Source organism: Hetaerina americana, unplaced genomic scaffold (genome assembly GCF_022747635.1).
Source record: "Hetaerina americana unplaced genomic scaffold, ioHetAmer1.1.p SCAF_9, whole genome shotgun sequence".
Classification (NCBI taxonomy): domain Eukaryota; kingdom Metazoa; phylum Arthropoda; class Insecta; order Odonata; family Calopterygidae; genus Hetaerina; species Hetaerina americana.
This window is the reverse complement of record NW_027287538.1, coordinates 43,878,942-43,951,030: the sequence shown is the minus strand read 5'-3', so window position 1 is coordinate 43,951,030 and position 72,089 is coordinate 43,878,942. Positions and strand designations below refer to the sequence as shown.

At 35.2% G+C, this 72,089-nt stretch overlaps 3 protein-coding genes across 3 annotated transcripts; 2 read left to right on the top strand and 1 right to left on the bottom strand.

The window, feature by feature from the left end:
- Positions 1 to 29,622: 29,622 nt before the first annotated feature.
- LOC139698647 (uncharacterized) lies at positions 29,623 to 37,579 on the top strand. The gene is made up of 6 exons (XM_071597502.1): positions 29,623 to 29,880; positions 29,975 to 30,100; positions 30,738 to 30,866; positions 30,985 to 31,279; positions 31,918 to 32,025; positions 32,111 to 37,579. The coding sequence occupies exons 1-6, from the start codon at positions 29,789 to 29,791 to the stop codon at positions 32,186 to 32,188; spliced, it is 828 nt and encodes a 275-aa protein (XP_071453603.1). The 5' UTR covers positions 29,623 to 29,788; the 3' UTR covers positions 32,189 to 37,579.
- A 1,749-nt stretch (positions 37,580 to 39,328) lies between these two features.
- On the bottom strand, positions 39,329 to 46,193 carry LOC139698845 (CDAN1-interacting nuclease 1). The gene is made up of 8 exons (XM_071597778.1): positions 46,005 to 46,193; positions 45,823 to 45,927; positions 45,306 to 45,445; positions 45,154 to 45,233; positions 45,021 to 45,070; positions 44,527 to 44,660; positions 44,341 to 44,446; positions 39,329 to 39,875 (listed from the first exon to the last, which is right to left on the bottom strand). The coding sequence occupies exons 1-8, from the start codon at positions 46,103 to 46,105 to the stop codon at positions 39,719 to 39,721; spliced, it is 873 nt and encodes a 290-aa protein (XP_071453879.1). The 5' UTR covers positions 46,106 to 46,193; the 3' UTR covers positions 39,329 to 39,718.
- A 1,165-nt stretch (positions 46,194 to 47,358) lies between these two features.
- Positions 47,359 to 59,052, top strand: LOC139698807 (uncharacterized). Its single transcript, XM_071597726.1, has 5 exons — positions 47,359 to 47,449; positions 47,588 to 47,770; positions 52,113 to 52,280; positions 54,468 to 55,361; positions 56,984 to 59,052. Exons 1-5 carry the CDS (start codon positions 47,395 to 47,397, stop codon positions 57,151 to 57,153), a joined length of 1,470 nt encoding a protein of 489 aa, XP_071453827.1. The 5' UTR covers positions 47,359 to 47,394; the 3' UTR covers positions 57,154 to 59,052.
- The last annotated feature ends 13,037 nt before the right edge of the window (positions 59,053 to 72,089 follow it).

Sequence of the window (72,089 nt, the reverse complement as noted above, 5' to 3'; positions counted from 1 at the left end):
TTCGAAATAAAATAACAAGTATTGGAGCTCATCGACCATTGTTTTGATATGAATTGTCACAGGTTACATACATTGTGGTATTACAGATAAACATTGAATAATTTGATATGGATAAATGCCATGCAGATTATTTTGTATCGGTTGAATCTGATATACTGACTTGGGAAACAATGAGGAAAAAAGGCTCTTATTAAAAAAATGCTCTTCACACAAAACATGAAACTTGAAGTTGAATTAGCTGAAGGCTCAAATGAATATGAATAAAGACCATATATTACTTGTAAAACACCCCCCTACGATAAGCTTACTGTAATATGACTTTGTAATGGAAAAATATTGCATAACCAAGTTCTAAGCACTGAAGATGGATTAAAGTCACTGTAAACAAAAAGTGTACAACCATGATATCCTAAAATATATCAACAATTTTGGTGGTAATAAAGACTGTAATGATACCCTAATGTTTTTAATGCAATGTCAAATCATCTGCATTATTTAAGACCTATGGTGAGACTAATAAAAAATTAAACAAGTATCTCCTCCAAAGGTAAGGTTCGATGACAACGACATGCTTAAGTATTTAACCTGGATGATCATATCACATTTGACTATAATGAGAAAATGTAGCCTAAATCAAGAGTTTAGTATTTAAATATATAACCTTCGTGAAGAAGGCAGAAATTAGTATATCATAAAGAGACACTATTTGGTCCAGTAGGAGTACTCACTTGACCACTAGAGTTCGTCGGTGGACTACATGATCACTTTGTAAGGAGTTATCCAATTAATTTCAGTTCGTTCACAATCTTCTAAGAGCAAATATATTTGTTTCTGCCATCCATAACTTTCATCCTAGGTATAATCTTTCCTCATTAGATTTACGTGATATCTCAATGCCTTATTAAGTGTCCTTCCAGTCTGTTGCTTATACTTCTGCCAACTTGTACTTTTCCCTCACTCTGTTGAGAAATTCTTTACTACATTTTGATCCAGAGTATCATAAACATAGACACAGGAACATTAAAAGTTCTAAATAGCCCCTCACAATTCTTACGGATGAAACCATCAATGAACGTTCGAGAAATTTCACAAAATTTGTATTCATATTTTCCTGCGAATGCTGTGAGCTCTTTTTAACTCATAATGCGCTTGGTGGTTGCTTACGAAACACTACTTGTTTACAAATGTCTGTCTAAGAATTCTCTGAAGGCTATCGATTGGGATGTTTTCATTTGTCTATGTTTTTGCCTTATTTGCTGTAAGCTATCTATTAATTCTGTTATGATGCTTAAGGTTACAGATGTATCAGAACGATCACTGCATGGTGGAATGGGCAGAATCATGCCCATTTTTGCTGGAAAAACTCTCATAAAAGTTGGAGTTGATGGTACAACGATTTCAGTCATCAGTATCGTTAAAGATTCGAAAAATGTAAGTAAACGTATAATTCAATAATAAGGTATTACTAAGTCATTACATTCCAAAAGACGATGAATTTAGGTAGTAATAATCTGATAAACAAAGGCTACATCACTTCTTGGGCACGAGAAACCAGTTTCCAGCCTGTCTCTCTCTCCAAATGGCTCATTTTTCCTTTGTTCATGCAGTGAGGACCGGGTTATCTTATGGAACTTATATCCTCTAAGATATACACATAAAGGTAGGCAAATCATTCTTTAAGAAGGTAATTATGTATATTACAAGTGTACATTTATTGATATTCCATTATCTGATAAATCAGTCTTACATATGAGATTATATTCAGTCTTTACCATTAGAAACTCAGGGGCCCATTAATAAGGTGAGATATGTATGCAAGTAAATGTCTCAACCAAGGTTGGCTAATTTAACTGTTTTAAGTTATCTATAAATTACTTAAAACAATGCTGTATTTTCCTGCCCGTAAGAATCACTGTGATTTTTACCGGTAAGCATTTACGAAATTTTTTGGAATCAGTTAGAAAAGATCGAGTATTTTGATGTTAACACTGAATGCGTTGAAAATTGAATTTTTGCCTTACAAATTTAGCAGATACACGTTTACTGAAATTCGAATCCCAGGAATCTTCGCTGGGCCTAAACGCCGTTCAGCTGCTGTTTCTGAAGCGCAGTTTACGAATTCAAGTTTAAATACTGTCATGACAATCTTCTCTTGTCAGATTCCATGAGGTTATTATCATTTTAAATTTTTATGCGACACTTAATTTCTGTTATTATATTGATAAAATCGAAATTTGTATTAAATTAATGCATGTATTAGCAGCTCAAGGGGCGACATTCCCGTTAGAAGTTCCGCCGCAGCAGCCCGTGTGAGATTGAACTAAACGCGCTACGAGGCATACAGTTATGATTTATTTGTGAATTTTTTCAGGAAGTACTTTCGACGAAATATTAAAACTCTATTACTTAAAATTCTTTCAAAGCAGTGACATTATCGAAATTCGCAATAATGGCAACCGTTTCCTATGCTTGATTCGGAAAAAATACTTAATAGAAATCATTTTCCGGGCGAATCGGGTGGCACTCATAATTCCTAGTTAAATCCGTGTGCCCCCGGCCCATAGGACACAGGCTGATTGTAGGGCAAACGTTGGTGTAAAAAAAGTACGTCTCATGGCCAGAGAAAAGCGGTACAATTTTGTATCATTAACAGTTGTCCTTTGATTAAATAAAAGTTATTTTAAATTAGGTACTCCGGTTTTGTCAAATTATTCCAGAAATCATTAATCAGATTTTCATACAGGGGGCATCGCATCTAATTAGAGCTAATAATTAAATCTAACTGATGTATCTATTTTCAAAGTTATTTCTAATTAGCAGAAACTTCAGGAAGGAAATCAGCGCATTCATTTAATATGTTATCTAATAAGGGCATTTTTATTCAGTAAACATACCATGTGTTTAGTAAGATCTGGCGCTTTCCCGGCGTATTTGATTCGTGAAGGATTCTCGGGTCTTCCACCGGGTCAAGGGTTCCATATTGGCCGACGTTTCGATGCCCGGCTCGTGTGCATCGTCTTCAGGGTTGATGAACCAGGGTTCATCAACCCTGAAGACGATGCACGAGTCGGGCATCGAAACGTCGGCCAATATGGAACCCTTGACCCAGTGGAAGACCCGAGAATCCTTCACAAATACCATGTGTTTGTATATACATTGATCAAGCTCAATCAAGTCTTGAACTCACATAGTCACTGCATGTTAATCCCAGAAATGAAAGAGAATTTGGCCAGCTGTTCAGAATTTATAAAATGAGTTTGTGGGATTTTGCTCTTCAAAAATGTTACATCTAAGCGTTTCGTCAAATTTGATTGTCAATATAAGAAACTTATATATCACATTTGAGGGATAAAATGATATCACTCTTTCTTAGGCATGTGTTGAGTTCACATCATCTTTCTGCGTGCTATGTCACGAAATTTTTCTTTGTTTTTTAAAAAAAAGAGTGAGATAACAAAAATCATGCCACATGTTCACATTACAGCACCATCTTTAAGCCCTTGGCAAAAACTTCTCCCTCCTACTCAAATCATATCATTTTGACCAACATATTAAGACTAACCCTAATGTCATTTGAATAGCATTATAATACTTCAGGACTAATTGAAATTTAAAATTTTGCTTGCCCAGTAGTTTTCACAAATCCCCATCAAACATGTTGTTTGTCAACAATGTTCAAAATGCTGTAAGCTGCTATAGAGATTTGTTCCTCAAATCCCATTAGGATTTTATTTTCCCAAGTAGAATCAACAACCACTTAATTTCAAAATTATAGGAAGTGGGTTCTCACACACTTATGTCATAGCAGCCTGAATTTTGATGGATGTTGTTTTCATCAGGTATCTGAAATCATATAAGCTTGGTGCATCATATCATATATTTTTCAGAAACTCCTCTGAAGAAAGGACTTGTTGTTGGAGAATATATTGGCAAAGTTTTTTGCTGCAGTTTTAGTTGGTCCATGAAGTGGTTAGTCCTTTGTATGGAAAAAGAATTGTGGATTGTGTTTCTTAAGGTAGGTAAACAGTATTGGCCATTAGTCACAGCAAGGCACATCATTCTGGAACATATTATGGATGGACCACTAGCCATTGTTGGACCACTGTATAAATTAATCTAACAGTTCTAAGCCCTCCTATCAATAAAGCTCTTAACCATACTTAAGTATTTTTCCTTCTTGGGCATTTTCCTACAAAGATCATTCATGTTTTAATTGTCATGGGTCAAGGGAGACAGACCAAACACTGCACAAAGTACTGGGGTGAAAATTACCAAAGGATTTTATAGTTTTTGAGAAGCAGTATTGATCCATTAGTTCATTATTGAGTTTTATAATTGACATATGCTGAATCTCTTCTAAATGGAAGATGTGGAGCTATTGGCTGTTAAAGTAATAATCTCAAGAAAGAAGATCCTAAGGCCAATAAAAATAATTAAGAAGAAACTCCTATACCGGTATTTCGGTCACACAGGTGACCATCAATGGGGAGAAAATCAAATAGGGCACTTGAACTAAGAAGAGGAATGTGCACAGGCACCGTCCAAAGTCAAGTGTGACTTTGACGAAGTGTGAGTCACTTGACTTTGGACGGTGCCTGTGCACATTCCTCTTCTTAGTTCAAGTGCCCTATTTGATTTTCTCCCCGTTGATGGTCACCTGTGTGACCGAAATACCGGTATAGAAGTTTCTTCTTAATTATTTTTATTGGCCTTAGGATCTTCTTTCTTGAGATGAATCTCTTCTGTTTCATACTATGTGGCCCTTAGTTTTGTATGTGTTATTTTTAAATTTAAGGTGCCCTCTGAGCTACATAACATTATTGATATCAGGAATTATCAATGTTACCTGCTGGAAAAGGCATAATCTGAATACTTGTTTTAGATGCCATTCATTTGTTGCTGTCTATTCAAACTGTTATTCAACAAATATTGTCATACAATATTTTAATTTATTCAGAATAAATATCTCCACCATTTCATTAATACAATCAAGTATACATCGGTATGCTCATGAGTTAAGCTATATGGAGTGATCTGATCAAGAGGTGTTTACAAAAATTCATTAAATCATGAAAGGTTTCTCCAAAAAGGATGATTATTGGAGTGAATCAAAAAGTTGTTTGAACCATCTTTCTCCCTATTTGTTAATTTTCAGTTTCTTCCTACCTAATGTGTTTGACATACCCAACATATATAGCTTTCATCACAAAAAAGTCTTGCTCATTATGCCACTATTCATATGCTCCTGCATTTATGCCTGGGCCACTTGATGTATTTATTATTTACCACATACAATGGCATGTGTCTCTACCATAAAAATTTTTTTGATTTGTCCAAAAGTGGTTGTTTAACCATTTTAAAAAACCTTGGCAAGATTTGAAAATTAATTTCAACAAAGAAATAGTTTTGTACAAACATTACACTTTTTGTGCCTGTGTTATTTTGTTTTATTTTGCACTGACAACTGCTTTTTAAATTTCAAATACATGAGTTTTAATAAATGCTTCAACTGTTTCAGATTGCAATTTTTTGGAGAGTAGTACAATAACAATCATATGTCTTAAGGGATACCTAGATCTTCATGTAATAATGTATTCAGAAAAATCTATATCATATTAAAAACATTTTGAGTATTAAACTATGAAAAATATCAAGAATCAAAATTAATTTTTTCAGAAGAATATCTTCAAATCAGGTGCAGAAGATGGATTTAGTCTCCACAGGATTTTAAGAACAGATTCTAACTTTATAAATGCATGTTCATTCTCATCCCAATATCCAGACATCCTAGTCACTGTAGGAGACAGCAATCACTTTAAGGTTGGGTACAGGTGACTTTTAACAATCAATTTTAGCTCTATTGTTAGTTATTTTTGTTCCTTATAATGCTGTAACTTTTGCAATAACTTAAAACATAATTTGGAGTTATTCCAAGCATATGTTTCTCACATGGGGAAGGATACTAATTGCTTTTTTATTCTAAAGGTCTATAATGCTGCATCTTGTGAGATTATCTATAGATCAACAACAGTAATCAACAATTGTATTAACTGTTGTTCATTCAGTGGAATGCCAAATAAGTTATTGATTGGAACAAACCGAGGAGTTGCTCATGTATATCATTTGAATGAGAAATTTTTACCTAGTCCTTTCATGACCCTCAGCGTATCTGAAGATAGCTTTTTACAGGATGCAGGGAAGGATGATGATAAAGGTAAACCATTTTACATCTACACTAAACCCAGCATTCCATCAGTGAAAGTTCTGGGACCATGCCCTTCCTCTTAATCCAGGGAGGGGCAGCCATATTCCAAGGATCTCTAAAAGTTCTTTTTAAAGTGAATAACCAACCTCAGGGTTCTTTTTTGTCTAAATTAAATAGATTTATTATTTGGGTGGTTGGTTGGAATTTTAGGAAAGGCAAGATGCATGACTTCTTCATTAGGTGTTGCTCGTAGCAGCAAATATCATGAGATCCACAGGTCTATCAATTCCTCCAATGTACATTCTTAAAGTAATCACAATACAGCACCATACTTTACATACCATGCATTGATTTACATACCATATCATTATCTTTATTTAAAGGGGCCTGCAATGCTGCTCTACTGACCCATGACTAATTAATGCTAACCCGTTACAAATTATAGTTGTTCATCAGCTCTTAATTTGGCAATATTTCTAATGAAATGCTTTTATTGTTTCTGAATCATGTTTAAAGGAAAGGAAAACCATGGCTTTGAATTAGTCATGCCTCACCTGAAAGTCATCGCACAGTTTTGAACTGTAAAATAATTTTGTTTACCAAAACTTAAATGTATGTAAAATCCATAGAAAATAATAAATGCTGCTCAGTGTAATATGACAAATTTTAGAAATATCAAACATTTAGGAAAAAAGATCAAATGCATAGAAATAAGAAACGTTATTGGCTGGAGAATTGTAACTACTTTGTTTAAAATAAATATGGCTTATCAATTAATCTATTTAAACTTTGCAGGACATATTCATCAGCACACAGGAGAACCCATCAATTTGGACAGCAATTCTATGGCCAAGCAAGAATGCATAATTTTCAGTATGAAAATCTACAATCGCAACATGCTTTTGAATGAATTGAACACTACTGTTCCAAGTGATGAACCAAATCTTGTTGCAGAGAAAATGTACAAATCCATAATTTGTCAAGGATCCATTCTTTTGATATGTTGCAATTTGGGAGTTATCACCTATGACTGCAAATCATGTGAACAGATATGTAGCATCTCATTTACAGGTAAGCATATAGATTTCCTTTACATTGATCAGAAACCTATGACATTGGGCACCGAATAAATTATGGAATGCAGAATTGGATTTGAACAAGGACATATTCAATTGACTTCTCATGTATGCCCTTAAGTTTTGAGTTTGGATTTTAAGGGTCAGCAGTAGTAGTAGTAGACTGTGATGAAACCTGAAGAGGTAATGAAATAAGGAGATCTTTATGTCCAATTAAAAAAAATATTTAATAGAGGAAACAGAAAGCATCCTGAAGGATCTCAGGTTTTCCCGGCGTATGGTATTCAAGAAGTTCTCTCGGGTTTCCCACCGGGTCAGGTTGCAGTACACCGACGTTTCGAAGGCTGACTCTGCCATCGTCTTCAGGGTGAAGTCACTTCACCCTGAAGACGATGGCAGAGTCAGCTTTCGAAACGTCGGTGTACTGCAACCTGACCCGGTGGGAAACCCGAGTGAACTTCTAGAAAGCATCCTCAGACTACACGTATCAGTTTGTGCATGCATTCATAAATATTAGTCTGATGACTTGAACCAACCACAGTTATCAACCCGGAGGTTAGTTTGATAGGGGAGGGTAGGGCTCACCAAGGACTAGGCTCAAATATGTGAAAAATTCAGACATTGACAGGGCATTGGTGGTTAGTTTTTGTGTGCTGTTTGTGGTAACCCAGAAGGTTCTGGTGCCCAGGGGGTCACATGGCTCAGCAAAAACTAGGAGTGTGTAGAGGCTTCATCTGGAATTGAAACTAGGCCCTCCTATTAGTAGACCAGTGCTTTACCCATTGGATTACCATATCCTAAAAATGTCATATTATGCCTTATTTTACTCAGTAACTTCTCATGGAATCGTAATATGGGGAACATCATCTTCATTAAATTAAGTGTTTTTAGCTCAGAAAAAAATAGTGAGACTTGTTCATGAAATCAACCTCATCATGCCTATTGCCAACCTCTTTTTGAATATTTGGGAATATTGACTAGACCTTTCATATATATATCTATCATGCTGTGGCTCATGCTATGAAAAATGCACAAGAGTAACTTTATAATGAATAACAGCTATCACTGTCACAATACCATAAGATGTAAAGGTATACATGTGAAAATATTAAATCTGTCTATGGTAGCTAAAGGACCCGTATCAATGTGCACAACATTGTTTAACAATCTGCCTAACCATTGAAAAAGAGATAAGAATTTTGTTATTCAAGAAGAATCTACTTGCACCTATCTGGTTGATGAGTGTTACTATAGTGAAAATGAATATTTATGTAAAACTTAAGTGTATATTAGCTTCCTGTTATAAATTTATTTGTATTTCTATTTGGGAATAATGTGATTTACTTGTATAGCCCAGTGATCTGTCCTATACACCTGTCATGTATTCTAAATACTGTACTTTCTGTCTGTTGGACAAATAAATATATTATTAATATGCAGGAATGAACAATGGTATATTGCAATTTCAGATATCAAGTGTTGTTTTGTTAGGAGAAACAAATAAATGCATTGTTGTAACATTATAGAGTGTGTCCATCCAAAGTCTACCCTAAATGGTAGAAAACAAAAAATTATAATGATAATAAAAAATTATATCATATGTATGTAGCATTTGACAATGGGTCCTCGAATTTCACATGCATTTTTACTCAAGGTTTTCTCAAGTTTGTATCTATGATTAATGGCTTGCCTGAAGTCATTATTGTGATAATTGAGCATATGCTCTGTTGTTATAATAAAAATATAACACAATGTAAAAAGAAATATGATGATAGAGTAAAAAAATATAACACATTGTCATATTTTTTTACTGTATTGACAAATAAATGCCCATTTCTGTATTGTTCAATGGGTAAATAAATGAATATTTATCAAATTAACTAATGCTGAAAAACTTAAATAAGTGATTACATAATATTTAGCTGATCTTATTTCGCTCATTTTTCACATGAATTGTATTATAGACAACTGGTAGCCTGCATGAATTACATGAATGTAATAGAATTGGTTACTGCTAGAAAACTATAGCTTTTTCACTTGACATAGTTTGAGTTACATAACAAAAACTGCACTCATTGCTTTACAGAAACCCAAATATTCAAAATGATACCCAGTGACCAACTCAGCTCAATTAGCAATATTGCCCAAGAAGATGAGAGCTTGGATGATTTTAAATGCTGGGTGAAAACATGTTCACCAAATTCTAAGTTGTACTGTATAAACTTTACATTTGAGGAGCCGCCAATCCAAAATGTTGGCTGTGGAAATATGGACATTCTCCACAGTGCCCATAAGGAAGTACCTTTGGATGAATATGATCTTTCATTCTTACCAAGGTTTGATGAGTATGCAATTATTGCTTCATTCTTATTTTTCTGAGATGATTAATACTGTTGCATTGACATAAGTTGATCCTGAAAGATGCTTTTATTTTAAACACAATATGTAAATTAGTCAACAAAGTAGTTAATGACTTAAGCTAAAAATTATTTTTTAAGTATTTTATTTTATTAAGTGTCGACATTGAACTCATTGCTGCGAAAGTGTAGTCAGTCCCAGTTTTCAGTGGTTTTAATTATGCCAATGGTAAGTGAATATTCTGCAGCATATTTGCAATTTTGCCAACCAATCAAGTGTATTCAGTGCTTCAATAGAACATCTGTTTGAATTTTTGAAAAGTGGATGAATTTAAATCAAGTAAAAACTTGCAATAAAAATGCTCTTATTGTGAAGAGGCAAAATTTAAATTCATATAGGGAGAAATAGACTGCAGAGCAATATGATTTTTCCATTCTTGTTTTGACTCTAACTCATTATGTGACTGTCAAAACTGTCCTGCCATTGTTACAATAGTAATTTAGTCCAGTTGTGTAGCCAGGACAGGTGCAGGCTGATCAGTGTGATGTTATGTGACACGCAAAAGTAGTGAAACCTGTCATATTTCTTAATCTTTATGAATGGGAAAACCCACCTTACCATACTACCTACATTGGAAGTGCATTCATTAAAAGTACAAGTATATGAAAATAGTCCATACAATACTAGAAAATATTTAGACATTTTAATATATTAAAGGGAAATTTTAGAGAAAAGAAAAGGCATTGGTATAAAAGTCGAGAAACTAAAATAGCAATGGACAATAGTTAGTTAAGAAATGAAGTAGGCCTTGAAAAATTTAAGAAAATAAAACCAGAGAGCTCCTCCACAACTTTCCTTATAAATTAAAACTTAGAATAATGTAAGAATGAGATAAAAGATCATGTGCCAGTCTAAAAACTCTAAAAAAAGACAATTGAGTAGGTAATTGGTTGAGTGATACTGTTTTGAAAGTGAATCCTTGGATCTGGTTGCAACTGTATGCTAAAACTATATATACCCATTTGTACTATCTTTATATGCCATTAAAAATTCCTTAATGACACCTTTTACTCTGATTATATTGTAGTGTTACTTGCCGTCAACCTGTGGGATGCATGCCAAAAACCACAGCAAAGACACGATTTTGGCATAACATTTAAATTGTCAGTTTGCATTACAAAAAAAATCATATATTAGTACGAGTATATATTTTGTGGGGTAAGGGAATAGCCATCGGCTTCTATTTTAAGTGGTGAGGTTGAAGAGACTGTAGTCATCCTCATAACTCTGACTTAGTCAAGATAAATCCCGCCCATTAAATGCTAAAAGTCAGTGGTTATTGGTGATATATGAGGCCAGACTTCTGAGGTTATTGCCTCTGATTAATCTGTTAGACATGACTGTTGACAGTGAAAGGATTTAGGTTCATCTATTTTTCATAATGTACTCCTACAGATGACATAAATAAAGTCACATGAAAAAATAATATTTGGAGGTGTTATATTTATTTGAGTGAAAACAGTTGTTTAATTCTAGAATAGCTGGCTCATATATGTGATGCATACAAGGATTTTGCTGAACTGAACCCTTATGAGAGACTGAGACTCAGAATTCTGCGTAAAAATTGTTAACCCAAGGCAGGATTCAGGGAACTGCCAGCACTACAGCTCACAAAATGTTGAGTCTGCATTGGCCTAGTGCTTTTTGGACTGTTTTATACTGTGCCTCACCTCTAAAAAGTACATATTTATAATAATAGTATGTAGAGTGGAAGTGTATTAATTATGATTCCTGTCTGATACTGTAAAAATTTTGTAATTGAGATTTCCCGTACTATTTTGATTTGTAGTGGGCCAATCTCCCACAAGTCTCCTCTTCTTTACTGCATGAAGCCTCATAGTAAATCTTTACATGCCTTAGCACAAACTAATGATGCAAAAAAGAAGAATGATAAGATTAAGTCATCTGGCTATGGAACTCCTCCAAGAAAAAGTATGTTTATCCCCAATATTAATGAAATTAAAAAGCCTAAAACATTGGCCAAGGCCAGAAAAAGCATTTCTCTTAATCAGGCTAAACAATGTTGCAATGGAAGAAATGCTTTGGAACAGGGGCCACCTGAAAAACTTGTGAAAGACTTATTAGTTTGTGAAACTAATGGAACCTCAATGAAGTTGGCATTTTCAGGTAATGATCATTTGTATATGTATTAATTATTCCCTTCATATTTACAAATAGAAGATCAATAGTTTTTTACAGATCATGGATTAACTCTGATTTGTAGCTAGTCACACAAATACATGCATGCGAATGTCTTTATGCAGGTTTGTACATAAATCATTCCTATGTAAGATGGCTACATGAGAATCTCAAATTATGAATTAGACTTGACTGAAGATTAATTTTAGTTAATTTTTATTTATTCTAATGAAAGTTGGCTGTCATTTTTTAATAATGTAATAAAGGCCACTACTATTGCAGAAGGTAACCATTTTAGCCCAGAGACTACCTTTTGTTTATGTTGCTTACATTTGCAGTGGAGGATATTAAGTAGAAAATTAAAGCATATATGAATTTTCAAGAATGTAGAGATATGACAAAGTCAAGTTAAAGCCTTTTTTTGGAATCAATTTAAGTCCATTTGTTTTTATGAATTGACAAAATTGCTGAATCTGTGACACAGATGAATGGTGATGACCTACCAATAAAAATAAATCTACGTATTCTCTCAAAGAAATGTCACTAAAATGAACTATTTGGAAGTTGGCGAATGGATTAAAAATATATGCATCTGGAAATTTATCAATAGATGCAAAATATTTCACATAATTTCAGCACTCTAAGAGTTATTCTTTGTTCTTATAAGTCTGCTTTTTATCCCATTTTCAGTCAAATTTTGATCACATATATTTACATATCTAATTTCTGGGTGCACGTTATTGATGGGGAAATGTGGTACATATTTTCACCACTTGGTTGTACCCTATAGTTAGTATCTTGAGTAATGTTACTGTCAGATCATACAGATTATAAGGCACAGAAGAAAAAATGGGATAGAAGATATGCAACCAACTTTCTTGCTCATCTATGATTGAGAAAGTTTCAAGTACAGTGGAACTTCTCTCTCCATCAAGCCAATTTAAAATTATGGATGTTAAACCCAACCCTAATGATTTTTGGGAATCAAGTCTTGTTTTATGAGGTGCAGGTAACAATGATGATAGGTTTCAAAAAGCCCCTCGTGTGAAAATATTCAGGATGTATTTGTTACTTTATGTTGGTGAATAGTGCCAGGAAATTTAAACTTACTCGTATATTGAAGGCCTCTATTCCTCTTATTCTATCCAGGACTTATTTACTTATATAATGGGGGATATCAGGTATTTTAGTGTCAGAAGTAGTCTCTTTCCATCTGTATTTTTCTCTTATTTAAGTCTTGCCTTGGCTTGTCCTCTTGTTTTCTGATAGTATCTCATCTTAATTTCTATAACAACCCATAATATATTCTTTCTGCGCATAACAATTATTAAAAAATCTAGTTAATCTTTGAACTTTATCTAATTTTATAATTAGGTTGCTCTGTCTCTGATGAATCTCAGAAATTTTCTGCATTTTCTAAATGGGATCTATTATATCTTCAATATATAGTGAAAGTAATGGCTCTCCACTTAATTTTGGTCTTTATAAACTCCGTCTGTTGAATCTAAATTCCCTGAAAGCAGAATCACTGCGAATTCCCTCTTACTTTAAGGCAGGAAGATGAGAAACACTAATTTACATATGTATATGGTCAGTAAATCCAAATGAAATATGGCAAAAAGTATGGTTGCATATGTGTCAGCTCTCTTTCTTTTATGCAGGTTACAGAATTTTTGTAAATTAATCATTGGCTATGCTTTCTTTTTCAAGTAAATGGATGCCATATTGCGTGTAACTCAACACCTAAAGAACTTTGCATCCTCCCAGTGAATGCAATGTCTATGGAGAAAAGCATAATTATCCCTGGACATAATTCCTCTATTACTTCCTTGAACTTCAACTTGAATTCAAAGTGGCTGGTGAGTTTATGCTATACATGTAACATTTAAATGTATAAATATATTATCTTTACAGTTATTGATTAGAACAAGTAGTGTCTTGTTTTAGCAAATAATTAAAGAATATCTTTGTACCTCTATAATTTTATTTACTAGGTACAATTTGAAGGATTAAATTGTCATTTTTAAACAATTTTGAAATACTGTTTCTATTGAAATAAGAATTTTTTCGTAAACAGCAAAGGACTCAGTCATATGTAGGTAGCAATGCATTGAAATTTGGAAATTCAACTAAAAAGTTAATAGTATTTCATTCATAGAAATGTTAAAGCTGCCGCAACAGTAACTTTTAATGGAGTCATCTACTAATAAGCATTAAAATGCCAAAATTTCAAAGATATGTGGGTCTGGGGAAAATAAAATGGGCAGAAAGTAAAACAAAAGAAGTGGTAGCTGATAGGAAAAGGGAGGAGGTTGTTGAGATAAATTTTAAAATGTATGCAGGAGGTTTAACTGAAAGGCCAAGGGTGGTAATGAAGGGGAGAATTTTGGGTAAGCAATGTGGAGGGAGGAAAAAAATGGGCAATCTGAATGGAATTAAGGGAAGCAAAAAGTGTAGAGAGCTAAAAAAATATGTAAGTGAAACAGAGTTTGGAATTTTTAATCATGTTTGGCAGAGCCAAGAATTTTAACGGAGTATAATGACTCGGTTCATCATAAAACTACCCTAACCCCATAGACTATTGCTAATAGTGCCTGACAAAATTTGGTTACAACTATCTAACTTGATACATAATTACATAAATTTTTAGGATCAAAATTGTGTGGATTTAATAATAATAATAACAACTAATTTTTAATAAATATTAATTCATGGAGCTTTAATGAATAACAATTAAAATAGCTTATTGTTTTCCCTGATTTTTACTACTATTCATTAGTTCACAATAGTTACTTATCCTTTGAATGTGTGCTGTGATGTTGAGAAAAATACTTAAAAGTTTAGTTGGAGTTAACTAGTAATACCATTTGTAATCTAAAATGTAAGACTCAATCAATTTATGCGCAAATCAATAATTAAATGTGTATCTTGATTTAATGAGTACATAGGTATATTAGCACCTTTGTTGTCTGTGGCAGGTTTAGTCTTCACTTTCACCAACCCCCACATCTTTTATCCTGTTCCACACACTTGTAGTGGGTGAACTTGAGTTGATGGATCATGTTAGATAACCTTTTGATGACTTAAAATCTTTTTAATCTCTCTGTTCTCAATTAATTTTTATCAACAATGAAAGTATTATCAGGAAATAGTAGAGAATTATCTGAAGCATACTTAAGTTGATAACTATATAATAGCTATAAGGTCCTCTTGCATTTTGACGCTCTTGAAAAATATCCCGTTATTTTACCCATTTCATTAATGATATAGCTTTTAAGTGGATTTATGTGCTTTTCAATGCCAACAGCTAAGCAGCTCTACTGATTCAACTGTGAAAATATGGAACTGGAGAAATCGAAAATGCATTTTACAAATAAGCCCTGAAGGAAAGGATGTTTCAAAAAGTTCCCATGCCATTAATCCTGTCTCACAAGCAGGTTTCTTTTACTTAGACAAATTCATCCTGGTTGCCACCAAAGGTCAAATACATCTTTTCTCGTATTTACCAAATGAAACTCCTTCTTATCACACTTGGTATGCTTCCTCTGAATCAACACGTATGATTTTACTAAGTCGGTTTAAAATGTTCAGTATCTTGAAATAACTCTTTGTTTCGTATGCAGGTTGGAGCAAGGATCATCACACAAAATAAAGGCCATAGATTTCCAAACTCAAAATGTCAACTGCTTCAGTGCTGCTAATCAATTTCATACCTGTATCCTTTTATTTAACAAGAACCATATTTATTTTACCCTTGGAGGCACAATGTACTCATAGTCTATTATAACAGAGAAGCAAGTTTGTACCCACTCTAGTTTTGAAAAAAACACTCATAATTTTTGATGAGTATATGTACTCTTTTAACCATCATACATATACATACAAACCAAGAACTGTTTACAACTTCCTAGAAAAGTAGAGTCATATTCTAAATCTTTCTTCTCTTTCTTTACATAGAAAGCATCTTGGAATGTTCTTGTATGGACTACTTTGTAATAATATTGTCTTATGAATTACTCTCAGTGATTTTTTAGAGTTACTACATCCAATACAAGGAGTTACAAACTCTTCAAAGTTCTTTTCTTGTATAGCTCCTATTTGCCAAAAACATCTATCAAAATAACAGACAGTGTGAGACTGCACTAAGTATGTATCTATTGTAAATAAAAGCTTTGTTTTTAAATATTTTAAAAACACTTTCAAAAACTGGTTTGTAATGACATTCACAATAAGTCTTCTTTCGACTAGTTTTAGGTGCATACATGTCTTTTGTTCCAATTTTTTATTAATTCGTGCTTGGATCAGGATAAGTAATATGAGTGTTAGTTATATGCAATATTTCTAACTTAGTGAATTTGGATATTTTATTATAGTTGCTTGGAAATTAATCTCCAAGACCATTTTAGTAATTTGTAAAAATTTCTGTTTATAAAAATTTCATAAATACCACAATTATAAAATAAGAATCGTTCATTGAATATGTATAATTGTCCAGATGCCATAATCTCAGCATTATCCAGCATATTTATGTACGATTTGCCTTAATTCATCTGTCATGGCACTCAAAGATTTGGTTCTAGCTGGTTGTTCCAACAGAAACATAATGGTTTATGATTTTAACCACCAAAGAATGGCTAGGGTGTTTGAAGATGCTCATATCCAACATCCTCCACATTGCTTGGTACAGCAAACTGGCTCTGTTTGTCCCTCAGTTCCTGCTCTCGCACCTGAAGCTTATAATTTGTTTCTAAGTGCTGCCATGGGCGATGGAATGAAACTTTGGGATTTGAGATCACCCAGGTAACACATCTCAAATTTTATATATTCAACCTATCTGAGTTTATTAAAAGCAGGATGGATGGGTGGAAAATAAGAATCAATAGGGGGATTTCAGAGCCTGTGTTTTGCCCATTTGGCAAGAATTACCTGATATTAGATATTAGTAAATGGAGGCTCCTGCATTTTGCAAGAATTAAAAAAACGTTGTAAAATACAGTGATACCTCAACAATATAACTTTGGCATATGAGTAGTGTATATTAACTATGGAAACATGGCCACTGAAGCAGGAGGATAGATGTAGATTGGAGGCTTTTGAAATGTGGGTGTGGAGAGGGATGGAGAAGGTAAAATAGACCTAAAGGAAAATAAATGAAGTGCTAGGTATGGTGGTTGAGGAAAAGAGGGGATTGTTGGTAGAAATCATTAGGGGACTGGAGAAATGGATGAAGGGCATCTTGATTGGCAATGGGATGTTGAAGACTGTGATAGAGGGGAGATATCTGGCAAACAGGGAAGGGGCAGGAATAGGATGGGGATGCTGGACGGGATGAAGGAAGTATACAGAGCTGAAGAGGGGCTTATTGTAGAGTAGGATGCTAGGTTGTACTTCACTAGGAGAAACAAAATATTTATTTTGCAGTTACGTCCATTGAAAACCTACCTTAACCGGTAGATTACCTAATAATAATATTAACTCTCTGACCAGTATGATAGTATATCTAGACTATCTTATGCAGAAAAAAGAGGTCACCATTGATTTTACCATATAAATCTTTGTATCACACCCATCCATCTAAAATATCCCCAAAATGTAGATATTTAACAGGAGTTAGCTCTTGTACATCCCAAACTACCTAAAATGCTGGACTACTATTAATAATATTTGTTTTAATTTTGAAATCCTGTAAACGATATTCATCGATTGTGAACAAAACAACTCTCTCTCCTGAAAATCACAACCAAGCCTCGTCTCTTATCCCTCTTTGTATTGATCCATTAAAAGATCCATAAAATTTATTTCTTTCCAACATTTCTCTTAATTATCAATGCATATACATAGTCTTCATCCATGATGTGTAATTTCTATTGGTGAAAAAGCAGATGGAATACATATGTAAATTAAAGTCAATTTAAATAAATTTCAGATGCATTCAAAAGTATAATCAACACATAAATAGAATGTATGCAGTTGGAATGGATTTCAGCCCCTGTAGTCGATTTGTTGCAGTTTGTTCTGAAGATAAAAAGGTGAGGTCTTGTCTGTTAACTTTCACGTAACCTGTTGCCTTTGGTGAATATTTACTCAATTGATGATTTTTTTAACAGGTTTATCTTTATGATTCGAGAAATTGTGAGAATTACCTTGGCCATCTGAAAGGTTTTTCAGACATACCAATGGATGTTGCCTTCAGTCCATGCATGACCCAGTTAGCTGCTTCAACTTTGAATGGTCATCTGTTCACCTTTACACACAGTGCATGTCATTTAGTTAATGGTTTAAGCACCAATACTAATGTGGTTTATTAATGTGTCCACTATTCTTTTAATCAGGTGTTATGTTACATACAAAGGAAATTTGACAAAATCTCACATAACAATTTCTATAAAAATAAAATTATTTGGATATATACGTATTTATAACAACTACAACAATAAAGCTTTAACATTGAGGAACATTTGTAGTCTCATTAACAATAATACAAAATAAATAATCATCTTCTGGTAGGAAGCAAAAGGTTTTAACGAGTAACAAGAAGCCTATGTCAATTATTACTTGGAAAGCGATACTGAAATGAAGGCAAGCGAACTTGAGTATCCACTAAAAGTGAATACATAATATCTACTGGAATACGATGTATAGGTGACATTATACTATGGGCTTGCTTTGTCATGGGCTCTGTGGAGGCAGGTCTCTTTGGCAGTTTATGTTGTGCTCGCCTCATCTCTTTGTTATGGATGGTAGAACTTTGACAGTTTTGCACCAATCTCTGTATCACATTCTCGGGTGCTGGGTTAATAGGCTACAAAAAGACAGTAGTACAATTTAATAGGATTTGCAATCAGTTGAAGCTCTGAAACAATATGTGTTTCAGGAATTGGTTTGTCTAAGATACCATTTCTAAAAAGTTTCCAAGGCATTAAAGCCTAGGCACAAGAAAAGAAATGTAAGCCTGCAATTTTTGCTTTTGCTAAATAATATGGCACTTGAGATAACCTTTAGGGGATTTCTCCAATAGAAGCAATGTTTCAAATTTCATTCCACACACTACTCAAATGTTATTATTGACTTTTATGAAGCTCTTATCATGTACATACGTAGAAATGGTGCTAAAGAAGTGATTAATGAACCAAAATCATGCCAGCCACCAACCAAAATATTGTAATTTAAATTGGAGAGATTGCAGCATTGCAGTTGCATAATTTTGTTTGAGATTTATTTTCTCCTAATTCAGTGAAGATTTATAGGTAATTCCAGGTTATATATTCTTAGTTCACCTGAATCAAGGATGCATGGCATGCTATACAAACGGTGAGTCTTAACCCTATGTAGCATGTAGAGTTGTGTACCGAAATTTTTGGCAAGGAAAGTCAGTGACTAATTAAATTGCATGCATAAGAAGGGCTGCATAAATTCATGGTTAAGCAACTTGCTGATAACTAAAGAGAAGACATGGCTAAAGTTAAAAAAAATCACAACTCACATTTTTATTTTAAAATTAAAAAATTACATCAGTAAAATATTCAAGATTTTCTCTCTGTTGTTCCTCCATAAATAGGGTAAGTTCACATTTTAAAATGAATCTTTCTATTTTCATTAACTACGGAAGAATCTTGATAACTGGGGACAATCTAAGACCGCCTCATTCTATCAAAAACTCTGATGATATAGAAGGGTTATGTGTAATCATCTATTTTAATAAAATAGAAGATATTTTCACACCTTGCTGCTGTACAGCATATATTTATATTGAATAAAACATGTTTACAAAAAAATAATACTTTTGTAAGCAAAATGTCTTATTTCATTCATGAACAGACTATTTGTACTTTGTCTAGTTGCAAGTTTGCTTAGATGTCCAGTTCTACATTCTAAAGTCTCCTTTCCTGAGTTGATCTGGCTAGGGGCAGCCATGATAAAAGTAATTCATGCATAATGCAGGTATGCCAGTAGAATATTTTTGCTAACACTTCACATTAGGTACCAATTAGAGGGAGGGACCTAGGGTGTCATTTGGAATCAGAGATGCTGTGACCCAATTTGGAATGGACATTGCTCCAATTAAAAAGAACACCCCTTCACCATTCCTCCACACCACTGTTAGCTACCTTGAAAAAACCTCTCCATCATCTTCTCACCACTTCCCTCTCTTACTTCCCCTCCCACCCCTTTGCCTACTGAGGCTCACAATGAATTCATACTTTCTCCTGTCTTTGAAATATAACTCACCTAGATACATCAAAATGAGATGGCGATAGCAGTAAATGTTAGCTCTAAAAATAAGCATCAAACTAAGCATTTCTCCTATGATATGAGTGCACCTCATGCTGAAAGGCAAACATTTTCTCACTCCATCAAAATGAAACTTTCTAAACAGAAAACTTAACTGCTCTTGGGTTTTTCCCTTTTGGGTTCCCTTGGTTGCATTATGTGAGTGAGAACATTGGGTAATTTTTTTTAAAGACAATTAAAGACAAAGTAGCAGTTAGTTAAAAGTTCCATGACAAAATCCTGCATTCCTTTTATTGGGTTTTAAAAAGTAGAACAAAGGAGTAGAAACTTTTGAAGTACACATAAATGATGATATGAATAGGCTGACAGTCATTAAGATTGGATGTCGGGAAGATAAAACTTTTGCAACAAGCTTTCATATTCTCAGAAACCATAGGACAAAGCTCATATTACTCTCTGGGCAATATTCACGTCCTTGTGATGCTTGGGAAGGTAAGGAATGTCAACCCAAGGACAGACATGCTGGTGTCAACACTGCTTGTTGAGTTTCCAAAGAGGTCTTGGACACCCACAATTCATTTGAATAATTATGATTAAAGGGCAATTCTGGCATAAACATACTAATTAAAGTATGTGTGACTATTATTCAGAGAATAATGACAAGTGCATGCATTCAAAATGGTTTGGTATTCTACTAAGCCACAGATTATTCCAGTGCAGTAATGAGGAAATAATGGGAAATGCGTGAAACTGAATTGACTATTGCTGAAAAGACATACACAGTATATGGCTACTATTTTGTCAAATTATGAATGTTCCAAAGGTGACTCTCATACCCCTTTCTCTGCAACTCGCATTTTTGTGAGTGCTCTATCTAGTTCTCTCAAGTTCTCCATATCTTTTCTGTTTAGCGATCTAATGTCTGCACCAGCAACCTTAGGAGTCTGCTTGGATTTTGTATGGAGTGGGGAAATTTCTTCTGGACGTGTTACTAAGATACTTGGGTTTAAAATCTAAACAATAAAAAGGTATGTATACTTGAGTATTGAATTAATTAATTCAATTCAAACATTAGTGAAGCATTACTTGAAATCTCTGGCTAAAATTCACAATAGCAGTAAAGAACAAAACACATAGAAATATGAGATCAAATAGACCCAAAATTTGCAGAGCAAAATTTGTTCTCTTACCTTAAGCTTTAAGTCTATTTCCCTGACTGTTAATTCGCCCTGTTTACTCAACCGGTATGGATTGACAATGATATTTAAATTATCACCTTGATTTCGTTTGGATTTTTTGTCATCATTCAAAATTTCTTCCAACCTTTTAATTTCTATATCAGTGAGGAACAATGAGGCAAAGTCATCTTCTTTTTTCCTGCACACCAACTGTAAATAACAACAACTCACAATAATAATAACAAAATTAGGAATGAATACAAAAAATATTTACAAAATTTAATACTTGATCTTTTATTTGCACATTCAGTATTGGATGAGCACACTGCACATGTGATTTGTGAACGTATTGTATGCAATTACTTCTGTAAGTGCTAGGAGACAAATACTGCACCATGGTTGAATTAAACATCCTAATCATTCAACCAATGCTGATGTCCCAATCGGTAGTTTTTATCTCCTTTCTGTTGGACAAAAAGTTAATGTCCTTCCCACCACTGAGCATAGTTAATCACCATACATCGCTATAAAGACCTCTAATTCTTGCCAAGTGGTAAATATTGCAAACTTAAATAATAGTAAATATTCTTATATTCCCTGGTATTATTCTTCAAGCGATTTTCAATCATCAATGATAGTAAATGGAGAAGTCCCAGGGAGAGGATTAAATAGGGAAATGATAACTCACTAGACTGAATCACTAGCTGGGGAACCCTTCAACTATTGGCGCCTGCAGGACCAGCTGGCAGTTTCACTTATATTTGAGTGGCTAGGAAATAAATTGGTGGTCACTGGGGTACAGATGTGGTTGAAGGTAAGGGTATGCAATGAGAGAAAAAAGGTATTTACAGAAGGATCAAAGCATGGGAAAGAAGAGAAAAAGAGGGAAATGCAAAGCCATTTTAATGGCAAAACCATCTTAAACAGGCAAAGAATGAGCACTGATTACACAACAGATAAGGCAAATAAGGTGAAATTGGAAGAAGGGGGAGATAGGGGAGGGTATGGAGGGAGGAAGAGGGTTAAATCCATGAGGATAATCGGAAGAGGGGGAGACATTGGCCCAGAACTTCCAGACATCCCGAGGCCCAGGACATCCAGAACTTAATTAAACTATTGCCAGATTTCAGCATCTAAATGCATTTTTAGGAGTTATAGATAGGTTAGGGGTGTAAGTCTGCAGGAGATCCGTACCATTCAGGTTCCATTGGATGTGTGGTGATGCTCAATTTTCCTAGTGTATTGTATTAAAAATGAGCTAAATGTTCCTTGAATCTGATGAGGAGTTCACCAATTTATTATACCATCACAATAGTGTTGCATCTTTCCCCTTTCCCTTCTTTTGATCCCATCTTTTAGCCTCTTCAGGATAAGTGAAATTGTCATAAAACACCCAGCCGTACCTGCAGTTGTGAATCATCAAAGGATTCTCCAGTGTGAGATTAAGCCCCATGTGTCATCATTTCTCTTTTCAATCCCCTCCTTTCCCTCATTCCACTCCTCATCTCCCCCTACTTCGCAATCATTGGACGTCGAAAATCTTCTATGAAATAATACAAACGGCATTATTTGGAGAATTCAACCAGAGAACCTCCACTATCTCTGTTTCACTATGATTGGCACTCAGTTTCATCAAAATTTACTCTCATTTGGTGCATCCAGGTTTTGTGTCTTTTATGGAAAGGGACTTCACCTGATCATGAACAATCGAAGTTCATGTTTTACAGGAGCACTGTCAAGCTGAGTTAATACATATTAATTGGGGTGAAAGACCATCCAAAGCAGGCTATAGTGTGGATTCAGGCAGCACATGCAACTTCAAAGATAATTTATACACACTCACCATTGATATTGAACAGTAACTAAAGAAATTTAGTAATTACAGTTGAATTTCAACACTCCACTGCAGATATTCAAAATCAGTCAGTTGAAAGTTAGCCATTGAATTGCCATAATTTATTCTATACTGAGTTCAATAGGTTTTTGTAAATATAAGCTACACTTTTTAAACATTAAACTTAAAAATCATTCAAAAGTCCCAAAATACTGTTAAAATTTCAACAGTTGTTTCATCAAGTTTATCCATTCCATTAAATCACCTCACTTCCTTTTGAGTTCAGTCTTAAGTAAAGCCACTGCACACCACATCGATGGACAGTAATGGGTAAATGAATATGCTGATTTTTGAGTGAACCTGTAACAATTAACACGATTCTGGCAAAGATTCGGGAGCATAAACAAGAACAGAGCACAATGAAAAAATACTAAACCAAGGTTAAAGATGGGTAGTAAAATATTACCTTAAATGCAGCATCAGGAAAAATTGAATAAACAAGATGGAAACCCCTAGTGGAATAACCCAGCCATCATAATTACGTATTTTACCTGATAAAGTGCCAAATAATTTCCAGGGACACAAGTCTGGAAGTAAGGAGGCACTTAATGAAAGCATATGATATGTCTGGAGCATGCTTCTCCATGGTTGTGATGTATGGACAATGAGAGAAGATCAAATGGAATGATTTCACTATTATTTAAGCAGTTTCAATAAGGGTCCAAAGAAAGAGAAGTATAAGGACAACTCTGAAATGAGGAAGGGATAATGCTTTTGGAAAAATTGAAGCTTAATGAAAACAATTGCTAAGGTGAAATAATAAATTAAGACTACAGAGGAAGACTCTGGGCGGGATATATGAAATATGCAACATGAATTATGCAATGTCAAGCTTCAAAGTAAATAAATATGAAGACAAGAAATTGTTAGTGGCCAGAAGAACTGAGAGTAAAGCTGAATCAAGCCAATCCTCAGATTGATGTTCAGCAATGATTATGATGGATACATGAAGAAGGAAAAATGCTAAGTAACTGCTACATATTCACAGCATCCATTCAAGGGATATTCACAAGGAGAATGTGAATATCTATTCCCAGAACAGATGAAGGAGGACAAAATGTTTAGAAAAGGATAGAACGTCATTAAGCTTCTCATTACATCCCTATCATATTGATTATGTAATAGGGTCAGTCACAATTGTAATTCTTTGGCGGAGATGCTAACTAGAGCTTGATCACTCAAAAATGCATGATTTTACTAATATCTCACCTTCTTTCATTCATACTTTCAGCCCTATCCATTTCTTGAGCATAGACATTTAAAAACCTGGCTGATGATCGACAGCCCTGATTTATTGTTCATACCTCCATAATCATCGTCCATAATCAAATATGCCTCAACTTAAGCTACCACATTTTCTCTCAAAGTCTAAACTTGCTGGTCTAATATTCACCAGACAACTCCTCTATGTATTCTTTTCATTCTCCTGAATAGTTTCTGTCGGTTCCAACTTTTCGCATTGTATTTTTGATAGGCGGCATGTATTTTAATTCCTGGCAGTGCTTTTGCCTTCCTGTACACAATACCCATTTCAACCTTCCTTTGCGAACACTCCATATCCTTGCACTGCTTCTTTCACCCTATTACTCTTCTGCTTCAATTTATTATTTCTCTCTTTTTACTTTCTTCTACCCAATTCTGTATTTATATTCTTTCATTCCTTCTCTTGTCTTAATCACCTCCTCAGTAATCCATGGTGTCCTCAATCTTTTCATAATAACTATTCTAATTGTTCCATTATTCAGCATTCCTTTCTTAGGATGTCCATACATTCCATCTATGTACAGTACCCATCCCCTTGTCTTCAGAAATGTTTTTACTGTTTTCTGGTACTACCTTCTACCTATCTTAGTTAAAGCTTCTACATTCACTTTCTTATTGGGACATTTTTTATTCTCTTGAATTTGACATTACATTTCATGAGCACTAAATTATGATCAAAATCTGCATACTACCATGTGCAAGTGTGAATTGAGCACCCTATTCCTAAATCCTTGCCTAGCCATATAACTCAGAATCCTCTTAATAATTTCCATGCATAACCACATCTGTGATGGTGCTAAAACCAGGTGTTAATTGTAAACCTGTTCCCTTGCAGAACTTTGTTTTGTTCCTGCTCCTAAACCTTATTCCCCTACAAAAATGATGGGAAGGTTTCAAATGAGATAAGAAAACATTGAATGGATTCTCACATCAGAGTGAAGTCACTATATCTTTTCATGAGTAATATGAAATATTTCCTCCAAAGTAACCAAAGTCACAAATACATCGGTTAACAGTAAAAATTAATATAAAAATATAATAATACATATTCAGAGAACAACACGCTTATATTTACATATCAAGCAAGAATCAGTACCTTGATTTGTTCAGCCTTAAGGCATGCTATTTTAACTGGCAAGGGCTGAGCAAAAGTAAATAAGATGCCTAGGTCAAAATTAGTATTTCTCAGATGAATCTACAATGACGGGCAGGGAACTTTCTTGGATAAAAAGTGTCCATTCTCCAAAAGAGTAAAACCCCAGATTAAGAGTTTTCCAGATTGGCCGCAGGGAATGAGTGCCAGTGAGGCAAGACCACAGAAAGTGACCAAATAATTTATAGCCATTAAAACATTATGGAAAGAGTACTCAAACATAAGACAGAAAACTATTAAACCATATGTTTTGAAGGAGGCAGTATCATCAACAAGTATTAGAGAATCACTCGGGAAAATAGCTTGAGCAAAAAAGAGACTTATACTTGTATACCATAACTCAATCTACGGGCAATAAGTACACAATCCCAGAACAAAGGAAAAACTGTGTTTAAGTGAATATATTGAACTATTATTTTCTAAGGTAGAAGATAATGCTAGCTAAGATTAAAAGTACTGGAAATGTGAACCTATGGAAAAAGGATGAAGTTTAGTAGCTGGAATGAATCACAAATGAAGATATTTGATAGACAGTATGGAAAGTGTGCTGCAAATGTTGAGAGGTAAAATAGACCAATATCTTCGTAAAGAAAATTGTGGAAGGAAGAATGGAATGGAAGAATGACAAAGGAAAGTCAAGAAATGAATATCTTGAGATGATGACAGGAAATTTGCCAGAAGTGGAGAAGAAATAGGCTGGCAAAACAGAAATCTATTTTATTGCAAAAATTCAAATCCGCCGTTGAAAAAGTATGATTAAACCTCTAAAATATCATACTAATAGGCAATTGTGATGAAACTCCACTCTGAAGTACTTAGAAATTATCATTTCAACAATTGCTGGATGTTACAACTTATTCACCTTATTAAACAAATTAAAATATACAGCAATGTAATTATCAGTAATAGATGGTTGAAATGAGGATATTAACATTTAGGAGAAAACTTTATTGATGAAAATGATTCAGTTAAAATCAAACAAATTTGGGTCGCATATATTTATTGCCACTTTTATGTTTCACTGAATAAATATGCAGAAGTCAACAAGGGACAGACATGACTTCTAAATAAAAATTACAAATAAAGAATTAAATTGTTAAAATTGTATAGTAAATTTAAGAAAAACTAAATAATATTAACATTAAATAAATACAGCAGAAAATTTATTCAAGCACTATTAATACTGCCATTCCTTATGTCAATCACAAACACTAAATTTGCTGACAATATCTTGATCTTTTCAACTACTGATGCTAATTAATCTTGCAAAATTAGGAACATAAGAGATGCAAGACTAGGATATACTTTAAAAAACATAAAATACGATTCATGCACCTCTATTTTTTCCCAAGATTAACTGCAATATAATTTAATACATGACATTACATCATTAACAAAAATAAAAGGTGGAATAAATCAAAAGGTACATAGAGATAAAAAATATTTAGGTTCTCAAAAGTTGTAGTTTTGCTCAAGCTAACTTTTTCATTGCAATGAGATTTACTCTGTGAAAAAAGCAAACTCCTTCTAACTTCAGTCTAAGAATAAAACCAAGAATAATAAAAATGGTGTCCACCTGTATGTTCCTTTTGATGAAATTTGTACCCTTCACAGGTTTTACTCTTCCCTTACTAGTCACAACCTCAAGGTCTGATGTATCCATTAGTATCCTAATTTTCAAGGAACTTCCATTTGTACTGGGTAAAATTGGTAAACTTTCCATTCAATCAGAATTAATATCCTTGCAGAAAAGCCCATCAAACTCATAAGTGTATAACATATATGAAGTTAACAGTCACAATTCTTAACAAACTTGGTAACTTTATGAAGCCAACACCACTTTCTTTTCAATGAACTACTCTGAAAAGTTAGGAATCACAAAAAATATAATTTTATACAATTTATCAAGTACCATTAGTCAACTCTATACAAATATTCTTAACATAATTATACTATGGTCATTCCACAAGACAGCCAATGTGCAGGACAGAAAATTATAAAAAATAAATAATATATTCTTGACAGAAAATCAATGAGTGTCAACCACCAGGTTTGATCAATACATAAGAATTATGGAAGGACAGAAGAGTCCATATAACTAAAACTCTGATAAAAATAAATCATTGAAATGTCACTAACAAAACAAAATAGATTAATTTAATGATTTCTTAATTATTCATAAGTAAATAATTCATCACAACAACAAAAAACGGCGTAAGTCACAAAATTTGATGGAAACAAAAAATAATTTACCAGTGATGAGATAAAACATAACAAAAGGACGCTATCACATTTTCAATTAATTAAATGCACAAGTATCCAAATATTTTTTGAGGTCTTTGAGGAAACCATGGTTATCAACGAGATTTTGCAGTACAATTTGCCAACAGCTTACAATCACAGATATTGTGGAGTCAGCATTTCCACACATTTTTGGTAACAAATGCAATACGCAGACTCCTAAATGCAATAAAAAATGCAATGTAAGGCCCCTATAGTGTAAGCAGTATATAAAACCATTGATTTTGTCCATAAAATACTTTTAAAGAACAATTCATAAACGGTCACCTCCACCAATAGTCCTCTCCCAGTATCGAAAAATTTGCAGTCATGACGATCATCATCAAATTGTACTCTAAAATCCGTGCATATAAAACATCTAATCACAAACTAGGCTTTTATTGCACTGTACATAAGTGTCCACATCAGAAACCTTAACATTTCAAGCATTTTATCCATTATTTCGATTAAGATTCACTGAACCTGTGAATTGGATACCAATTCTACCCTCCCTTCGAAGTTAAGGCTGGGAAGTTTAATACTTCCCCTTTTAGGCCTCCATGAGATTTCTGGCTCTGACAGCATTGCCCCACCGGACGCTTCATCACCTTCCTCAGGTTTCTCATCCTCTACCCGAGCATGCAACTCTTCAGATTCTGATAACCTGTCACAGTGAACTTCCTGGGTGTCTGGTTTTGTTTCTTCCCTTTTCTTTGACCCTCCCTCATGTTGAACGGATTCTACTGGTACGTTAGCGCTTATTGGGCTTTTTTTGGGACTTTCTTTAACATATTCTTTTTTGTGCATATGTTTACCTCTTATAGATGCTACATCAACTTTTTCCCGCATTTCTTTCATTTTTCTGTGCATTCTTCCTCGCTCCTCACGACCTTTTCTTTTCACACGCGTTGCTGTGTCATCTTCATCACTACTCCCCTCCGTGTACAACTCTTCACCAGATATCCATTGTTCCTCGTCATCCTTGAAATGAAAAATGTAACAATCATTGTTTTAAGTAGTTTTCACGGTTTGTTCGCATATTATAAAATCAGATGCGGGTAGCTAACATTATAGTCATAAGAAAATAAGGCGGTCACATTAATATACAGCAGTTCAACGTAAAAAAACAAGAAATTATTACAAAAACTAAAATGTACAGGTTTTTGTCACCTCTTTTTTAAGCCGTTCTATTTGTAACTGCATAAGTTTTTTTATAGGCTCGGGTGTATGAGTTCGCGCTGAAGCATCAGACATTCTGAAAGTTCAACAGAAGAGATACAAATTGCTTATTAAGGGTACACCATAACATGTGACATACATTCAACTAATGTCAACAACATGTCAGGCTATAAAAAATACTTCCCCCTCTTAAGCTCACTGAACTAGCGATGTTTAGAAATAAAATTGTTATCACGTACACAAAATTACATAATACACAATTTAACATGATGAAATACCACTCAGAACAATAATGAACTTATTAAATATGAATATATGGTACCTAGGGCGTTCTCTTGGCACAGGTGACCGAAGGTAGGCTCTACTCCAGTTAGAAAGATCTGCAGTTGGAATTCAGTACGAGCAATGCGCATTACGCAACGTATACCTTGAGCGAACGTGTTTTCATTTCTCTTGAATTGTACTTTCACGATACACAATCCCTTGTCATAGAACGCTCGGCTCTAAATAGAAAGCCCTCACCTAAACAATAAGCATTAATCACGACATTTAACGGGCGATGTCAGATCAAACCGGTGTAAACAGTCCAGAATCGGAAAGCGAATCGCAACGTTTTCACTGATTTTTCATGAATTGATTCCGAGTGCGATTCGCAAATAAGAATAATATCCTCTTCTGTTTTTATGTAGCTCAAGGGGAAATACCAGGAATAGTTAGAATTCCCAGATTTTTGTTTAAACTTAGTGTTATCTTCTTCCCAAGTGCTTCAAAATGGTTCATAGATGCACAGAGTACAAAATAAAATATTATGAGCCGAATGAGGAATTATCCAAGAAAATGTGGCTGGAAAATATAAAATTACGGTGAGTATATTTGACATGCTTTCGTTTCTTTTTAATATTTTCAACCAGAAATGTGCCATTGAATGGATATTAATAAGTGGATCATTTTCCCCAGAGAAACTCGGCGAGCTATGAATTTAGCTGATCATTATTGGGATTTTCAAACGACTAATGACGCATGTGGCTGTGAAGAATGTGTGGCGGCGCGTACAAAATCAGAGAGAAAATCTTCTTTGAGCGGGTAGTTACTAGTTTATTTTTTTTTGGAAATCTTTTATGGTTTAATTACACGTCCGTAATAAAAATGCCAATGCACCCTATGAAGTTGACTTAACTGAACAAGTTGCACCATTTTTTCGTTTTAGTTTAGGTTCTATCTGCCATCGGCAGTTCTCTCACAAATAACTTCTCCATTCTTTTCAATTTCCTGCGAAATTTGAAATTATAGCTATCTATAGGTCATTTTTAGTATCCAATAGAATGTTAGGGAAAGATGAGAAACCCTCCTGCACTAAACTTAAGGATAAATGTTCTCGTAGGCCGGTAAAATTTTCGATTTACCACAAAAGTCTGTCACCCAGACTTGAGGAACTAAGCGATGGCGAACTATTTCAGATTGCTAGCTTATTGATTTGTTAACCTTTTGTCTTCATCCTACTCAATTATGTATACGCTTTGGACCGAATACATTTGTTTAATTGTAACACGGAAACAGAGTTGATTAAATTTTCGAAAGAAAAACTTCATATTTTGTTGCATAATTTCAGTAGTAGAGTTTGTTCTTATGTTTCTCGTTGGGCATCAGAAGATTTTGTTGACAATGCTATATGCATGAAATAAATTTGATGGGTGTACTAATATAGTTGATACTTTTCTAGGAAACAAGAGAATCCTGAAAAGTCTGTTAGTCCATTTAATAAAAGTAGCAAGGAAACTAATGACATTGGCACCTGCACTTTCAATGAAGCTGGTGTCCAAACCCCAAATTGGGCTCGCTGCATTTCACGGTAAATCATGTCATATGAACACAACTAATCCTCTAATCTTTGTGAAGGATATTATCATGTGAATTGTAATCGACTACTTTCCATTTAAATTTTGTCCTCTGAAATATTTTGATTTTAGTCAGAGGGCAATGGCCAAGAAGGAGCAGTTATCAAAAAAAGGTTTTCAAAGTATGGAGTCTCTCAGAGATATTGTTAAAGTTGATGATAAGAAAGTGAAGCCTCTGAAAAAACAAAAACCTAACCATGTAAGCTCTTCTGCGTCTGGAAAGTCTCACTGCTCTCTATCGAGAACAACCAGGAGCATCCATGGTATTCATGATCTTCAAGGACCTTTCTTCCCATATGGATGGAATGACGACAAGAAAAATATTGGTGATATGAAGACATTCAATGTTTTGGCCCCCCGTAGAGAAGTAAATACATTATTATTATTATTAGAAAAGTGTAGATTTAGATTGTTTACTAAAAATAACTTCTGCCTAAGAAATTTGTTCCAAAATGTTCATATGGTCAAAGCTTTTCATCGTAGGCTCCTCCACACTACCATATATGACTGTCACATCTTGTTCAATATATTGAAGTGAAATCATACTTTTACTTGGAGAATAACTCTGTTGACAATTAAAGCATATCCCACTTGAACAAAATCATATATCTGTTGTGGCATATGTGAATAAGTTACCTCAAAATGAGTATTCACTTGAATCATTGGCAAAAAATATTACTCAACCAATTGTGCAACTGTAATTTCATTCATTCACATATTAATGGATGGGATTTGGCAGTAAAAAGTCGTATTTTGGCTAATCTGCACTACTGCCACCAGTGTTTGTTTGGCCTTGGAATGGGTGGTAAGAAATTTATGAATGGTAATATTCCTTTTACATGTCCATTCACATAAATTGCTATATTTCCTTTGCACTCATCATTTTATTTTTCAGGTAATGTGTTCTTTAATAATTTAGACTTCTGTCCCATGGTATATATAATTACATATTTTGTAAACATGTAATGAAAACGTCCTGTAAAACCATTATGCTTCAAATTTTAGGTTCATCCTCCAGCAATATTGGCAATGAAAAGGAGAAAGGAGCATGTAAAAAAATGTACCTTGAGTAAAGACGATAAGAAGCAGAAGTCCATATCACTCATTTCATTAGTAAGGACTCAAATGCATACTTGAGGCCCCCTGAAAATTATTTTTCAAATGCATTCAAAATTCTAATCCATGACTTCTTTTCCAGCCCAGGATAAATCATAGTAGTATCTGGGTTTCTGAGTATAAGGAAAAGTTTTCAAAGAATCCAATGATTGAAAGGTAATTAATTTTTTACCTTTATATGGTGACTGATCATGTACCTGAAGACCATAAGGGAGGTAAAACACTAAATTTTAATCACTTTTGTATGTATTTAATTTCTTTTTAACTGTTATGATCTGCCTTTTAATTATCGTGGAATGATGGATTTTGAGATTATTTTTAATGGTTTGGTGTGTACACATTTGTATTTTGTGTTATATATGTTAATTACTAAAAAAATGTTTGACAAAGAATACAAGGTATGCATAGCATAATATTGATTCATGTTATTGAGTTAGAAATCAATTTGTAATAGCATAGGTTGGAATTGAATGGTCCAATGCATTAAATGCATGTAACTGATTGTTCATTTGTATGTAGTAACAATGAGTATGTTGTCATGTGTTTGTGTGATTACATTACATGTTTATGTTATTTTATTTTAAATGGTATCAAGCTATGGAGTTTTCGTGTGAGCATGCACATTTGTGTTTACATATAGGAAAATTCCAATTTTGTACATTTTCAAGTGTTTACCCCATTGCCAAGTTATGCAGGTACTGTAATAAGATAATGTCATTCTAAAGGAATCATTCGAGATGATGATTCCCATTGCCACATTCTAAAATATTTGCATGGGTTATTAAAATACTAATACAACATGCTGAATATGGTTGATTATGGTTTGAGTGAAAGTCTACTGTTTGCAAAAAAAAGGCAGTGCTAACATAAATGTTTCTGTCGCATCTAAAATGCTGAAAAATCCATGGCGCAGAGTTACAGTGTACTAATAAATTAAAGAAGTGCTGGAATGGTGTACCACATCTTTCATGTGCTATCATTTTTCTTATACTCGTGACCATTAATTAGATTTCATTTTGAAAGTGTACATGTAATGATTAACCACTTCTGGCCAGTTATTTATGTAAGAGGGCATTCAAATACCTAAATTTGATATAATTATCATTTGATTTTTTTTACAAGGGATCAGAGAAAAAATTCTTTCTTTTTGTGACTCGAGAATAAATTTTATCTAATTACCGAAAGGGTTTGGTGGCATTGTAGATTGCATGATAAACTTGATTAGTGGACTTTTTGCTTCATCCCAAGTAATTTTATAGGCATGAACTATGTTTTTCTTAATTTCCTTTTCCTGGGTCTTCTGTTTCTTACTTGTTCAGAGGAGAAGCTGTTGAATTAGCAATGAATGTGGATTAGATCTGACCAGATGGTCATGTATCATTGTCTTGGTTAGGATTTTCAACATGGGTTTTGGCATGTGTCCATTGCATATACTTTTTAAGAGACAATACTAGAAACACTTCATTATTTAAGATACACTGTCTTCAGTGAGGTACATCAACATCCTTCCAGGCAGTGGACATTGAAATGATCACTTCAAAATGTAGGAAAAAGGATATACATATATTCTAACTTGATTATATTCCATTAGAAAGGTCATTGCTTTTTTTTCTGTTAAAAATGGTAATGTGAAATTTTTAAACCTCTGATGGTCTACTTTCATTATTTGGCTTCTAGTAAATTGACTTCTTAAACACTATGGTGAAGGACTAAATGAGAACAAAAAAGAACTGGAATGGCCTACATTAACCTCTTAGTTATTGACAATCCAGCATGTAATCAATTTTGAAAAAAATGGTGCTTATTATTTATAGTGATGACATGTTATAGGCTGCATACAGGTGTGAAGTACAAGAAATCTATTGAATTGACATTAAAATGCAATTCATTGTAAATTGAATTACCTATGTAATTTTCTCTGGAAGTGTTGTAGTTGAAGGCAGCTCAATAAATTGAATTATTTCCAGATTTAGTGGTAACATTTAAATTTAATTCAAAGAATCCAAACAATTTTTCAATGATAAGTTTGAATGATTACCTGAAAGCTGTGAAAAACTTCACATATTCTCTTTCACTGTAATGGAGAAGGGATTAACAAAAGGCGAAACAAAATATTCAAGCAAGTTCTTTAAAATTTTATAATTACTTAGTCACGGAATCTTTTGCTATAAAGCATGCAGTAATCTTTTGAGAATAGCAGGGTAATTATATTGCACCACTTGCATTAAAGTAGTGCCCCCCTGGGAGTAAATTGATACATTTGTACCTTATTTTATAAAACTTGTGATATAATTCAGATATTTAAAAAGTTTGCGAATCTGTGATATGCAAAAACTGCCATCTCCAATGTCATAAATTAGTACTACAAGTTTAATTTGTCTTCATAGAAGCCTTAATGATACAGATAATTCCATATAATGACACAGGACTGTGTGCATTGTGCGTCGGGACTGTGATTATCAAGATCTTTTACCATGAGTGGCCATCACTGGCCCAGTGCATAAGTGGCTTCGTCTTCTCTGATTTTGGCCATTTTCTTGAAATGTTTCAATACAATAATTCACCTTCAAAAGTTTTCATATTTGCTCATGCTGCAAGAGTTCAAACTGTAGTGTTTACTCTCAATTCAGTGTTACCTGTGCCCGAGCTATATTTATTCTGGTATCTAGTCATTTATAACCTAACAGAGTAATAATACTGATTGAGAATACCTCACAATAATGCTCCATTGTGTAAGAAAACACATACACATTAGCAATGAAAAAATGTAGCCAAGGATAAGCATCAATCATGGCACCCCAAGCAGTGGTGAATCTAACTTTAGTTGGAACCATTATTAATTACTATGACCTGGGACAGAGTGAGATACAAAAAAAAACTTGAGGGAAATAAATATTTCTGGCTGGAGTACAGTTTTACGAAACTTGCTACAGTAAAACCTGCCAAAGGAAAAATCACGGGACCATGTAATATTTCCATTATCTGTGGTGGTTTTCCATCTTAGGTTGAAACAATTGTCATGAAAGTTATAGCATACATTATAAATTTGAATGACATGATGAAATATACTTTAATTGAATAATTTAACCTTTAAAAATTTTTCAGAAGAAGTAACTTAAAAAAGAAAAGGGATTTATAATCACAGCATTCCAATCAAAATCACAATTCCAACCAAAGATGTAGATATCCTGCACCCAAATCAGACTATCACGGAACAGATTTTTCTTTTTCATATCTGTATCCACATTATCCTGGGACCATGAAAATCAAATTGTTTAGACAATTTTATCATTCAGACCAATATTTTATTCTGCACTTTCACCTATTGCCATTCCTTAGTAACGAGAAGAGTTATGCATATTACTGCAGGTTGTATCAAATAATTGAATAAAATTCTCGCTTTGTGAACTTCTTTTCATATGATAATCTTTTCCGAGGGAAATGGTAGGTTTAGGGTGTGCCCTGATTTTGCTTAGGAGAGAACTTCTTGGATATGCTTGTCATATTTTTGTCAAAGTTCTCGGAGTGTAACCCTATAGTGTGTATATATTTTACCATTAAGCAATACTGCTCGGAGACTGAAGTGGTTAATGCACAACTCAAGAATGTACATAAATGGAATGACAGCCTGATGTGCAGAAGTGAGAATCAGAACACTTGAACATATTGTTAATGAAACAGCACCCTAATTCAACATCCATTTTCTCTGCAGCAATATATATGTACATAATTGCCGTAATTATTATTTGATAAAGTAGGGGGGGTGAGTAGATGAGTAACTGAGTGCATGTACATATCAATCAATATGACTTTGTTTCACAGCTTGCATAAATACTAGCAAGAAAATAAATGCATTTGATGGTTGTGTGGCATTGTTTGTTTGTGCTGGAAATATAGAAGTTTCACTAGAACAAAACATTAATGTAATGGCTTCCCTTACAAAAAGTAAGATAAAGGTTAGTGAAACCATTGGTACCATGTCAGTATTGTTGCCAGTAAACACTGATGAAGCAGCAATGAAAATGTTTATCGATTTGTTTGGCAGTCATTAGAACTTTATAATCATCACCCTGAGGAAAAAGTACTGCACTGTACAGCACTATCTTTAATAATAGATATTTTCTACATATTTCTTCGGAAAATTGAGAAATTTATTTAAACTGCACTTTAAATATAATTGATATGAGAAAGTTTTCTTGAAAGGCATTTTGAGCTAATACTGCTCTGGGCCAGATGTTATTTAGTAGCTAATGGTTTATAGGTTCTTCAAGAGCATATAATATTTTGTCATTTGGAGTATTTCATGGCATCTTAACTGAGGTCACTGGGCCATGTTTCAGAGTAGAGACAGCAATTATCCTATTGCTGTAGTATTCTCTTAAAACTTGATTTGTCTGTTAATTCAAGTTTGCTTTCTTATCAACTTCTCTTGGCTCAATATTTTTGGGGAATATTAAGATTCATATGCTTCCATTTCACTTCCTCCTCATCATCAAAAGGATTGCCAGAGCTATAATAATTGGAGATGACAACTTCAAAATTTAATTAATGGAAGACCTTTGACTTGCAAATATTTATGCGTAGGTAACAATTCCACAAATTTGTGTGAAAGATTTTCACTTTATTATGTACACCATGTACTTCATTCGAAATCTTAAAATATTATTTAGGATTAATATTCTTTATTCATTAGTGACATAGAATGATGGATGTGGAATCACTTCCAGCACTTATAGTTTGTTTCTATCTTCCTGTAAAATGCAGATGTCTTAGCTATTTTTTCAAAATGAAAGTGATAGTTTATCGATAGAAATACATCTGTGCAATGTAAAATTAATAATGTACAACCTTCAAATAAGAAATGTCTTCTGGGCATTTTGATGAACAGGATAGCTTTAGGATCATATGTGTGAACTGCATAGTGTGTGTTTCAGAGATTTGCTTTTCGATAAAACATTGTACAAAAAGTTATTTAAATTTTTTCTGAAATGTAATAGATGGGCAGAAGGCATTTTGTTACCTAGTTAAAATTGTCGAATAGTACGAGTATTACTGCGAGTCGTATTTCATTACAGTGAGGTTTACTTATGGAGGTGCTTCATAAAATAGAGGTTACATGAGTAATGTAATATGTAAATAGCTATCTTGTTGTAAAACTCAGTTAATCCAGTTTTTGCTGATCATAATAATTCCACTGCCTATAGTATATAATTAACTCCTCATCTCTAACAAGAGTCATGGCTAAAGTAGTGAAAAATATATTAAATAAAGTATAAGATACTCTGTAAGAGAAATCACTCTAAGCATTATTATTCTCATGTCTTATATGCCTTATACGTACTGGTATTGAAGTTGTCAATTGGAATTTCAATGCTATGACTAGTTGCAAGCTTATTTTTGGAGTTAGTGTTAAGCACTAAACATATCAAGCAATAAAAACTATATAATGTAGCAATGACTGTAATTGTGGTTTTCTCAATCACCTCATTGCTCTTTAAGATAATGGTTAATAAAATTTTACATTTTCTTATGTGCTATATCCATTACTGATTATTCCCTTGTTGATTTAATGCAAATAAATTATTTTTGTAAGTATTTGTGGCTGTTTTTCACTCAATGTTATTTATTTTTCATGTTATAAATTAGTGGCTCCCTCAAAAATTGGGTGAAATAATCCGTACTTTTCGGATTAAAAAGCTGGGTCTAGTGCCTGTCATATAAAGTGCATAGATAGAATATACGACAGTATTACTCAATATCATAAAATGATATACATTTTATCAATTATTGATTCAAATATTTCAATTAAATCATGATACAATTCATATCCACCGTTAATTCTTTTAATTAGATTATAACAAATATTAAGCGAAAGATGCTAAGCAAAAAGAAATGACAGTTTTCCAGAGAATTTTGCTTTGATTAAAAAGCATCTTTCATAAAATGTTCTTCAAAAATATAAAAGTAGCCTTGGTTATGACCATATTTCTTTTATCAAAATATTTTACTTCAATTCCATTTAATTTCTTTGTAATTATTTCATTTAATTGTACAAATCAGTGTTTCTTGGACTATAAGATTTACTTTTTAAACTCCTAAATGCACTCTAAAATCAACCAGTGTCAAATGAACTGGGGGTGTTCAGGTATAAATTTGACCAAGGTTATTCAACAGAAAAATACTATGAAGTTCATTTTCCTGTGTATGCCTTAGAAAATGGTCATTTTTATTACATTTCACAACCACAATTTCATCACTTCAGTACACATCAAACCTACTAACCACCAGAGTAATACCTATATTTTACCAGCTGCCACCCAACCCTCACCAAACACTCAATTCCCAGCTCTCTCTCAATCTAAGGACACCAGATTAGGAACTCCACAATATCCCTCAACAAATACTTTCACAATAACCAAAATACAGAAAATGAACCATTAAAGCTCCGGCTAAAGCAAAATCCGCTGTTCCACTCGACCTAATACACCTCAGAAAACGACTCCTTATGATGCAGGACTCTACTAAGATACAACCTATTTTCCAGGCTCGCATAGAAAACCTTTCTCTGAGAACTTCTCTCTATTTAAAATGACAGTGATGCAACCTCATCTCTACTGCCTTTGTGCTTGCAATCTCTTGGCTGAGTGGCTTGATCATCCACAAATCTAGCTGATTGAAGGAGTTCTCTAATTTCATTTCCACCTCCAGTCTTTGTCATGCCTCTCTTACTACCCTGTCTCTTAACAACTATTCTTGATAATCATCTATCATTGTAGGCAATTCATACAGAGAGAGCTAGGAAGTGAACTTCTGCAGAAATTACCATAAACTGCTAAAAAATATTTTTTAAGAAAAAATTAATGTCTCAGACTCACATAATGACAAAAAAAACTAATCAAATTTTGGTGATTTAATTATGCCACCACAGTTCTCAGCCTGAAGGCTGGCTTGATAGGTGAGGGTACAGCTCAAGCTAGAACAGCCAAACAGCATGTGAGAATCACACTTCAGGGTAGGGGGGTCAGTTCCTTCCCTTGTGCTTCCTATGGTTTCCCAGGAAGATCTCAAGCTACCTGAAATTTCGTGTAGCTTGAAAGAAACTGATGGTGCCCAGAGGCATTCCCTGGAATTTAACGTGTGTTCTCCAGTCTGTAGCTTGACCCACTGGACTACCACATTGCCCTAATTATGCCCATGATTCGTAAAATGAATTTGATAAAAAATTTCACAACTGGGTTTGAAATATTAATTGGGTATGAATGGTATTTTACGGTCAACAGAACAAAATACCAAATTATTTGTGTTAATTATTTATTTAAAATAAGATGGTTAAAGAACAACTATTAGGGCTTTTATGGTTAAATATTGTTCTATGGCTATTTCCTAGAGAGCAAGCTAACGCAATTCAACAGTAGCAATGTGAAAAATCAAGATTTTCTATTCCATGTAATGCGGCATTACCATACACACATCAGATATCAACCTAACACTCAAGATCAATCAATCAACAAAAAGTTCATCTTGAAATGTCCACAGATTAGTATATATTTACAGTAATAATGTATTTACATTACATAACATTTCATGTTCATATATTCCACTAGGTAACAGACCAATAACTCCAACAATGCCACAAACATGGTATCTTATGATAACACATCAATGATAGAGGCCAATTTTAGTGAAATTATCATATATTATACTCATCAATTGATGGGTCAATACATTGTGGGTTCATCAGAGTCACCTCCAATGGGAAATCATCTTTAATAATGATTTGTTTTTCACTCGCTGGAACAATGTTTTCCACAAATCCAAACCAATAGATAACCATTCCAGTTCCAAACCTGCAGTTATAAAACCAGAGAAATGCCAATAAATGAATAGAGTGAAGATGGCTTAAAACAAAAGTAGGTATGTACTAGGGGACAAATTAGGTGATCTACAATCACAGAGTGCCCAGTAACTGGGAACAGCCCGGGAATTTTGCAGAAAGACTTAGCTCTTAAGACTCTTCATAACAACTAATTATATTTTTCTGTTTTCCTATTAAGGCCATTAACTACCAAAACAAACCTTTGAACAATTATAACTTCCTAAGGAAAGTTGGCTTGCACAGCCTTAACACTTCAAATAAGGTACTAATAAATGCACACTCATTTGAAGACTTGCTATACTTACTATTTTGCAAAATTAATACTGCACCATTATTTTAATATTAGTTGAAACTGGTAAATGCAGTTTATCATGGGAAGCTATTTGAATTTTTCAGAAAAATTCAAGCCCCAGTTTAGTATTATGTTTCTGCTCTAATATTGCTAATAATTTACACGTCAGATGTGTTAACATCAAGCATTCTACCAAAGGAACATCTAGCAAAACAATCATACGACTATACAAGAGAAAACAAGTTTTCAAAACAGCAATATTGAAATGCTGCTACCAGTACTGACATCAGTGTTCCAAGACAAGAAACTTTTTGATCAAAAATTTTCAAATTTCAAGGGAAAAGGTCCAAATTCACATAAACTTTATCAATGGATTTTACTGGCCACCCTGAACTAGAAGGAAACAGTAAAAACAACAGGTGCTCTCATTTGTTAAAGGTAACTTTCCACATAGATATGCAAGTGAGTTAAAACAGGTTCAGTGTGTTTCGCCTGACACCACAAGAGGTTATTGATGTTTTTATTCTACTGTTCTCCATTTCCTACAGTTGTGCTACCCACACAATTTTATGCCCACTTTAATGTGAACCCACCAACATTATATCCAAAAGTACCAAGGGTGACATAAATACAATTGCCAATGAAGATATTGTTAGAATTAATAACACAATAATTATTCAATATTTACTCTGATATATGCAGAATGCTTTTTCAAATCAGAAAAACCTTTCCACAAGTCTATGTACAATACAGTGACATTTATAAGCCTATAGACATAATGAAGTTAGCTGCTTATGTTCACTTCCAATTGTTACGCTAATTCTCAAAAGAGTTAGAAGATTTGAGATAGAAGTTATTTCTATTTCTGAACATGTTATTTTTGAGTCTTGGGATTGAATCTCTTTTCAATTGTCCCAATAAATTTCCAGAAGCAATTATCTTCCATCATTATCACTGTCTCATTGTGAAATAATGCAATGCAATGACTTGAGTGTTCCCACAAACAGACATTTATAAGACACCACCTAGGTTACATTGTTTTACAACATAAATAGGAGAAAAATACACACCAGCAGGTATTAATAGTTTCTTACCCTGGCGGAGAGTCTATTGGTGAGGGGAGGAGAGTGAGAATTGGGAATTCTAGCTTGACTCAATAGTGGGAATATTTGGTAAAACAAGGAGGAGCAGAGGGCACACTGTAGGGTGCCATCATATGCCCCAGTAATTTCTCAACACTGAGGATGAGGCACTGGAAGCTATACAAAACATTTGGGCAAAAGTTGATGAAGTGCTAATTCTCAACAAGATGTTTGGCAGTAGGATCCCATTTTCTAATACAAGTTGTGAGTCATTTCACCCTTTCTGTAAAATTCTATTCAGTTTTCTCAATGCATGTCACAAGGAAGTCATTGCACTCTAATTTATAGATAACACTCTTATGCATTTTTTTCAACTTAGTAAGGCTAATAACAGCTTTCAAATTTGTCTCATTGCAATAGCAATTTTATGTACCACAATAATGGATAAATTATTAGGCATACTGCTAGTTAAGGTAGGTTTTGGATGGACGCAACCATTAAATAAATATTTTGTCTCTCCCCACAAAACACAACCCAAGATCATCTTCTACAACATGCCCCTCTTCATCTCTGTATACTTACTTCCTCTCTTCATCCCATCAAACATCCCTATTCTATTCCTGCCCCTTCCTTGTTTGCCTAACATTCTCCCCTCTATCACAGTTTTCAACATCCTTTTGCCCTTCATCCATTTTTCTGCCTAAGGATTTCTCCCAACAAACCCCTATCCTTGCCCACCATACCTAGCACTTCCTCATTTTTTCCCCACCCCATTTCACCTTCTCTACACCTACACTTCAAAAGCCTCCAATCTACGTCTATCACTCTGCTTCAGTGACCACGTTTCTGCACTGTACACAACTATGCTCCATATCAAAGTTTTTACGAGGCTTTTCTTAACATCTTAACTCTACATCCATCTCATCAACTCCTTCCTCCTTGCGAAAGCCTCTTTGCCTAGCACAATTCTCCTACTTATGTCCCTACTACTTTGACCGTGTTGGTCCAAAACACTTCCAGGTTATGTGAAGTGTTCTACTTGCTCTAGTTTTTGTCCCCCGGTTTTAATGTTTAGCTTGGCCTTTTCCTTGTGGAAAATTGCAAAACCTTAGATTTATTCATATTGGTTCTCATCCCATGTCTATCGCACTGAATTTCCAATTCCCTCAGCAATGCTCTTGCAACCCCTTGGCTGACTGACGAACTAAAGCTTGGTCATCAGCAAACCTAATGATTTTACAAATTTCCCTTGTACCTCCAGCTCTTCCCATGTGTCTTTAATCATTTCCTCCACATATACATTAAACAGCAACAGTGATAATGGGCAACCCTGCCTTACACCTCTTCCTAACACTGCACATCTGGACTGTCCGTTCCCCACTCCCACCTGAGCAGTCTGGGACATGTACAGGTTGCTGATTGGCCTCCTATCCCTCCAATCTATTCCTATTTTCTGCAATATACTCATTAGTTTCTCCCAATTCACTCTATTGAACGCCTTTTCAAAATCTATGAAACAGGCAAATACTTCCAGATTGTATTCTACATTCCTCTCAATTTGTGATCTCATTACTGCAATGGCATCAAGCGTACCTGTCCCCTAAAACCCGAACTGATCATCCACTAAGCAATCATTACCCCCTTCTTTCTATCCTTTTGTTGATGATCCTGAAAACAACTTTAGCTGCAAGGGATGTCAAACTAATTGTTGTGTAGACCTCAAATGATGTAGAAACTAACATTGATCACACAAAGTCTTCCGGCCAGATTTCTTCCTCATAGATACCATGAATCAGTCCATATAGCCTTCCTCTCACATTTTCCTCAACATTTCAGTAGTTTCACAGGAATGCTGTCCACCCCCATGCCCTTATTTAGGTTCTTCTCCCTAAATGCTCTTTCTATCTAATTGTCGAGTATGCCTGGACCTAAGCTATCTTCCCCTATGTCATGTTCCTTTTCTATGTCTAACCTTGTTGGCTTAAGTTCTTTCCCAAACAGTTCCCCTATATATTTCTTCCATCTCTCTTGGATCTTTTCTGAGTCAACTATTATCTTACCCACCTTATCTGTAACTGTTAGCACATATCTCCCCTTCTTACTTTCCAATTATGTTTTAACCCTGCTGTATAGCACACCTATTTCACCCTTCCTCACTAAATGAAACAGTTTCTGGCGTCTTCCTCACCAAACTTTCCATATCCTCCCTCGCGCTGTCTTCCCACCATGCTTCTTTTGCTTTATTTTTTACTCTTCTCAATTTAACATTTAACTCTTAGTACTTCCTTCCACCTAATTCTGTGTTCACATTCTTCTATTTCCTTCTCTCATCTCTCTTTCCAATAATTTCATCAGTGATCCATGGTTTCCTTGCCCTTTTCCCATCAACAGTTTTTATATTTTCTTTTGTGACTTTATTTATTCTTGCTCCCACCAGCACAGCTCTTGGGATCATTCGAACACACAAGCCCCTCCACCATGTCAAGGTTGTAGCCCATGGGAGGGAATTTGAAGGATGTAAACCCAACAAAATCATTAAAATCAATCAATACCCAGGCATGCAATATGAAAGCAAGTTTCCTAGAAAATCTATAATGGGATAAGTAAGCAATCGAGAAATGAAGCTAAAGAATTGAATTCCATCCATTTTATACAAAGGTACTGCACACTTGATACTTCTATAGAGCACCAAATCATATTATGAACATTCCACAGCCAATCCAACCTAAATTTTAAAATACGTACAAATATGCATTTAAATATTATGGTTATGCTGAATTTCATATTCAGATATTGGCATTGATAGTTTAGACATTCACTTATACAAATGTATATAGTTCAAGTTCACCCAACCATAATATTACAGGGTAAACTTTTAAAAGAGAAGATGTGGAATAAATGATCTTAATCTAAATGATGTGGAATAAATCCAGTTTGAACTTGAGAGGCAGCTCACATATGGCTAAATTAATCCTACATTGCTTCAGGAATTACTGTGATCTATTGAAAACTTCTTCTCAACCTCCAAAGCTTGCCCTGAGCAGATAAAGTAAAAGGCATACCTGTTAACGTAACTCAAGAGCTGCTTTTTAAGGATAGTTCTATGACTTTCTTCATCTCCAAATGATGCTTTACTTTCAATCCAATTTACCACAAAGCCATCGACAGCTGGAAAAAATTAAGGCACGATATTTTAGTTTTATTCTTTAAAAGGGACACACACACAATGAACAATTTTAGCCACAAACCTATTGGTATCTCCAGTTTCACATCAGGTGTTTTATCATAGCCTGATGCCCTGAGGTGATTTTCATCGTGAAATGGTATTTTCAGGTCTCTCACAGCTTTTTGCAACTTCAGCTCATACTCAACACCTATCGAACTAGATAGCAATAAAATTTTGACAATGGGCTTAATACACTACTGCACCTTATGATTTAATTCAAAATATTAATTGGCCATTTAGATCCTTGTTAAACTGATGATTTGCAAACTTAAGACAGAAAAATAACATGCTTTTACATATGAAAAGACAAAAATATGGAAGCAGAGTTTGCTAATTTATGAGGGCGATGGCAAAATAAGGTTTAAGCTTAGATTATTTCATCCACTAAGAGGTTGGAGGCTGATACCTCAACGTGACGCAATTTTAAGATCAAACCACATGCCAACCCTGCTGATACTATTCACCAATAGGGATACTCAAATCAACACAAACCCTCCTCAATAGCCTGATACTTACTGATTGAATGAATTTGATATGGGACCATATTCTTCATCATGGACGATACACTGAAATGAAACATTTGCTTTAAGTTTTCATTTAAAATATGACAACGATGTAAAAATTGAGAGTTAATTAGTTATCCACTTACCAGATATATCTCATAGGCTAATTGGTGGTTTTCGATTAAATTTGTATCCTTCATCAATCCAGAAATGTAGCTCCTCGAAACTAGATAAAACAATTCGACATATAAGCACGTAAATAAATTTTTAAAAGCCATTTTCCACTGCTATATTATACCTTCTTTGTCATTTTCAGATTTATTCTCATAATGCCTTTCAAGTATACCCCTGGCTAATAGTGCAGGACATAATTCTTGTTCCTCTGCCATCCGTAATAATATGCCTGGCCTCTCACCAGAATTTAACGAGGCACAATACCTGAGAGAGTAATGTGAAAACGGGAAATTTAATTACAATTTACCCTAACGACGAGGGAAATGAAGTCGGTGACCTAATCGCACATTATCAGACAATGAATTAAGTTAAAATCATAAAAAGGGTTGCATTATATGGGTTCAAAAATAACTAACATTGCCGGCATGAAAGCTATAAGGATTGTAAGTTCATTCCCAGAAACTGATAACATAATACTGCCTAAGATGTATTTAGAAAAATAACATATCGAAAGTTTCAAAGCCCAATAAAAGATCCAGTATCTAATCGTATACAACTGGAATGGGATAATTAATGATGCACTCCACCTCTTCTTACGGTCACAAATCAGACATTCATAGACGTGATGCCGATTTACTTACCTGGAATATAAAGTATTAATTTTCGACATCTTTCGATTAAGTGTATACTTCATTTGTCGTTGGTACTGAAGGGACATTATTCCCCTTAGTGCGCATTCCGGTACACTATAATTGAAAACACTAAAATTAGTATCGCTTAGAAACTTCAATGAACAACAGATCCCAGAACTTCAGTTAAATACTTGGGATATTTCTCCTGCAAAACTTTCCGGCACGAATGTCCATCAAATGGCCTATGGTTATTGATAATGTTGACAATTCCATTGTACACATCCACATTCATCCTTCCGCCTTGACGTTTCCTTGCATTTGATGACTCTCCGCGCTAAAATTTGGAAACATTTAGTCAAGAATGACTTTTGAGAATGACGCCAAGTGGGCGACGTGTTTGCAACGGTAGTGGATGTAACTATTTCCGAGCCCGGGCCACCCCTCCTATTGCCTTTACCCGTGAAACACATGTTGCTTGGTAAAAAGAGATGGTCTTTTGAATTGAACTACTTAAGTGTACCTTAAATATTTCATTTATTTTTCATAATATAATATTTCATGTTTCTGTGAACATTATTACATGTAGAATAATGGGAAAACAATAATCAAAATATATTTGTCGGTAATATAGAAGTTTATCACCAATAGAGAATTGCAAAAAAATGCATTATTTCATCACAGGTTTTACTAATAATTGAACTAATAATTTACTAATAATTGAATTAATTTTAATAATACATACAATAATTTGAATTGAATATCGGTATAGCTAAATTTTAACCTGTGAAAATCATAGTATCGGGGAAATAAGACCACTTTCCAGATCAGTGTCAAAATTAAGCCATTATAGAATAGACATACATCACAGAAACCTTTTACAGCAATGATTATAAATTATCAACAAAGTTGTAAGTACCCACATATCACTTCAAATCAAACATTAAATTCAGCAATAAAAATTTAATAAATGTTTAAAATTCTTTGGGTAAGAATGTAAATATTAATTGTAAAATCAGAAAACGTAGTAAGGCTTTCAATTTCTGTTCAATTAAAATATTTATGAATTGATCTACCCAAGTATGCACAGAAATCGCAAAAATGGTCACAAAATGATTTTAATTTTAACGATACATAAATGTAAGCTATGTCAAAATATCTTTTACTTTTACTAGACCTCTAGTCAAAAATCTTATTAGCGGTAGCCGTAATTTCAAAATATCTACTCTCTTGCGCATTGGCCAAACGGTATACTTGAACTTTGTTTGATCAATGACGAAGGGGAGGATTTGTGCAACTATTAAAGCAATTTAGAAACATAAAACACACATATTAGCTGTATTTAATCATATAAAAAATTATAATATTTATTACCATTGAATATATTGGTTGGTTATGATAATATTTATATAGTTAAATATACTCCTATTTAAAGCGCTACAATCGTACGACGGCCATCACAGTAGCCAATTCACTCACTACAAAGTTTTCTTTGAGAAGTTGCGATCGTCATGATAAACAAAGGGCGATCGTAAAGCGGTGAAGGCGGTGAAACTTTGTAAACATGTTTAGGTACAAGGAGTAATGGAAATAACTCCAAAAGGAAGGAGTAAATTTCTCGTTAAACTGAAGAAATCTGGTAAGATTATTTAAGATTAAATTAATAATTTTACTACAATTGTGATGCTCAAGCTCCACATGAACTGGGTGGGTTTTGCTATATTATTAATTGTCCATTCAAAGCTTTTTAAATAAATGCGGCAATGGTATGTTTTAGGAACCAGGAAATCTCTTCATCACAGCACACCCGAATCATCAACGTCTGAGGATACGCTAGAAACTGCATCTGTGGAGCAGTTTAGTCCAATTGATTCTCCCAGCAGATATGACTCTTTATCGCAAGACATTCAAGTGCTTTGGGCGTGGAAATCACCGGAGGTGGCCCAAATCAAGACGAATGGTGATTTGAATAAATTGTTATCTCAACTTCAAAATTTTGTAGACTTAGTAGTATTATCAACGAGTATTTCGAGTATTCTAGTTAAAATCTTAATTAATTTTGTTGCTCAGGCGCTACAAGACCAAACAAATAGATTCCAGAAAGTATTATTTTAGTGACGATTTCTCTCTTATCGATTTTCGTTAATTCTGTCTTGGTTTTGAATAGAAATGATAAACATTGAGTAGCCAAACATTGAAAGTTAACATTATTATAAATAATGCTAAGTAGAATAAATTCCCCTGTGAATTTTTAGCAAATCTCAAAATGAAGTAGTCAAAAGTCAGATGAACAACCTGTCTTCATACCTCTAATGTTCTAATACGTTATACCCTATATGCTTGTAATTTCGTAGTAATCAAAAGAAAAATTCATATAAGAATATTAGTATAGTGATGTAAAAAGTATTTTAATTTTTATTCAACTTTAGATAAGGATAACATGAATTTTACGTTCTTCAGCTCATATAATTAGATTATAGTAATCTTTTAAAAGAGAAAGTACCCACCAGCTTCCTAATGAAGCACCACATCTACATAGAACACCTGTACTTCTTGACTATTGGCAAAATATCCTCTATTAATCAATTTTTATTAAACTTTCTTGCTTATAAGATTTTAGTGAATACTTGCTGGCCTATCAGGAATAAAAATACGCATTTTTAAATGATAACTTTAGGCTATATAGGCCAAAATAAAAAAGATTGATAAAGTAACTGTCCTGAAATCTTCTAGGGCACCAGCTTTTGTTCTTGAAAATAACATTAGTTAAGTAACAATTAAATGATGGTAAGGAATAGCATAGTGTTGCTGAGTAATAACATTACTACAGGTATGACATGGTGAATTCTTAGGCCTTCAATTATATCTCTTCACAAACTTTACCACATTATGGTTAACAGCAGACAGGAATGGGTGGCCTGAGAATTACTCATGATGAAATTGTATAATGAAAACTTCGTTGCAATTTTCCACAGTTAAAACTTTATTGCCGACCATGGTTTCGATACACTGTATCATCATCAGGTGAGGATCACCTGATGATGATACAGTGTATCGAAACCATGGTCGGCAATAAAGTTTTAACTGTGGAAAATTGCAACGAAGTTTTCATTATGTCTCGATTCCACAACATCACGCCTGACTCTTCACTTTTCGTATGAAATTGTATAATTTTCTGTTAATGGCCTCGCCAGAAAAATACAATTTGTTTTGACTAAATTATGCCATTGCATCAGAAATATATTTGATACCCTTTGACTAAAAAAAGTAAAGAGAAATGTCATTTGAGAGCTGGTAAACATTGAATGTGTGGCATTGAAAACAATAGATTTTGTAATTTCTGATGTCCCTGTCTATGATATAAATTAGGATTCCCTGATAACACTGATTGCCAGTTAACTTAAATCCTTTGAAATGATTGGAAGTTCTTGAGGATAGTCATGCTGAAAATGTTGTTTAGTTTTATTTTAGAACTTACTCAAAAGATGCAGTTGTCTGTTGCCTACTGATAAAACAAGCTTGTAATGTATGGTTTGTTCGTGGGAATCATAGTTGTTATCATGCTGTCTATTAGGCATGCTTAGAACTTTGTCTAGAAACAACTCATAAATTACGGAGTGAGTCAGAATTCTTCAGAGGGAGAATGAAGAGCAGGAAATGATATCTAATTCGGACTTTTCCCATCTTATCCTTTGTACATCACAGTCCCATCTATCCTGATGAGTAGTGCATTTCCCTTGATGTCCCTTTGAATTTCCTCCTCGAAAAATGCTTCTAGCATTGATCATTGGCTTATAACATTGTCAGAGTCTTGCCTTTGGGGACATATGTCATGCTGACCAGGCGTAGAAGGGTAGATGAGCAGAAGTGTATGGTTTGTGGATGGAAGCGGTGGAGGAAATAAGTGCAACTCAAAAGATTCAGAGATTATATGCAGAGTATTCCACAGCATGTGAAGGGAGTGCAAACACACACACCATTTCATTCTCTGCTAATAAACTTGAAAAATCATGTCCAACATTGCATATAGTGATGTAACTACAGAGTAATGGATAAAAATGAGGCTCATTACTTAGTAGAGATTATGATATTATTAGTAAAGAGGAAATTAAATGTAATCTTGTAGCAGATTTGTAAAAGTGATCGGAGAGTGACAATTTAAATTTATAATAGTCAATCACTAAGATTAAAAAATTCTGTAATTAACGAAAAGATTTATGAAGAATTGGTATTCATTGGTATTCATCTTCTCAGACATGCAATGACATAGAACCAAGGTAAAGCAATTGAAATGTGTTGCTTCTGCCATTTAAATAGACATGCCTATGTAATGTAAATTTTGGACTGCCCATCATGAAAGACTTTCCCACCAAGAGGGCCTAGGTTCAAATCCTCGAGACAACAAATATTTTTCAGCGGTATCCCAATCCCTACTTGAGGTGCTTTGTGGAGAGCTCTTTGAGTGAATGCGACGTCCCTTAGATAGAATGTTAAACCACAGATTCCTTCGAACTTTTTGACAAGAGTAGGCTGATGCCGATGCCGGGTATCTCTCCACCCTTCCTGTGCCATCCATACCTAATGGCACAAATGACCTTAGCTGTCAGTCGCCTCCCATAAAAACAACAACTATGAAAGAATCAATAAGGATTTTTATTTCGGTTTGACTTATCCATGCGCCCTTAAATTTACCATCACTGTCTAACTCTACCCAGCCATTACTTTGCCTAATTATAGCTGTTGTATTCCAGTCATAATATTTTTCTTTTTTGAGATTGGTCTATTGGAACTGTAATGGCTGATTGTTTTCAATGCAGCAATTTCAGAGTGTAAAAATCGTTGGCCTTTTTCTATAGAATAGAGTACTCCTCCAATTGCCTTTGAAAATTTATTTTCTCTCACACTTGTTATTTTTTTTCCAGAAATTTACTCTTCCCCCTGCCTTGTCTTGAGTGTTTTCCTTTGTGAAGTATAAAATATGCCCATAGATATTATCTCATGAGTATTGACTTGAGTAAACAATCAAACAATCATCATAGCAACTGCCAGCATGGCTTCGAAAGTGAACCAAGTTCACTCCTTGTCACAGTGGGAGAAGTTGAGTTTTAAGTTCAACTTTGTTAAATTAGTTCTCCAGTTTTATTAATTGAATTAAGTTTAAGTGGCTGTCATTGATTTGATTAATTTCAAAATGACTTGCTTACGTTTATTATGTAAACATAAGGTTACTTCTAATATTTTTTTCTAAATCTTGTTACTTATATCAAAACTTTCTGTTAAATACAAAGTTGTGTTAGTTTAACAAGTTTTCATAAAGGTTTAATCATAATATATTCATATATATATAATATATACATAACACATCCATCACAAAATTTTAAAATTATTATTTATAAATGTTCTATGAACAAAAATAAATTAAAATACCTTAACATCAGGAGGGTATTCTAACATGATGACCTTTTTTTTCTTGCTTTAAGTTTGAAGTAAATCCCTGCATCCGATATAAATTTTTTATTGTTTTGCATTAATAATATAGTAATTGGAATAATTTAATTGTAGCTATTTCACTTGATTGTAAAACTTCAATGTAATGATAATTTAGTATAATATGCAGTATTAGGTAAGTAAAAGTAAAAAACCAAATTTATTTTTTAGCACATATTTTAAGGTAAGAATTATGAAAATATGTGTTTTATTGTTGAAATATATGACTATGTTAAAAGCAAGTTTTTGTTTGAAAAATAAAATTACAGATCATTTGGAATAATTAATTCTCCATGCATATTTTGAGGCTACCTACTTCGTTCTACCCTGCCATAATGTTACTTCCATTGCATTTTGAATGCAAGTCGACAAACGACTTGCAAATTGGCTTCCCTTGAAATTATCTTTAGTACAAATCAATTATTAGTCACTTGAACATCCTTAGTTATTCTTTGTGGCTTGATGTGGTTAGCTATCAACTTAATATCTGTATTAAACTTAATGATTGAAGTGATGGGCTTGGGCATTGTGTTACATACAATGTATGACATGAAAATTAGTTTTGAATTGCAAATTTTGTGTGCTAATTCAATAGTGAATCAAATCATTATTTGCCCTAAATATTCCGAATATTTTCAAGCAGTGGTTTCATCAAAAATATCTGTGAGCTTTTTTACACTATGGTTATGAGAGACAATTGCTTAATTGTGATTAATGGAGTAAAGTCGAATAGAGTCATTCATTTGTACGAGTTAGGTTGATGTCTTAAATGTGTTTTTTTAAATAATAGCCATTATTTCCAATCATTTTTTCAGGTGCTGGAGCAAAGAACAGCTTTAAAGGAGATGTTACTCCATCCAGGATGTATTCGTCACCAAAGCCTAAGAGAAAATTAAACTGTCAGAATTACTCTGAAAAACTTCGAAGTTTAGCTGATGAATTGAAATTTCTTACAGAGAGTATAACTTCTTCAACATTACCAGGTTAGTTTTTTATTAAAGTATATACTTTGAAATCTAGTCGTCCATATATAATGGGGAAAGAATGTGGCATTTTCCAATCACAGACAATGTGTGTATGAAATTATGTATGACTAAATTCAGAGGGAAAATAATCGAGCATATCCTTAGGCATGATGACTTCCTAAAGACCATAATTGATTGAAATATCGAGGAGAGTACCAGTCTGGTACCTGAGGATGGTTTTGTGAACTGAAATGCATTGTACTTTACCAGTAAACCTGTGGAAAAGGGTAAATTTGTTTTTCTGATATTGACAAACTTCCACTACATCTCGCCTGAATCTTTTGAATGTACATAAATGCTTACTATATCATGCAAGAAAGAGACTTATGCATGATAACAAATGTTTCCACTAAGATTAATGATCATCAATAACTAGAACGCATAATATGGAAGGTAACATGTATAAATGCCACACTTTCTAATTGTCTATCACTTATGCCTATGTGTTGTGTCCCTTTTGCACTGCCTGTTAACTCCTTTTTCTCCCTATGCTAAATAATTCCAAAGAATTAACATTACCTGTTGTTTCATTATTTGCTCTTATAGATTCAGATTAGTCAATTGCCTGTATAGATATCTTGAGTCAATTACAGTGGAACCACAATTGCTTGCAATTGCTTTTACTTTATGCAAATGAGAAGCGACCTTTCAACATTGTTAAGAATATCTAGCCCTTGCGTGGATACTCTTGTCAATCTATTTGAATCATCTATCTCCTTATTTGTGCCTGTGTTCTTGAAGAAAGGAAAAGGCCTATCATTAATGTCAACTGATTGTTGATGTGTGTATTAGATCAGCCACGCTTACACCTTGTACCCAATTGTGATGATTTTACTTTTCATTTCTACTGTTCTTTTTTATTTTTATGCTGTTATGGCTCTCTTCCTACGTATTTTTCTTGGGGGTCAATTTTAAAACTATGCACTAAGTATTATTGAAATTTGCACGAAAAAATGACTAAAAATATGTTTGAATACAGATTTGGAAAAATGTAGGATCATTAGTGATGCTAAGATGCTAGCGGAACAAGTGCTAGAGACAAACTGTAGTAACAGGCGCGCAATGAATCCAGGAAGTTCCATCTCCTTGTCACTCTTTATGCATAAAGTCTCTTGTTAAGCAAATCATTTCTTGTCCAGTATTTTAGCTTATTATGTGAATTACATGCCGTGTGAGGTGGTTTAGCTAGGTTCCACATTACTCGTCTAGATACAGGTGAGTCCTGCTCAGATAAGTTGTATACTTGGAGCAATGCTATTGTGGAAAAGAACATGGTTCAAAATTGGGGAGGAATTATGGTTCAGGAAAGTGATAAGAGGGACATCAGATGAGGTTAGAACTCAAAAGGCCTCAATTAAGAGCTAGCACTTGAGCAATGCTATAGCGGTTGATTATTTCTTTTTATAGTTAATTTTAATTGTGAGGGAGAATGGAGATGATTTACGAAAGTGAAATGTAGATGTCATTTCACATTTACAGTTTGGCTACACATTGAATGTTCATGATTTATTTGGGGGCATTTTAAAGAAAGTTAAATGTTAAGTTTGTGATTTGATAATGTAAGATATCTAATAATTTGGTTAAAAAATTAAATGATGATGGAAGCAGTATTTAGAAATTAGATAAAATAGATTAAAAGCCTCACTTCTCATAATGATAGCAAGTAAGGAAATTAATGGAAAAACTATTTCATTTTATTGTAATCATTATTCTGTTCTTAGTCATACAGATGTTACCAGTTTTTCCAGGTTCCCATAAATAACTAATTGTAAGATCAACCAGTAAAAGTGGTAGGTAAACTTCAGATGACAATAACTGTTATTTAGATTAGTGATGTTTTGAGTTATGGTTGAATTTTGTTGATGTTATGAAATGGCAAAAGGCATTTAAAAACTTAAAAAAAATAATTGCTATGTCCACTGAAGAAACTTTCTTGGTATGAGAATGACATTGATTTATCTAATCTATATTAATCTATAGGTTTTATTTGTTTTTATAATTATCCTCTTCAATCCCTAACCATGTTGCATTGCTTATTCTTAATTAAATAATTATCCTCATCCATTTGATCACATTTATGCTAGTTTCCTTGCGTTAATTGTTCATCATATGCGAATGTTGACTTATCAAATTTTCATTCTCTAGGAAAAATAACAGAAGAAAATGAGGTCAAGACTACTGATGAGAAAAGTGGAAAGGATATTGATAAGAGTGTTTGCGGAGACCCTGTACAAGATGGTGTTTGTGGTGCTGATAAACCAGAAGAGGCTGTGGAAGCAGTGAAGACTAATGGAGGGACACCACAGGACCTGTTTGTAGTTGAACTTAGTCCTGGAGATCTAACTAGCCTGAAGACATTCCCTCAAGATCACAAGTTCCCCAAAGTGCCTAAAATTGATTTGGACACAGGTATGAACAGCAGTGATTATGTCGTGTTAATGGAGGACAATTCAATTGAAGATGAGATGTTGAGGTGCACTCAACAAGTGGAGGAGGAACTTATCCGCCGAAACAAAAAGGAGGGAAAGGTAGTGTCCACTCCTGACAAGGATAGTAGTGCTGTATTATGTGCGACGAATAAAAAGGTTGATTCCGTGAAATCGCCAAGATACCTATCCTCTACTTCTAAATCTCCCAGTTGTCCGTCATTGAGTAGACGGAATCTGTCTTTAAAAAAGAACACCCCTTCTCCAAGAAGGAAGTCTGTGAAATTAAATGGATCTTTACAATGGGACGGTGGTGGCAACTCAAGCTGTGGTAAAAGTTTAGGATCTGTGGTTGAGGAAGATGTTATGGGAATGCTAGCTGATGATTCATTTGATAACATTATGCTTGAGATGGTAGTTCAGAGTGAACCGAAAAAACAAGTAGATTCACTTCACCAGAAAAAGGAGAATGCCTATGAGACTTCAACAGCTGGAGGATATGCTGAGCGCTCTTCGAAAGTTGAAGGGGATCCAAAAGCAGATTCTCTGGGAATGCTTGAAGATGATAGCCTGATTCAGCCAGATGTTTTAAACTTTTTGGACACCATGGAAAGTGAGTATAATTATGTAATATTGCATCTGTGAAAATTGAATATGAGCTCCATTTTTAATGCTAATTTAAGTTACCTACTAATGTTCATATTATTTCAATTTATCATGGCAATGATTATGTTTGAGCTCCAAAGACATTTATCAGTGGCTCCATGCACAGTAAAACCTCATTATGTAGAAATTGAAAGGAGTTGAAACAAGTAATATGTTTGAAATAAACTAACAGTAATTATGATATTGAACTAATCAGTTACATTATTAAATTGAATTTTCAAAGTTTACATGTAGTATTTCAGTGGAAATTGATGGTCTGGGATGCCATCGAGCATGTGGAAGGTTTTTTTGGGGGTTTTGCTGAAGTGATATATAGGTAGTTTTTGTGGACAATGTTTATATTACATGACTTTGGCTCCCAGGGTATCCTAAAAACTAAAGCACCACTACTACTGGCTCTAGGTGACGTAATTACTTGCAGATTTATTTGGTTTACTGGAACATTCATTACATTTTTCTTCATTTGGCAAGGTGGCATTCATTTCATCATTCATTGCCAGACACAAGAGAAGGTTAAGTGTTTTGCTTCTGACAAATGTGATTGTAGTGCTCCACTTTCCCCTGTTTCTCCTTACTACATATTTGAAGTTATGTAGTTTGGGAGGTAATAACTCTGGTAAAAAATGTCAAACTCCCTAGCATAGCAGGATAGCATTTCAATTTATGCCTAAAAGGGCTTTGAGAGAGAGAAGAGTTTATGATATTTGACATTTGTAAATAGTTTTCATTGTTTACTCATTCAAATCCAACCTCCCATCTCTCAACATGCCCCAATTCTGCCCCCTTCCCCGAGTCCACTTTGGACAGTTCAGTGATTTCCTTTTTCAGTGATTCTCTGATAGTTTTTTTATGATCAGTAAAAGTCCTAATCCTTCCTCTCCTTGATGAAGGATGCTTGCTCTCTAAGTTGGATGGCAGAAGGTATCATGCCCCAAAAGCGCAAACAAAAAATCACAATGGGACAATTTGCAAGTCAAGGTTAAAATGCTTCACTTGTTCGTATTATATCCAGCATTATTTCTTGTTGAATATTGATGTAGTGAAAAGAAGTTTTGTATTTGGGAGAGTGTGCTTTTAGCAAGAAATAAAGTATGTAACAGAAATGCAATACCTTGAATATTATTAACACGTGTAACTTGGTAATATGCAAACTTTGAATGGCAGTCAAAGTATAGGGGAATATTTTGAAATAAAAGATGTTTGCCAGTTATGGGATAAGATCATGACTTTGAATTTTATTTTAGGAGTGTTTCAATTTATCTATGCCAAAAAGTATGCAGAGCTCAATGCCTTTGGTTGGGAACTGCTCTTAGCTCTGATTTATGAGATAATTGGAATTAGGTGTGATTGGAATAATAAGATTTTATTGTATCACCACAGGCTAATGCCATTCAAATAATTATTTGCAATAATATGTGAACAGGATTATTGGAACTAGATGCAAAGATTTAAGCATGATTGATGTTCACTATTTCATAATAGCAGTTTTCCAAGGGAGACCAAGGTTATTTATTTGTGCAGTTCCTAATGTAAATGACTTATCCTCTTATCAATGGATTGTTTTTATAGGTCAGGCTATTGCTGCATCTCAGCCACTTAAGTGCACTCCAGAGGAAATCAAATTGAAGAAGATAGAAGCTAAAAAGAAGTTGGCTGTTGGTAAGAGGAAAAGAAGGAGTCAAATGAAGCTGAATGAAGTACACCCTAAAGTTAGTGTCACAGCAAAGTCAAAGTATTAATAATGTTACTGCCCTTAAGAATAAAATCCAAGGTATACCACCGAACAGAGTGGGTAATGCAGTGCATAGTTATTGCTTATATTAAGCAAATAAGTGAAAGGTGTCCTAGAGGTTAGTCAGTAAAAGCACATTGATATCGTATATTGTTTCAGTTTTTATGTAATATGAATGTGTGAAGGATTGTTATGGAGTATTAAGAACTATAACTTAAGTTTTTGCATTGCCATTTAATTTAGAACCTATTATCTATTTGCATGTGTGAATGAATATCGCCACTGAAGGGTATAAAGAATGTCATGATTGAAATTAACTGAAAAACCAGCATGACACTACCTGCAAAGTGTTTACTACTCTTGTATGTTTTCATTAGTTAGTTTTCTGTTAAGTATAATAATAAGTTCTGTAAGTGAGTTGAGTTTGCTCTTTTAATGAAGTAGGTAATGAAGGTGGACCATCAAACCATAGAAAATTTTCATCAGATTATGTTAAGTTCATAATACTTTAGAATTCTTAAATTAGTTTCATTTTTTTCATAATTACTATTTGATACACATGCTAATGCCAGAATTTAATCTTCTTTCGTTGACAAATATTGGATACTAAATTTGATTTTGATTTTTTAGGTTTGGCAGAAGTTAGCTTAGGGAGATAATGTTGGTGAAGTACACATAATTTAAATTGTCATCAAAATTTATTTACCTGGATCAGCTGAATTTGTTTTGAGATGATTAATTCCCAATGTAGTTTTAAAATATTGAAACTATTTAAGACACCACAGTGGTGTCAGAATAGATCTGAAGGATCTTGAATTGAAAAGTGAAACTGAAAATTTCCAGAATGAGTGCAGGAGAGCATATGAGAGGATCATCAGTATCTAGCAGATCTAATTATATCCCACAGTACAAAGTACCAATTGGTGCTTTTCATTAGCATTTCTGTGTAATAATTCTTTTATTTTAGCATCAGAATGTCTCTTGGTTCAAATTGGCTTTTAGTTAAATATTCTAATGGAACCAATTTGCCCCATTAATGACTTCTGGGAAACTTTTTTATAATTATGCCAGTGGCAACTTGAGTTAAAGTTAAGGATTTATTTTTATATTTTTTCAGTTCAACGTTATTTTTAGTCAGACTGCCACGTTTTATTTGAATTTCCCTTGACGATAATTTTCTAAACAAAGCTAGAGTTCCTACTTGCATGAATTTTTATGAAGAGACACTTCAGTGTAGCTTTTCAATTCATGTGACCAAGAGTTGTTATATAGTATTGAACTGGAATTAAGTGTCTCTCCAGTTCAAATTAAGGTAGTAGGTAACGTACTCCGTTAATAGTTTATGTGCAGATTCTAAATGCTGCTCAAATAAATATTCCTCCACTTGTCCTTGAAAAAAAATGGAAACCCTTATTCTTGAAATATTTCATTTTTTTATTCCATGATTTTGAGCATACCATTACCTAATGACCATTATAAATATGCATGGTTATTTTATTTATAGTTTTATCTATGGGAAAAACAAGTGTTGCATTGGTAAATCAAGTTTTCCTTTTGTAATCAACTAAATTTCTAGTCGGTACTTGTTCATTTGACTGGTATGCAGCCAGTTAAATTGTTTACTTGGAATTTTTCTCATAAATGCTCAAAAAAAAATATTGTAAAAGTAGAAGGTCTTTATTCTCCAATTGTTATTTAGGGATTGAGAAAGTTGCCCATTCAATTGTTCCAAGGTGCTATATGTGCATTTTCTCTGTATTTTTCTAGCTTTCTTCATGTTGCTGTAATTTTTATTTCTAGAATGCAATTTGTAGTTTCTATGAAACTCAATTTGTAGTACTCAAGCAAAAGTTGTCATTGCACAAAATAAATGTTTGTCTTTTTTGTAATAAAATGTTTAAAAATGTTTCTGCAGTAATAAAAAATGTATCAATATCATTGGATATCACGGTTGAAAGTTACTGTGAGTATGGCTGATAAAATGAAAAAAATTGTTTCAAATTACCTAATATCTAAAAAATTAGGATTTCATTGGTAGCAATATCATTCATGAATATGAATAGGCCACATTTCAAAGAAAGAGGCTGGCTGCTGCTCCAAAATAATTAACAGCTCCATGTATGCAAATTTTGCTGAATCTTTTGCAAATATCAATGTGAAGTATGTTCCTCACCCTATCCGTAGTTGAAACCTATCCCCAAGTCACCTTTTCCTGTTCTCCAGTATGAAGAAACACCTATGTGGAAAATGATTTTCATCATCAGGCTACTGGTCAAAGGTTACCATTAGTAAATTTTAATATCTAAGAACTGGTTTGTCTTAGGTTCTCAAAGTACCGCAAAGTCTTATTTACTAATGGGCTTATTCTATTTCTAATGCAATCCTTAATCTCCTGAGAGTGAAATAATTAAATAGGTTCAAAAAATGAATTTCGTTTGAAATGTCATAGTTGAAGGTAAATGAAGCTATTTATTCTATCCAGGTTTGGTGATTGCAGAATATGATGATGGTAGGAATTTTATGGTTTGAAGAAAGGATAGAGGGAAATGGTTGTGGGAGCTAGTATACAAGACTGTTCCAAAAAAGATTTGACTGTTTGAAGAAATACTTAATTTTCATAGTTACCCTTTAATCATGCTTATCGCCTTCAAAATACAACCCTTGGCTGCCAATGCCTCACTCCCAGCATTTTTTCTAGATTTCGAATGCTGCCTGGAATGCTTCTTTTGGGATCGTCTTTAAGTCAGCGTTACAGTTTTGCTGGATGCCTTGGATATTTTCAAATCGGTATCCTCTCAAGGTGGATTTCCACTTAGGAAATAGGAAAAAGTCTGCTGGAATATGATCCAAAGAGTAGGGTGGCTGGGGGATCACCGGAGTGTATTTTTGGCCAAAAAATATGTAACAATCAATTATTTCTATGCCGATTTGTTGTCACAATGAAAGCACCAAGACTTATTTTTCCACATTAGTGGTCTCTTCCACAACATGACATGTATTAACTTCTCTTAACTATATACTTCATATAATTCGTTGTCTCGGGCGTGACTTCATGGAATCGACTTAACATAATGAAAAGAGAAACTTTGTAATTCCACATAGATTTATTAGACGGACGACCTAGGTTTCGACGTGGCCTGATGATAATGATGCCACGTCGAAACCTAGGTCGTCCGTCTAATAAATCTATGTGGAATTACGAAGTTTCTCTTTTCATTATATATACTTTATGCTTTCAGGCTTCACTTAGTGGAATTGTGTGATATCCACATAAATAATTTTTATATTATCTACTCATAACCTCAATATAATGTGGTTGATTCACTGTTTGATCCTTTGGGGACATTCATAATGAATAATCCCTTGTAATTGAAGAAAATAATCAACACCACCTTCACATTCGATTGCGACATCCGAGCTTTTTTTGTCATGGGGAAGATAGCCCCTTCCACTGTGAAAAATGGGCTTTGGTTTCTATTTCATAACTATAAACCCAGGTTTGGTTGCCTATGAAGATTGCTTTTAAGAAGTTTTGGTCATTGTTTAAACGATCGAGGAGTTCCTGGCTGATGTCAAGACTTTTTTGCCTCTGTTCATCCATTGACACTCGCGGCACAAATTTGGACGCAACGCGCTGCATACCCAAAATTTCAGTCAAAATGGTGAAACAAGATCCAACTATAATGTCAACATCATTGGTAATCTCCTTGACAGTTAACCTATGATTTGCATGCACTGAATTGTTCACACTTGATGTGGGTGTCGTTTGTTGACACTGATGGTCATCCATGTCTCGGTTCTTCTACGGCTGAGGCTTATCCTGCCTGGAAGCGGTTGTACCTACGAAAACACTGTGCCTGGCTAATAGATTCATTGCAAAATACCTCTTGAATTATTGCATAAGTTTCACTTGCACTTTTCCCTAGGTTAAAAAAAAATTCAATTCACCCACACTGCTTCTCTAACACCTTCATTCTCACCAACACAAGAATTTGTACATTAAGCATTTGCAAGCTCAGACAAGAATCACTGTTGTGCGGAGACAAATCAAGATAGGGCCATGAGCAAGTCGGTGTTTTGCCTCTCACAGATGCCGCTAGAAGGTGACACTTCACTGATTGTTATCCGTGAAGCAGTTTACGCATAGAAAGACCAGGCTCATCATTTTTTTAACAAACCTTGTGTTCTTAATGGCATACGCCAAGGGTCAAGAATTCAACCATAGTTTTGACCTATTCCAATGGATTGAGTTCAAGACATCTTCACTGCATATGCATTCAAGTGAGGGCAACCTCCACTGTGCTCAAATCTTTGATGTTATGGGTCCCAGAACTTTCTGGCAAATCACATATATGTAAAAGAAAATTCTCTTTTCTCTGAATTCCTACATTTCACAGGGCCTTGTACTCAGGTGCTATGTCACCAGTGCTCTCACCAGTGCCATCAAACTACAATTGAATACTGCTTGATTTTTGATTCAGTGCCAATTATTTGTTATCAGAGAAATATTTGAAGTCAAATCATCGTACCGATGAATCTTAGTTGCTATATATTAATAAAATTTTCACTCAATAAGAGATGTTATTGTAGCTAGCCTAAAAATTAATCAAGTATCAATTTCCAATCAAAAAATACCGGGGATTGAATATTTTGAGACGTAAGTTGGTCTTATAACCCCATGATACCTGTAAAAGTCAATAATATTTTTGACCCAGGCATTATAAAGTTTCACATTGAAATTTTAAGCCAGTGTTGTGAAGAGACCAGCTGGGAGTAACAAACTGCTATGGAGGAATCTTAATAGTAGAATCTCAATCTGATAGTGATGAAGTGGAGGCTGACATTAATTACCAGGGGACTACAAGGCACAATGGTGTACCTGACGTCTAAAATGGGAGGGGAGGGGGCCCTTCCTAAATTTTCGGTATGCTCGTAAATCTCAACTCTCACAGTTTGTTAACCCAGTAATTTTAACCAAACCAGAATACGTGCTGGAGGAAAATGACATTCCTGGAAGCGAAGTCGCGGTTTGAAAGTGAAGGTAATGATTAATGAGGAAGCTTTGTTGTTTTTTCGCCCCTTCCCAAATGCCACCCTCCAGGCGCTCACCAAGATGAGATCTATGCTTATCCGGACGCCCCCCCCCCGGAGCAGTAATAAGCCTTGCGAGTGCTATCTTGCTCTTAAGTCTACACTGGCCGGGTATCCAACCGCGCGGAATGCTATCGCCACTACGACAAATGGTTACGAATCCAGAAGTCGATTTACAAGCTCTTTGAATAGTCTTGAATACAATGTAAAATTTTAAAATTTCCATGTCGTGCAACCAAGCAGGTGCTGCACCATCTATTACTACGTATCAGTCGACTCCGTGTGTGCAGATTACAAGGACTTGCAAACTGATGTGCTGCTTCGAGGAAATGGCCACTGGTTTAGTCTGTTCCATTTTTATTGAAATTTGTTATTTTGGTGTATTTTGATTTCACCGGTAGTGGGATCGAATTACCTATGAGTCAAAGAGTCTCCCACTTGAACCCCCACGTGTCAAAGTGGAGGTCTAAAAATGCCACAAGGGCAAGTACTGAGATTCGGGAAAACTAAACTCAGACTAAATTTGGAATTAGTTTTACCTCCTTCAACTTCGAATTTCTGACCGGGCGAAACCAACCTGTCTGACCAGAGAGATATTTTTTTCGCGACGGTGACGAGGAAGACAAAAGAGGAAAGGAATACAGTTCACTTGATGCTAAAATGTTTTCTCCTTTCGACATTGCAGATCCGCATGCAAACATTGAACATCAAGCTGAAATAGGTCACGCGGTACTGAGGTTTTACTCGTGGCGGTGGAAATTTTGTCAACTATTGAGTAAATTGTTGTCGAATCGATTCAAGAATCGGAATTGTTCAACAGACGAATTTATCACGACTGGGAATTTGCAAGCCTGAAGTACACTACAGGAACAGATTAAAAAACAATGAAACAAAATTTTATGCACAAAAGTAAATGAAGAATGATGGTCGGTTCCTTGATTATCTGAAACTCATTGGGAACGTCAAGTCTTCTTTTTTCAGTCCTAATTATAGTTTCGTTACAATAAAGGTAAAATAAGCCTATCCTGCAGTAAATTTGGGGATATTATCTATATCTTACCGAAATCTAAATGTATCTATATTATTTCAGAAATTTTGGGGATGGCATTTGCCATGGTCACCTTCGTTTTCAATGGATGTCGCTACCTATTCAACATTCTTGGGTCCAAATTAATTTCATCCACATCTCATTCCCTGTGCATACGTTATATAAACTAAGCTGACAAGACCATGTCCGGCTTAGGGCATAACCAACCATCGCATTAGAAGTGATGGAATCGTAAGTTCGCCTCCTTGACAGTCAGATTCTGCTCAAATTTGTGCTGACAGACTGATTCGACTAAAAATAGCGGACTCTCGACACACTCAAGACATCTGTGCTCCTTTTTGAGAAGGGCTTTGAAAGACAAGAAAATTGAAGGAAAGAGAAAGGACGAAGAACCCTTAAAGCGGCTGGTCTCTTCGCCCTTTTGCTTCGGGCGTTCTTCAAAGAACTTTTCCGTTCCCGCTTCTGCGTGAAACGGTGGCAATTAAGATTAAAAGTCCCTTATTATCCGAAGTGAATTTCCTTTTCCTTTGTCGCCTACGGAAACTTCCGTTCCGCGCCCATGGAGCAATATTGGCACAGGGGAATAAGGATGTCGGGAGACAAAGGGATGAGGAAAGAGTGAGCACTAAAACTATTTCAGCACTAAAACACCACTCCCGAGACTTGGGCAGCTACAGGGGAGCGGAGGTAGGAGGAGCATCACTTATATCCGAATGATTCGTAGCTACCCTAGTGTTTTTTTAAATTATGCCTGATAGTATGTACACACGTGCAATACGTATAATGACCATTTATTCAATCTTTCCGCTTCTAAGCCGAAAGAGGAACCTCCATCAAGTTTTTTCGTTGGTGTTGTCAAACGTTTGGGCTCTTATCACTCGCCTAGAGCTTGCAATCTCTCTCTCACTAGTGGTAGTCCATAGGACAGAGAAATTTAGGAAGGAAGAATAAAGTATTTAAGATGTGCTTGCAATGTGGGCATGGATGAGGATGGAGAGAGACAGTTAGGAATGAGGGGGCCCTGAAGAGATTTAGGGAAGGGAGGAGCATTTTAAAGGTTTTAAGAAAAAAAATAAGGAATCGGATAGGGAGTTGCATAAGAAGGACGCGTTAGCAAGATTTTAGAAGAAGTGCTTGAATGAAAAAGAGGAAGTAGGAGTTGCCAGATGGTGGATGATACACGTGTCAAGGTGGAAGAAGTGGGAGAACGAAGAGATGGGCTGGGGATGCATGGAGAACTATTGAGTGAAGACATGTACCAATGGCAAAATACACTCATTTATCGTCAATTGAACTACCTCCCATTAGATAAAAAGTGAGAGACGTTCATAAACATCCAAGACGTTATCTCATCTTTGAGTATCTCTCTTTTGGGGAGGAATGGCAGTGTGGGTGACTCCTCACTAAAGAATTGAGTCTTTGTAATCCACCAATTTAATAATGAATAGCTTGCCAATATTTTGCTCTCTTAAGCTGTGCTCAATTTTGCCCTGATCCTACGAAGAAGTATTTGGACGAAGTTTTATCTTTTACGTCACCAAATCGGATCAAATGGACATAAAACGTGAGGAACGACGAAGCATTCAGAAGAGCGAAGGAGAAAGAGGCAATCAGAGCGAGACAAAGAAAAGAAGAATGAATGGGAATTGGGGACACGTTGAAACAAGATAAATTTGTTAGGGACATAATAGAAGGTCAACTCTCTAAGACTCTTTGAAGAGATTTAAAGAGGAATGTAAGACGAAGCAGCTAGCTTCCAGGTCGCGAGCGTTAACGTGGAAGAGGAAAGAATGGATGGCTGGAGTGAACCAATCTTCGGGTTGAAATACTGACGATGACACCTAATTGGTTGCATTTTACTTCGCCGGTGAATTTTTAGATATCTCTCCTCATTGTTTCTCTTCTCACTCACTTCTTTACTCTCTTCCCAACTCCTACCATCCTCTCCGACTTCACTCAACTATTTTCACCTCCGCACCAGCGAAAGTATCGTCGGCATAACCTCCTGATTCTCATCCGGTATGCATGAGGTATACATGGTTTGTATAGAAAGTATCGGTAGAAGTTTCGAAAAAATACATTTATTTCAGATATTGTTACAATGCCTCGAATTTCTCCGAAGCACAGCCCTTGAAGATTTCGAAAAGGCGTTTGATAGAGTGAATGGGGAAAAACTCTGAGTATATTGCAGAAAATAGGAATAGATTGGAATGATAGGAGGCTAATCCGCAGCCTGTACATGTCTCAGACTGCTTAGGTGCGAGTTGGGGACGGAGAGTCAGGATGGGCAGTGTTAGGAAGAGGTGTAAGGCAGGGTTGCCCATTATCACCGCTGCTATTCAACGCATATGTGGAGGGAATGATTAAAGAGACATGGGAAGAGCTGGAGGAACGAGGTAAATTCGTAAAATCAGTTAGGTTCACTGATGACCAAGCTTTAGTTTGTCAGTCAGCCAAGGGGTTGCAAGCATTGCCTATTAAATCGGGAATTCAGTGCCATAGATATCGACAGATGCGATAATCAATATAAATAAAACAAAGGTTACGCAATTTTCCAGAAAGAAAAAGGCTAAGCTAAACATTAAAATAGGGGAAAAAATAGAGTAGGCAGTACAGTTCATGCGTATTGGAAGTGTTTTGGACCAACACAGTCAAAGTAGTAGGGACGTAAGGAGAAGAATTGCGCTAGGCAAAGAGGCTTTCACAAGGAGGAGAAAGTTGATGACATGGATGTTGAGTAAGGATATTAAAAAAAGACTCATAAAAAAATTTGATATGGAGCGTAGCTATGTACGGCAGTGCGGAAACATGATCACTGAAGCGTAAGACGTATATTCGACCTTTTGAAATGTGGGTGTGGAGAAGGGCGGAAGGGCAATAGCTGGAAGAAATCCTCAGGAGGACCGAAAAATGGATCAAAAGCATATTGATCGGCAGTGGGATGTTGAAGATTGCAATAGCGGGGAGCATGTTAGGCAAACGAGGAAAGGGCAGGAACAGGATAGGGATGTTGGACGGGATGAAGAAAGTACACAGAGATGAAGAAGGACTTGATGTAGAGTAGGTTGCTGGATTGTGTTTTGCTGAGAGTAGCAAAATATATATTTGGTAGTTGTGTCCATCCAAAACCTACCTTAACCGGTAGATTACTTAGTAATAATATATCCCTTGAGCGTCGACACACTTTTGCCAGGGGCTTTTCCACGACTAGAAGGCTCCCTGGTGGGGGGATTCCGTAAGTTCCTTAAGGTTACGTGCACATGCTTCTTTGATGGCACTTAATGTCCCATGGTGGTATCCTTTGAGGGAGGATTTCACTTTTGGGAATAAGTAATAGTCTGCTGGTGACAAGTCGGGATTGTAAGGGGGATGGGAATCGTCGCGACGCGTTGCAGAAGGTCTTCGAAAGCAGGCATTCGGCTCTGCTTTTGATCGTCCGTCAAGACCTTCAGGATGAGCTTAGCGCAAATCTTTCGCCACACCAAATTTTCAGTGATAATGGCGTGCACTGTCATCTTATCAATGCCAATACGATCTGCGATCATGCGCACACTTAAACGACGGTTTGAATTCAGCACTTCATGCACACGTCAAGAAAAAAAATTGCTGTCGATACTTTTTATACAAATCTGGCATCATCTCTATTTCTCGTTGTCTAGCCAATATGCGCTTGGAAATATCGATTCCGTCCGCCTATATACTTAGAAGTAAACTTCCGCTTGCACGTTCCTTGTTTTACCTCGCAAGTGTCGACAGGGTGGAGAGCTCTTCCCCATGTAAATCAATATCTTCAAGCTGCGTGAGGTTAGAAATTGATTGTTGCTTTCACGCTGAAATTACAACGACTGCATGTTGGATTTCATTCGCATGATTCCGTCACAACGTTCCCTCCATCAAACTGCATCCCTTCCGACCCCAGAAGAAATCTTGGCGACGGTTATGGTTCCTTCTTTTCATTTTGAAGCTACAAAACAACTCCTTCGACCCGGAGATTGGTTTTAAATTAGATGAGAGCAGAGTTTCTTCACCTCGTGCTTCACTCTTACGCAGAGTGTGAAATCCACACATTCACCGGATTAAGGGGATTCATTTCCCCTTCCAGTGTCGTCTGCGGTTTCCCAGGGAGATGAGGTATCCACAACTCTGTCAAAAATCGATATTTACACGTTACCATGTACGCCATTTTTTTTTCGAAGAACCACTTAAAGAGTAGAGTCAGGCTCGTATGTTTGAGTAATTTTAAATATTTGAACAATCAACAGTGGGATTCAACGAATGATGAATCCTAAGAAGCAAGCAAGGTATCAGTGATGTATTGGCGAATAATTTTGGACCAAAGATTAAGGTGCATCAGCTGTTAGGGAATTTATTTTTATGCATATTATTTATCTATTATTTACCATACCACATATTACTTATCTATTATTTTTATTAACATTACTATTATTCATTTTTCCAGGAATATCATTAAATATTACCTCGTTTCTGGTCTGTTTAATTTCTGATCTCTTCCTGTCTTCCAATATTAACGTCCAAATCATCTGTAAATATATCTCCATTTACGCTACTGTTAGGATTCACGAAATTTTCCGCATCCAATTTTTATCGTAAGTAGCGTATTATGCAAGCAAAAAGGATTTCAAAAGTTTTTCGAAAGCATTACATTTGTGGGAACACAATGACCTTGACAGTAAAATCGTTATTTTTGATAGAAAAAGAGATTATACAGCTTAATAACTTGAATCTTTGCATTCCTGAGGTACTTTTCTTCGTAATTTCAAAATAAAAGCATGTTCTTAGGAGAAATTTTATCAATTATGGTCGCAAAGAAGATGTTAGGTGATTGGCTGCACAAATACAAAAACCAAATTTTCGCCTCATTGCATTAGAAAGTAATATGTAAAGCTCACTTCTATTTTAATATTGAATGCCCAGCGTAATACATTTCATGATTAAGATAGAGGCATCTAGTTCAATAGAAAAAATAAATAAATAAAAGATAGTATTCACATAGTCGTTACGAGGGGTAAACATTTTGTTAGCCAGTAGAAAGAAACAAGGGAGTTTTCTTGTCTTCCTTCGGAAAGTTGTCCACCTTCTGCAGTAAAATAGCTTCCATTGGGTATGACACGACCAATGATTCATACGTGGAGGGATTTTAATAAATAGGGCGTTTGAGATTATGGCATATTCCTACAAGGATAACGAGATCAGGACACATATTAAGAAAACTTAAAACCGATATGTTCGTCAAACATTTTGAGAAAGCTTGGAGTAAAGGAATTAAATTAAACTGTGAGGGTTGTTGGGACTGAGCTGTGATTCAAACTTAAAAAAGGAATAAACCAAGGTAATTAAAAGTTTAAAACTCTTAAATTCAAAAGAAATTTCACAGCATTGTGAGTATTTCATTCACAGTACCTCGAATTTCAATGAAAATATTTGTCAGTATACTATATTATGCGTCACAGCTGGATTACAATAATCATGAATAACCGACACCAAACCTTTAACACAAAAGACGCTTGAACTCGAGTTCGGAATTTTTTTTAACTCAACGGTGCCAAGAGGTGTATAAAAGAATAATAACTACACAGAGATATTGATAAAACATAAATGCAGATTTCGAATTAAAGGCAAAATTGTTTTTACTCATCTAACAGAATCCGCTGCCGGAAGCCATCGGGGGAACAAATTGCGTCGAGAGGCTGGAAGTGGGGAAACCTTTCATTCTGATGTGCGTCCTCTGCTCTCCCAGAGGAAATCGAAGTGCCCAGGGCCCGCCTCTGAGATGAATTCAGTCAATCATCAAAAGGCGAGCGTCGCTCAGGGAAATTTGGCAATGTTTGGACGCCGCAAAGAATTTCTGCCCTCTCGTCCCTTAAAAAAAAAGTTCCTGGACACCAGAGAGAGAAAGTGTCATAATTCGGAAAGGCTTTTCAGAGTTTATGGTTGAATTTTAAGGCTAATTAAACATTGACCCGTACGTTAAATATATAATAGTTACACTTCATCATAGGGTTGAAAAATTTGAAGGTAAATGAAACAATAACGAGGCATAATTAAGGTCATGATGTTTACCATGAAAGCTAAATGTCATCCATGAAATTCATAGGATTAAACAGAATATAACATCACAAGTATATTGAAATGCATGGGTTTGGCATTATTCAAAAGTTGTTGCCAGTTGAGTAAGAGCAACATTTCGCGAAAGAAGATCTAAATCACTCGATCCAAATTCAATAAAAATTGAAAAAATATTGACGGGGAAAAGTATTATTAATTTATATATTACATTTATTATAATTGATTTCATTATAAAATAATTGATTTAGAAGAGTTAACTATAGTCCCCACTCTCTGCCTGGCTTCTGCCGAGAACAGACGTGCTCGAGCTCGCTCCCTAGAACCGGTTCGACCCTACCTGAGACTACCTGCGTGCCTGCTGATACTTCTGTACCTCTGTGTTTGTTCTTCCCTAGTGAAGTGTAGTTTAGTGTTAGCTTTAATTTTGTGAAATAGTTAAGTTTATTTAGTTTTTGTGTTGCTTGTTATTAGTTTTTAATAGTTTGGTGGTATTCCTAGTGGGTACTCGTAGTGGCTTGCGGTGGTTTTTGTCCGTCGAATCTAATTGGTTATCGGTGAGTGCTTTATTTTCTTTACCATCTTTTTTCTTTCCTTTCTTTACTATCTTCCAAAGCGTAACTTATTGATTGAGGTAAATTTAACTAACCCCTCTTAGAAATTTTAGCGTAGCGTATACAAGTTAGCTTTTGTTGGGAACTCGGTTGTTATTTAAGATGGCTTCATCTAGGTCCCCTGTTGCCATGCTCGAAGGCACTGGCGAATGCGCGGCTTTAAGGGCCCGTATTGTCATGCTGGAGAGAATGGTGCGGGAGCTTCGATCGGAGATCGCTGGCCGGAGGACTCCCCTCAGGAGAGATGGTGCTCGGGGTGGGAATACGAAAACCCGCCACGCCCATATGGGTGCACGGATTCGTCCGAATGCAACACGTGGCTGGGCGATTAGAGACCTACCCCGTGTCCCATCTCCCAACGAGGGAGTGTCTCACGTCCGTAGGTCGGACGATTGGAGGGTCGTCTCTCGGGGCAAGGGGAAGGTAACGCTGCGGCGTGGATTGGACTCTGCGGAGGCAGATACCATCCCCGTCTCCAACAGGTACCAGGTGCTGTCGGATGACAGCACCACCGTACCTGCAGCCCCTATCCCTACTCCGAGGGCACTGCCTAGGGTAAGACGTCAGGGAACGGGAAGGGAGGGAGTTGTAGTAATAGGTAGCTCGAATGTCCGTCGTGTAATGGTTCCATTGAGGGAAAGGGCGCGCCGCGTAGGCGCCGATCAACGGGTGACCGCCTGGTGTATACCAGGCGGAGGAGTCCCTCAGGTGACGAAGGCAATCGAGGCGGCGGTCAAAGGCACGAAGTGCTCTAGGCTGCAGGTCGTGGCCCATGTGGGCACCAACGACGTCACGGACCGTGGATCCGAGGAGGTCCTCCGTTCCCTTAGGGAACTGAGCTCCGAGGTGAAGCGCGTCCAGGGCGTCGAGGGGGTTCAGCTGGGACTAACGGTCTGCAGCATCGTTCCGAGGGAGGATCGCGGGTCTCTGGTTTGGAGCCGAGTGGAAGGCATAAACCAGAGACTATCGAGATTCTGCTCGGACATAGGAGCCTCCTTCGTCGACCTGAGGCCAACCCTCCGATCTTGCAGGACTCCCCTTAACCGATCTGGGGTCCATTACACGGCGGAAGCGGCGAGTAAGGTAGCGGATAGGATACTCGACCACTGTAGGCCTTTTTTAGGATAGAGGGCAGGTCACTTAGTGGGTCAGTAATATCTGGGGATAGCGCGTATAATATTATTAATAAAAATATAAAAGTTACCGACAAAACTGGCATTGATTTAGAAAGACATGTGACACGCACTTCCCCACAAAGGCGTCCTAAATTACAGTCAGGCACAAATAAGGACGTTATTCAACATCAAAATAATTTAACTATACTTGTTATAAATTGCAGAAGCCTCAAGAACAAATCAGCGGATCTAGAACACATAATCCAAACTCATTCCGCCTATATAGTATTAGGCACAGAGAGTTGGCTGTGCAATGACATAAATGACCAAGAAATTTTCCCAATAGATTTCAAAGTTTACCGACACGATAGAGATACAAGACCCGGAGGAGGGGTTTTCGTGGCAGTTAAAAGTCATTTTGAAAGCAGGCAAGTTTCATTTGAGAATAATAACATAGAAAGTGTTTGGTGCACCTTAATACGGACCAATCAACCCAACATAAATTTATGCCTTTTCTACAGACCTCCAGACTCAGATTTTAAAACACTTCACACCCTCAACGATCAAATTTACAATTTTACACGTAAATATAATAACAGCATAAACATAATTGGTGGCGACTTTAATCTCCCTGGTATAGATTGGGACAACAATATCGTTAAATCTGGGACCCGCGATCGCGAATCTTGCAATTCCATGATAAAATTGGTTCAAAGAAACTCCCTTCATCAAGCAGTACGCATGCCCACCCGTGGAAAGAACATATTGGATCTATTTCTTACAAACACGCCTGAACGTATTATTAGTGTATCAACTGATGAGGGCTTGAGTGACCATAAAGCAATTAATGTCCACTTGGACATAGAAATAAAAAAGATCATTAAACCAAAAAGAAAAATTTATAATTACCATAAAGCAGACTTTGAATCCTTTGCCAATCAACTAAACTCTTCACTACCCGAGTTCAAAACCCGCTTAAGTCATGTCAACG

What these genes read in the sequence shown, in the direction of transcription:
- LOC139698647 (XM_071597502.1), top strand. Translation starts at nt 29,789, where the DNA reads ATGGTTCATAGATGCACAGAGTACAAAATAAAATATTATGAGCCGAAT. An exon ending in AGAAAATCTTCTTTGAGCGG is followed by an intron (nt 30,101 to 30,737) that starts GTAGTTACTAGT and finishes ATACTTTTCTAG; the next exon opens with GAAACAAGAGAATCCTGAAA. An exon ending in TGGGCTCGCTGCATTTCACG is followed by an intron (nt 30,867 to 30,984) that starts GTAAATCATGTC and finishes TTTTGATTTTAG; the next exon opens with TCAGAGGGCAATGGCCAAGA.
- LOC139698845 (XM_071597778.1), bottom strand. Translation starts at nt 46,105, where the DNA reads ATGAATGTGGATGTGTACAATGGAATTGTCAACATTATCAATAACCAT. An exon ending in ATTAATACTTTATATTCCAG is followed by an intron (nt 45,446 to 45,822) that starts GTAAGTAAATCG and finishes TTACTCTCTCAG; the next exon opens with GTATTGTGCCTCGTTAAATT. An exon ending in ATCTGAAAATGACAAAGAAG is followed by an intron (nt 45,234 to 45,305) that starts GTATAATATAGC and finishes TGTTTTATCTAG; the next exon opens with TTTCGAGGAGCTACATTTCT.
- LOC139698807 (XM_071597726.1), top strand. Translation starts at nt 47,395, where the DNA reads ATGGAAATAACTCCAAAAGGAAGGAGTAAATTTCTCGTTAAACTGAAG. An exon ending in CGTTAAACTGAAGAAATCTG is followed by an intron (nt 47,450 to 47,587) that starts GTAAGATTATTT and finishes GGTATGTTTTAG; the next exon opens with GAACCAGGAAATCTCTTCAT. An exon ending in AACTTCTTCAACATTACCAG is followed by an intron (nt 52,281 to 54,467) that starts GTTAGTTTTTTA and finishes TTCATTCTCTAG; the next exon opens with GAAAAATAACAGAAGAAAAT.